The sequence below is a fragment of the Lathyrus oleraceus genome, chromosome 7 (genome assembly GCF_024323335.1).
Source record: "Lathyrus oleraceus cultivar Zhongwan6 chromosome 7, CAAS_Psat_ZW6_1.0, whole genome shotgun sequence".
In the NCBI taxonomy this organism is placed as follows: domain Eukaryota; kingdom Viridiplantae; phylum Streptophyta; class Magnoliopsida; order Fabales; family Fabaceae; genus Lathyrus; species Lathyrus oleraceus.
In genome coordinates, this window is record NC_066585.1 from 507936977 (window position 1) to 508009065 (window position 72089).

Genomic DNA, 72089 nt, shown 5'->3' on the forward strand with positions numbered 1-72089 from the left:
TTGTTGTTTGATGGGGCTGTCAATGCTAGAGGAAGTGGAATTGGCGCTGTCATTACTACTCTGAAAGGTGCCCACATGCCTTTCACCGCTCGTTTGACTTTTGAGTGCACAAATAATGAAGCTGAGTACGAGGCCTGTATCTTGGGTATTGAGCAAGCCATTGATCTGAGAATCAAGACTCTGAACATCTTCGGAGATTCAGCTCTGGTGATCAATCAAGTGAATGGTGATTGGAATACTCTCCAGCCCACTCTGGTCCCCTACAGAGATTACACGAGAAGACTGTTGACTTTCTTCACAACAGTAAAATTGTATCATATACCTCGTGATGAGAACCAGATGGCAGACACACTTGCTACTCTATCCTCCATGATCAAGGTAATTCGTTGGAACCATGCTCCCAGGATCGATGTGATGCGCCTTGACAGGGTCGCGTATGTGTTTGCTGCTGAACTGGTAGTCGATGACAAGCCCTGGTATCATGATATCAAGTGCTTTCTAAAGAATCAAGAGTACCCTGCAGGGGCATCCAACAATGACAGAAAGACTTTGAGAAGATTGGCAGGCAGTTTCTTCTTGAACAAAGACGATGTGCTGTATAAGAGGAACTTCGACATGGTTTTGCTCAGATGCGTGGACAGACACGAGGCGGACATGTTAATGCAGGAAGTTCATGAAGGTTCCTTCCGTACTCATGCCGGCGGACATGTAATGGCTAAGAAATTGTTGAGAGCGGGTTATTATTGGATGACCATGGAATCAGATTGCTTCAAATATGCTCGGAAGTGTCATAAATGCCAGATTTATGCTGATAAGGTGCATGTGCCGCCAAATCCTCTGAATGTGATGACTTCGCCGTGGCCGTTTGCTATGTGGGGGCATTGACATGATTGGAAAGATTGAGCCGACTGCTTCCAATGGGAATCGCTTCATCCTTGTTGCCATCGACTATTTCACCAAGTGGGTCGAAGCAACGTCGTTTGCGAATGTCACCAGACATGTGGTTGCCCGTTTCATCAAGAAAGAAATCATTTGTCGCTATGGGATTCCCGGAAGAATCATTACTGATAATAGTTCTAATCTCAACAACAAAATGATGAAGGAGTTGTGTCAGAACTTCAACATTCAGCATCACAATTCTTCCCCTTACCGCCCTAAGATGAACGGCGCTGTTGAGGCAGCAAATAAGAACATAAAGAAGATTGTGCAAAAGATGGTCGTCACGTACAGAGATTGGCATGAGATGCTACCCTTCGCCTTGCATGGGTACCGTACTTCAGTACGTACGTCGATTGGGGCAACCCCTTACTCCCTGGTGTATAGTATGGAAGCAGTCCTACCTGTTGAAGTGGAGATTCCTTCTCTAAGAGTCCTGTTGGATGTCAAGTTAGACGAAGCCGAATGGATTCGGACAAGGTTCAATGAGTTGAGTCTTATCTAAGAGAAGCGAATGGCAGCCATTTGTCATGGGCAGTTGTATCAGAGTCGGATGAAGAGAGCCTTTGATCAGAAGGTGCGTCCTCGTTGTTTCCGAGTCGGAGATTTAGTGTTGAAAAGGAGCCTTCCTCCTCAGACATATCACAGGGGCAAGTGGACTCCTAACTATGATGGACCGTATATTGTCACCAAGGTTTTTGATGGTGGGGCCTTAATGCATGCAACTATGGATGGTGAAAACTTCACTTCCCCTATGAACTCAGACGCAGTTAAAAAATACTTCGCATAAAATAGACCCGCTGGACAGTAAAAAGAATAGTCCAGGCAAAAATGGGCATCCTGACGAACCAAGAAAATGAAAAGGTTCGGGCAAAAATTAGGGATTAAAAATGAAAAGATCGTACACCCGGTAAGTTGAAAACCTGAAAAGGCAACTTAGGCAAAAATGGGTATCCCGGTGGATTGAAAACCCGAAAAGGGCGATCCAGGCAAAAGTTAGGGATTAAGTGAATGACTGCGTTCTGAGTTAGTTCTGAATCTCATCTCATGTCGATGACTGGAAATTTTCGAAAGGTAGGAAACAGTCCAATCACCTTTTCAGAAGGCTGATCATCTGGAGGATCTTAAAGACGGGCAAGTCATAGCAGAATTGGAACCCAATAGAAATCCATTTCACATTGCCATTAGATTAATTTCTGTTTTTATCTTTTGTGCGATTACCTCTTTCCAGGGATTGCTTCCTGATGTAAATGCCTATTCAGAGGCCATTCAATCAATAAAATCATGTTATTCAGTATATCTCTGTTTTCATTTTCATTTTACTGTTTTGTTTGCAAAAATGACGTCCGAATTTTCGATAAACATTGCATCATGACACATAAGGGCTTTACAGGTACATGCTTAATAAACATTTAAAATTGCTGTAAATTTTAAGTGCTTTGGATCGTCTATTCAGAACAGATACCCTCAGGACATTTCCTTAAAATCCCCTGCAGATGACCGTGAATATCTTCCCCAGTGAAGTCGCCAACAGACGAATCCGGTGTCTTATCCCTGCAGAGCTGATCAGAGTGTTGGATTCTTCAATCCCCAGCAGGTTCTCACCACTGTACTTCCCCAAGCGTTTGTTTCAGGACATACACTCCCCAGTAGAGTTGACAGTGCCAGACTATATATCCCCAGCGGAGTTGACAGTGCCAGACTGTATCTTCCCAGCAGAAGTGGCTGCTCCTTAGAGTTCGAGGCCAGATCGATAATCCCAATGCCAGATCCATGGTTTCTTTCCTTGAAGCAGAACCTCGGTACCGTATCAGTGTTTGCTTCCCTTGCTGAGTCATCTCTCGCAGATCGTGGTTGCCAGAACCACTATCGTTTTCCCCAACAGCAGGTTTTCAGTGTCGTTCTCTCCCCAGTCTGAATTTCGGCATTTCGTCATTGCTAGAACACCGTGTGGTGGGTCATTTCCCCACATAATTCTTTGCGTTGTGCATCTCCAGCAGCCTTGCCAGGGTCCAGAAGATGGTGATCATTTCCCCAGCAGATCCCCTTGCCTCAGCTTGGCATTCTACCCAGCATTTCGCATCCCTGCATGTAGAATCATATTGCATTGCATCCTTCCAAATCGCGTAGCATTTCCATTTTCATGGAGCATTATGCCATTGAAAAATTCAAACATACGCATGTAAGCATAAAACATTCTCGGTATCCCAAGTGATAAGCTAGAAGTTGTTTCCAATACTCAGACTGAAGATTGTTCATGACTTACCTTTGTTATCCCCAGCAAGTGTCATTGGCCCATGTGCCGCCTCTATTATCTTTCCCTATTTCTACCGATGCTGACAGGCATGAAATTTTCCGATATTCAGATCGAAGTGGCATTCAGGCCAATTTCCGATATTCAGATCGAAATGGCATTCAGGCCAGTTTCCGGTATTCAGACCGAAGTGGCGTTCAGGCCAGTTTTCCGATGTTCAGATCGAAGAAGTTTCCGACGTTCAGGTCGATGCAACTTGTGGCATTCAAGTCAATTTTCCGATGTTCAGATCGAAGAAGTTTCCGACGTTCAGGTCAATGCAACTTGTGGCATTCAGGCCAATTTTCCGATGTTCAGATCGAAGAAGTTTCCGACGTTCAGGTCGACGCAACTTGTGGCATTCAGGCCAACCTCTCGGTGTTCAGACCGATATTAATAATCTCATATCTCCCGATGTTCAGATCGAAGTCATTTCCAGTATTCAGACTGATGAGCGGCATTCAGGCCATGGTTATTTCTGTGTTACCATTTATTTTGGCATCCAAGTTAACATTCTTTTTCGGTATTCAGACTGACTCTCACCGTACCAGACGGATTCTTCTTTCAAGACCACCTCTTTGCCGATTCTGACAGACATTGTTACTTCACTTCACTTCACTTCAGTGCAAATTTTTGGGCTTTTATTGTATTCAATCCCTTGATACCTCGAAAGCACGAAAGTCGTTGCTATCTTCTTTCTAGGTCTCTAGTTGATTGAATAGGGGCAGCTGTAATACCCCAAAATTTACCCTTCATTTTTCCTGGAAGCATACGCTTTACACCTCATGCATGCATTCATTTTTAGGTCATTTAACATTAGATACATTGCATTTCATCATGTCAATCAGAATTAGATCCAAGAAACTTTATTTAAAAAAAAACAAAAATAAATAAATAAATAAATAAATAAAAATAAAAATAAATAAATAAATAAAAGAAAAAATCTCAGACTTGGACCTCTCTCAAAAGCCCACTAAGCTACCAATATTAGGCTATAAATACTAGAGTTTCAGTGAAACAAATATTGATTCTATTCCTATTACCCTGAGGAAAAAGATAGTGAGAGAAGAGCTAACAGAGTTCAGAGCAGCCTCCAAACCCTGAAGGGAACTCAACTGCACAGAATCACCTCTGCCTCACATAAACCCTAAAGATTGTTTTGTAAACCTCACGGGTGCAACTCAATTTCAATCAAGCTCTCCAATTAGGTTTGCCCTGTATCAATCATCTTTATGCCTTTAATTTGAATGCTCTAAATGTATGAGGTATTATTGGTGAATTTGATACCCTTTTGATGCATGTTTTTTTTGTGAATTTTAATGGCATGATCCATGTGGTTACATTTTGATTTGGGGGCAACCCTTGATTACCCTATTTTTTTGTCTCTAACCTGTTTGTTGAGTTTTTGTGAGAGCTCACATGACTTTTGCAGGGATAACTTGCGTGGTTTTCCACTTTATTTGTGGGATACCCCCTGGAGGTTTCATTCCGATTACCTGTACTGACTCACTTTCTTTGATGGTGTTTAGCTTGGAAGGATCCCTGGGTTTCCCATTCCTCTAACTGCTGTTACTTCGGATCTTTATCCGTGTGGTACTTTTACATTTTTCCCGCATTTTACTGCTTTCCTAGCTGGAAGACCTCGATAGGAGGCAATGTTTTTGTGTTTTTTTTTACAGGTTCCTTCGTCAAGGACTGCCTTTTTGCATGAGTTCACCAAACCCTAACCCTTCATTGATTTTTCTTCTCCTAAACACACGCTTACTCCTTCTACTACAGGTGAGTAAGTCTCCAAAGGTCGAGCATCCGGTAGATTGCGTAGTAACGTCGTTCGTCCAAAACCCACTCCATAACCCCGTAGTTAGCCGAACTACGACTTGCTCTGATTCTCATTCCAGATGAGATACGTAGGCATAAGACGCGATGTCTTAGCGAGCACACATCCCCCCAACCCATAGGTCAGCCGAGCTACGAAGACTCTGATTCTCATATTCAGGTGAGATACGTATGCAGTGGATGCGACATCCGCGCGAGTCATTTTCATTTAACCCTTTTTTTGGTAAACAGCACAAGATAAACTCACACCCTTTAGACAAGAACTACAAAAGTGGATCCTATAGAGTACTACGGATGCGTAGGGGTGCTAATACCTTCCCTTCGCATAACCGACTCCCGAACCCAAGATTTGGTTGCGAGACCCCGTCTTGTCCTTTCCTTTTTCAGGTTTACTTTGAGCGTTTCCTTTCCCTCCTTTGGGACGAATAACGCACGGTGGCGACTCTTCTGTCATTTTCTTTCGCCGGTTGTTTTTTCGCGCACTGTATTTTTCAGGTTGCTACAGAACTCTTCATTGCTTATCTTGCTCAATACATATGCTTTGGTTTCTATACTTTTTTGTTGCCCGTTTTTCTTGTTTGACTGTTACTTCATCACCGAGAGATTTGAAACCATGAGGAACGGGATCCGTTGAGCTAGGGTTGGCAGTCTGGAGGCTTTGGCCGACCGTTTCGACGGATGGTGAGGGTAGGACCGTCTTGCTTGAACGGTCACGACGGACAGAGGTTCTTCGTCGGATGGAGAGGTTCAAGTTGTTTGGCCGCAACGACGGAAGGTGAGGGTAGGACCATCTTGCTTGAACGGTCATGACAGAAGGATGTTCTTCATCGAACGAAGTTATAAGAACTATTTCGGCCATGTATTTGGTCTTCGTCTCCTTTGACAGAAGAAAGAAAAGTGGTCACGCGGCTAGGGTTCATCCCAAGTGACCTTTTTTTTGTTTTGTTATCTTGGTCGGCCAGGTCAATTGTGTTCCGACCCGGAGCTCCTGACCTACGTCCGAAGTCCAAGAAAGATTCCCATGTGGGCCTTTTATCTGCGACCCATTTCTTTTTTTATTTTAAAAAATTTCATTTAAATCATGTTTTATATCGCTAGGTGAAATGGTTTTCCAACCAACCGCTCCTGGCCTGGTGGTTGAGACTTCTCCTATCTTCCACCAGGCCCGTAGTTTGATTCTTGGCTTTGGGCACTTTTTTTTTTATTTCATTTAATTTTATTTTCTTAGATTTGTCTTTCTTTATTTTTATTTCGTAACTATTTAATTTAGATTAATCATTGTTGTATCTCCATTTAATTCAAAACATCGTTATTTTTATTCTATTTTTGTTTTTTTATGCGTCTAAAAGAAACTTATATTTTTTATTCATATTTATTTATTTATAATCAAATTATTTTGGTTTCCTTTATATCCAACCTTTGTGAAGACATGCATTCGACTTCTTTTGATTTCAAAATCCTATACTTCGGTCATTTCAATCTCGAACCTTTACATTAGCCTTTTATTTCAAATCTTTTTCTCAATAAAATCTAAAGAAAAGGATTACCTTGGATGGAATATCCAGTCGTAATCCCGAATATTAGGCCCAAGTTGTAAGAGCTTATAAGTCCTATGTATTTGTCTTCTCTTCAAAACACTCCAATATTCAAATCTTTTTCTCAATAAAATATGAAGAAAAAGATTACCCTGGATGGAATATCCAGTTGTAATCCCGAATATTAGGCATAAGTTGTAAGAGCTTGTAAACCCTATGTATTCGTCTTCTCCTCTAAAACACTTGTAAATATTCAAACCGTTTTCATAATTGAAATTGGAAGAAAAATATTACTTGGGTGAAAGGTTCAGATGTAGTCCCGAGTATTATACCAAAGTTGTAAGAGCTTACAAGTCATAAATACTCGTCTTTCAAACCCAAAAACACTTTCAACCAATCAAACTCTTTTCTTCGTCGCCGTGCAATCTTTAAAAACTTTCCATAAACGAAAGAAAACTTGTCTTAAGATGATGAAAAGCAATGCTTCGTCCACAATTGTTTAGTTGAGATAAGTGACATTTTTCCGAATGTTGATTTGTAAATCCATTCAATGTGTGGTATACGTCCGCTCCTCACCTATTTTGGGGAAAACAATGTTTCTCGTTGATTAATACAAGATAGCTTTTGCTAAAATCGACTAACAAACAAACATTTTCTATCCAGAACTACGTAAGTCTTGAGTTCTCTATTGAGATACGTAGGAGCAGGATTGCGAAATCTTGTCAGGCCCATTAATAAAAAAAACTTAGGTTTAGTCCCCTTCGTTGCAAAAAAAATCCAAAAACATCTTCTCTTTTCTTTTGATCTTATTATTTTTTCCCTCATAATAACTTGAGAAGCCTAACATTTCAGGCTAACACTAACAGACACAATTAACCTAATGGTTCCCTTTGAGTACAACGGATGTGAGGGGTGTTAATACCTTCCCCTTGCGTAATCGACTCCCGAACCCTGGTTTGGTTACGACGACCATAATCATTGTCGTTCTTTCTCGGGTTTTATCATTTTTTTACTTCATATGCATTATTTGAATACGCTTGCAGAATTTTAAACGACCCTTCCCAATTTGGAGACCATTTGCCTAAAACTCTATCTTTCTGATCCATGGGCAATATGACTTTCCACACTAATTCGCCCAATTTGAGCGTTTTGGACTTAACATTTTTATTATAAGCTTTAGCAACTCTCTCCTTTTGTCTCATCAAGACATCTAGAGTGGATAATTTTTCTTCATCTAACTCAACCACTTCGTCGAACATCGTGCCCAAAGAACATTCAGTGGGGACCTCAACTTGCCTTTTGATCCTAACAGATTGCAGATAAACTTTCAAAGGCAGGACTGCATCGTGTCCATAAACAAGTCAGAATGGTGTAGATTTAGTCGATTCTCTGGGAGAATTGTGACATGCCCATAGGACTTGATTTAAGTTTTTATACCAATTCTTTGGCTTTTGACCCATATTCTTTTTTATCAAACCAATTAAAGTCTTGTTTGCAGCTTCGGCCTGACTATTGGTGTTGGCATAATATGGTGTCGAGGTCAACAACTTGAAACCCGTTTCTGAGGCAAACTCCACCATTTTGCGCCATGTGAAAATCGAGCCTTGGTTGTGGTAATAGTTTCAGGTATTCCAAATCTATATATAATGTATTCTGAATGAAACATATTACCTCCTCATGGTCGAAATTAGGCAGGGGTATGGCTTATATCCACTTAGTGAAATAATTTATTCCCATTAAAATGTACTTATGCCCTTTTGATAAAGATGGCTTGATCTCGCAAACTATGTATAAAGTCCAACCTCTAAAAGGCCATGGCTTAACTATTAAATGTAGCTCTCCAGCATATGTTGAATACCTTAGTGTTTTTGGAATTCTCAGAAACATTTGGCAAAATCTATGCAATCTTCCAACATAGTTGGCCAATATAATCCTAGTTGAAACAACAACCATTTCATCTTGTAACCAGCCTGGTGGGATCCATATGATCCTCTATGCACCTCAGAGGTCTCCAAATACACTTTGTTTCGCCAAGGCAGAAGCTCTTCAGGAGTTTTCTTCAATAACTCATTTCTCACGACTATATAACTTAGGGCTCTGTATTTGATTTTTCGATCAGTTACTCGTGTTGGGTTTCCTAAATATTCGACTATAGGTTTTCTCCAATCATTATCTGACATTAAGTCAATTTCCAAAACTTCATAGTTTAAAAACTATCAAACTCAGAATTTTCTATGTTTGGTGGATCCTCATATTCCTTGCCCCCCTCCAAGTTTTGACATTGACAGTGTCTCTTGAGGGTTCTCTTCCAAGAGAAATTTTTCCTTTATCTCGACTAAATCTTCCAACCTCTCTTTAGAGATTTTATATCCTCGGGATATTTGAGCCAAGTCATTGACCTTCTGATTCTCCAGTCAAGGAATATGGTCAATCGAAATGTGATCAAAACGTTTTAGAAAAAATTTAGCCCTCACAAAGTATAACATCAAGTTCTCTTTGATGTATTTATACTCTTTCTTCAATTGTCTAACCACCAACTCTAAATCTCCCTTTATTTCAATTTAATTTTCCCCCAAGCTCCGAATCTCCCTTTATTTCGATGTAATTTTCCCCCAAGTCCAATAAAATCTGAAGGCATGTTATCAAGGCTTCATACTAGACCTCATTGTTGGAACATGACTTCTTGATCTTATACCTAAACTTGGTCGATATGTTTATCTGGAAAAAAAGATAAAGATTCCTACTCTAGCTCCATCTTTATGTCTGGAATCATCGAAGTATAACCTCCAAGGCCTAGTTTCTACGTATGCCTCCATTGTTTCGACCACTGAATAATCAACAATAAAGTTTACGACAATTTGTCCTTTTATTGCTTTCAAAGGACAATAAGTCAGTGAATATTCGGTAAGTTCCATGGCCCACTTCCCTATTTGACTATGCAATATGGGCTTTGATAACATATGTTTAATAACGTCAAAATGAGAGTAAACATAAACTTCCACCGGTTTTATATAATGCTTCAACTTAGTACATGAGAAGTATAGGCATAAACATAATTTTTCAATCGAGTTATACCTAGTTTCTACATCTATTAAGATTTGACTGAGGTGATATATGGATCTTTCGACACCATTATCATCCTCTTGAGCTAACATACTACCTACATTCGAATCTGACACAATTATGTACAATTTCATGCTACTATTTCTACTTAGAGGTAACAATACTAGAGGCTTCATCAGATATTGCTTGATGTTGTCAAAATCTTCTTGTTGCTCCCTCTCCCAAATGAAATCGTTGTCTTTCTTGAGTCGAAGCAGTGGCGAGAACAACTAAATTTTAACACTTAGGTTTGAGATGAACCTTCTCAGGAAATTTATTTTCCCCAAAAAAGACTGGAATTGCTTCTTTGTCGAAGGAGGCTTGAGATCGACAAAGGCTTTTGTCTTATTCAGATTGATCTCTATGCCTTTCTTGTGCACCACGAGTCCCAAGAAGTCTCCTGCACCAACATAGAAAGCACATTTTAATGGATTCATTTATCATCCTTTGAAAAGAATGTCGAAAATGGTCCAAATCACCATTTCTTGATGGGGATTTTATGACTATGTCATCGATATAGACTTGCATAAAAGTCTCGATGAATTCATGAAACATATAGTTCATAACTCATTGATAAGTCGCCCCAACATTTTTTAGACCAAAGGGTATCACTACCCATCCATAAGTGCCTAACGCATGTGGGCATCAAAACACCATCTTAGGAACGTCCTCCTCAGCTATAAAGATTTTATTATAATCAGAGTACCCTTCTAACATACTTAAATACTCATGACATGTGGCTGAATCGAATAGCGTTTTTTCCATATGTATAGGGTATTAGTTTTTAGGCGTAACATTATTTAGATCCATAAAGTCTATGCAAACTCTAAGAGTACCATTTTTCTTTATAACTGGAATAATATTAGCTAACCATTCGACGTACCTGGTCATTCTTACGTACTTATTTCTGAGCAGCCTTTCAATTTCTTCCTTGATCTTCAACATTATCTCTGGTGCGAACCTTTTTGGCAACTACTTCACCAGTTACTTGCCAGGTCGAATTGGAAGCTTTAATTCCACCATGTCTCGAATTAGTCTTGGCATTTCGTTGTAGTCCCAAAAGAAATAATCTTTATATTCTTTAAGCAGCTCGACTACTTTATTTTTCATGACTGGTTTAATCCTGACACTGGTGTACGTTGGCCGCTTCGCTGCTCCCTCGCCCAATTCTACCACTTCAAGGGGGTTTTGAGCCTACATTTTCTTGTCAGTTTCTAGTGGGTTTTTTTCAAACACCAAAGGCTCATTGTCATTAATGCAATCGAGCCTCCTGCTTTCTGAAGCTGTTGTCTGGCCCATAGGACCACCTCCAAGTTCCTTAAAGCTTTCGACATTGGCTTAGAAAGCCAAATTGTGATCAACATCAACCTCTAAGGTCAAGTTTATTCTATTTTTGGACATATAAGCCGAAATTAGAGCCAATGATCTTGACTCAGCAATCATTCTCATCAACCAATATCCACCTCGTAGGGGGTAGACTCCCTTTTTCGACAGGAACATTCCATATCTGCTCCTTGTCCCAAATAAACCCATAGTTCAGGTGTAGGCTTAGTAAGTAGGTGGAGTCTCTCTAAGAAGTATATAGCTCCTCTACAACATAGCATGGGGGGTATCTTTGCCAAGTTCCTATCAAAGTTTTTTCTTTTGAACTTCCCTACTTCAGCTTTGTAATAACTCTGGACGACTTCTATGTTCTCGAAGATACCATTTTCCCTCCAAATCACAACTCTTTGGTGCAATGTCGAAGGCACCACATCGATTTTGTGTATCCACTCACGTCTAAGCAATAAGTTATAAATAGCTTAGGACTTGATTACCATGAATAATGTTGACCTAGATGTTGAGCCAACTGACAGGTCTATTTAGATTATACTTAGTATATTGACAGTCTTGCCCTTATAATTGGACAACACCATATTATGGGGCCTAAGATCTTAATCGGTCTTCCCCATTTCTTGAATATTAAATGCGACATTCAATTAACTATCACGCCTCCATCTACGAACACTTTATTGACGGGAATACCTTCTACCTTCTCCCTATTAAATAGCGGCTTCAGGTGATACATCATTCCTGGATCAAGCCTTTCAAACAAATCTTGTTGTTCTTCGACCACACCAGTATTCATGATGTAGTAATAAAGAGGCTTCTAGTTATCAACTTGGTCTTATACGAAGTCTGCTTCAGCCTCGAATACCTGACACACCCAATCATATTCAGGTGGAAGCACTGAGACTATGACATAGTTAACCTGTAAGTTATCCTCAGACCCTTCGTTAAGGTTGTCTTCAACCATTTCATCACCTTATTGGGGTGTGTTCTCTGGCTTTTTATCCTCTAGATAAGGAGTATAATGGGGTTCCTCCTTCTCATCCTGGGGAGTGTATTTTGGAGTTTTGTCTGTAGACCGTGGAGAGTATTCATGTGTCTTCACCCTCACCCTTGGTGCCCCTTTACCCATGCAGGCTTCCTTAAAAGATGGCCTTTAAGTGGCTGTAAGCTTTTCTTCCTTATTGAATTTCTTCGAGTAAGGCTTCCTTTGAGCCTTCGATGCAGCTATATTGCGCTTTGCCTCTTGGGTATCACACTTTTTTACGAAGGCTTCCCTTTCAGCCTTTTTTTCGTTGATGACGCCTCTATTGGATGCGGATCATGAGATTGTTGCCCATGTAGTTCAGAAGGACATGAGATTTCCCCTTCGACAGTTTATGCTCGTTATGATTTGGTATCCCCACCTTGAGACCAACCTCCTTCCATTTGGGGTAACTTTCCCCTTTCTGATTTAAGGGTTTCACCCATTTCTCCTAAGGCGCGCTTGTTGATGGTCGGAAAGTCCTCTGTCGAGGCTGTTGAAATTTCCTCTAATATTATTTGTTTCTACGAGGTCTACCCCAATTATTTGGGGAAAATCTAGCAGCTTGACTTCCACCCCGCCCTCTTCTCAGGTCAAATCTCCTTGTGCCCTCTAGCGTCTTTGTCGGCTCTTCGTCAAACACGACACAACAGCATGAGCAAAGCATCATCTTAGAATCATTAATCTTGCAGTTCTCAAAGAAATCGATCAACCGCTCTTCAGACTAGGGGTACACTGCTTGTGTGTCAGAATCAGTGATAGTATAAATTTGTTCACCCTTGTCACTTCCATCTTGGAGCCCTCAACATCTTCAACCATCAAAATTTCCATAGGCTCAACATAGTGAGCATACTCTATCTGCATGGGATCTGAGTCCACATACATTTATGACTTTGGTTTTTCGCCAAATTGTAACCTTCCATGTTTTAGAGCTTTTTGAACCAAATCCCTGAAAATCACACATTAAGAAGTTTTATGACCTAGAAAATTATGGTACTTACAAAAACCTCTCTTCTTCCTTTGTTCTAAAGGAGGAGTTTTTAGGCCAGGAAGCACTATAATATGTCCATCTGTAACCAACAAGTAGAATATTCCGTAGCATTTTGTAATATCAAACGTATAAGTTCTAGTGGCGAACTTCTCATTTTTGTTGATCTCGATATGGTTTTTTCCATTCGATTAGTCGCGGATGGAAAAATCACAGAGTCGCCATCATCCTTTATTTGTTCCTAAGGAACAGAGAAATAATGATAAAACGTAATAGATAAGGGTGAGAGACTAAGGTCTGGGGGAGGTATTAGGCACCCCTCACTTCCATTGTATTCAATGGGATCCTCCTCTAAATCCTAAGATTAATGTGTGTTTCTAAGAGGATGTTTTCCTATATTCCTCATCTATTTATTTATTAATAGAATGCTATTATTTTGAGGAAATAAGTTGATTAATGGAATTAAACACAAAAAAGGTTTTTGATTATCGTACTCGCTAGAGTGTTAATACTCTATGCCTACATACCTCCACATTAGGTGAAAGATCAGAGCACCGTCGTTCTTCTCAAAAATATTTGTTTGTTTTGTGTTTTTTAGATTTTGAAATTTCTCAATGCATCGGGGACGGAGAAATGATTGATTTTGAAAATGGCTCGATGCACAAGGGAAAATGACTTAAATTTTGAATGTGTGGCATTGGTTTTATGTTAATTGATTAGTTGGCAAAAATATTATAATTAACTTAATATAGGAATTAAATTAAATGATGTAACTATATACATGATTGATTTTTATTTGAAATTTTAAGCATAATTAGATAAGAGGGAAAAATCATTACAATCTCGATTAAACCCTAACTCCCTCGGTAATATCCCAAAAGTTAGCCCTAAAATTAATCGTAAAGATATACTAATAAAAACCCTAAATATTAAAGCATATTTTTGTATTTTTTGTAATTTAAAATTAAATTAAATAAACCCTTGATTTTGAAAATTAATTATTTTAATCAAACTAATCATTTATCAATTAGATTCTAAAAATAAATTATAAATTATAAAAAAAATTATTAGAAAAATGAATTAATCTAATTAAATTAAATAAATTAGAAAAAGGGGGTACATTTCCTACTAGGTAGTAATGGGCTTGGTAAGATGGGGGTGTAAGAATCAATGGGTTTTAGGCCCGTTTGCGCTATAGCCCACGCGCTAAAGGAGTGTCCATAGAGAAAGAGAGAGTCAATAGTTGACTCTCTCTGGATCACATGATCCAGATTAAAAGGATCTGATGGTGATGTGATCGTGGTCGTTGATTTGGTTTACTAGTCAAAGTAGACAAAACGGATGGTTGTGGAGCGAAGTCAACACGAGACTTCAGCATGGACGCACGCATCAGAATGGTTAAAGTATGTCAATCATATGACCCTCAGGAGGCCACGTGCAGACAATCAATCGCTGCTGGGAAAGGGTATAAATTGGAGTTTCCTTCAGGAAACTCTCATTTCTCATTTCCCCCTCTCTCTAACCCGTTCCCTCTCTAAATTCCTCTTTCCTCTCTCAACCCCGTCCCTTCTTCAACCACCTTCCAACCCAAGTTTCTGGTTGAGCTTCAACCGGAACCTTCAAACACCAACCCATAAATCACCCTTGAACTACCTTGGTTTCCCAGATCTCCGATTGAAGTTCAACTGAGATCTTCTCATATCCAACCGGTGTTCATCTGGGTGATGAACATCAACCCAAAAACGCTTCGAACCCAAAACCCTTGAAACCCTAACCCAAATAGTTTACCTGAATGAACTCTAACTGGGTTCTTATAAACCTTAACACTAACCCTTATGAACACTAACATAAACCTAACACTAAATCCAGAAACAAGCTTAGGCTACGCAGATTAGAACAAAATCTACATCAATTAATATACCGTAATACACCCAATGCAACATCAAAACAACATCATGAGTTAAAACCCTGTCCTTAGTGAACCTGAAAGAAAAAATACATATGCAAGCACACTTTGATAAAGGGCTTGAGGCCTACCTTTCCTGTAGTGTCCAACCTTAAGTTGCATCCTCCACTCCCTTCTTTCTTTGTTCGTCTTCTTTATTTTTGCTTGTGTTCTTTTTCTGACTCTCTCTAATCTTATTCTCTTTCTTTTTGCCGGTAAAGACACTGAGGCTTAACTCATATACTTAGGGTTTTAGTGCGAAAACCCTGAGTATCAGATTCTTTGGACCTTTAGTGGGGGGTTTAAGGCTAGTGCGCGTTGTTCTTAGGGTTCCAAATGTCCCTCTTTTTTGTCCCCTCTCTGTTTTTAGATTTAGGTATTTATAGACTTAGAATTAGGTTTTGATTTGTTATAGGAAATTCTTATTTGATTTGTAATTTGATTTAGTTAAGAATTAAGATTCTTAGAATATGCAATGTATTTGGTCTGAATTCTCTGTATTTGGTACTATGTAATGTAACAGAATTCTATTAATGGAAGTTTTCGATTAAATATCCAAATTATGCTCTGATCCATTTTGTTTTCTCTTTGCGCGTGATTTAGGGTTTTCTGGGGACAAATTTGGGGATTGGGAATTGGGGGATTAGGTCGGGTCATGGGAGTGACCCTGTGAGATGGTGTGCTTGGGTCAGTTGACAAAATTGAAGTGGACCTGGGTCTCATACTGACCCAGTTGGACTTGGGCTTCGGTCAACCCCCTTGACCAACCCAAAGAAAATGAACTTAAATAAATACTAAAACTTATAACAAAATTTAGTCAAATATTCTAAAAACTAATTAGTTAATAAAATGATTAATAAATATTATCTTAATACCACTAGCCCTAATCTAATTAAACATAACTTGAACCTAATCTAATTACTTAATTAATTTAATCTAACCAACTTTATAAATTAATCAAAGGACAATGCACTTAATCCAATTGATGATGTTTAATCAATATGAAATTAATCTACCATCTCTTAAAAAAATTCATGATTAATAACTAAGGTACAAAAACAAATAATTATGTTAAACTAAGTCATAAGCTATAGTAGTTAATTGATCGCTCGACTGTGTGAGTCGAGAATGGGATACAAACTGCAAGTGCACAGTTCTATCGCGTAGTTTTAAAAGATATCGATCCCACAGGGACTTATGAATCGATATACCGTTATCTAAAGTTACTACGTAAAGCTAAGGTGAAAATGTTTGATTGTTTGGGGAAAAACTAAGAGCTAAACTAATATCTAGGTTGAATATCAATAAAACGGATATCGGTATGTAGTTCGTCAAAACTAGGGAATCAATTCCTTGTCGGTCTCTCGGTTTTAAAATAAATCGTTTCGATTAACTTTATTGGTTAAAGGTTTTATCTCAAACTCTCGCTCTGTTGAAGAAACCATGATCTTAGATTAATGTAGCTGTCACTTATAATTAAGTCAAAATCATATTTTGAAAACAATAAAGTTGCAGAAACTCTTTTTAAGAAAATACTGACCGTTTTAAACACCCTTATCTCAAACTTTCGCTCTGTTGACTTAGGTTATACAATTAAATCTAAATGCTTAACTCTCGTCCTCACATTCAATCTTTAAAAATACTTTTTGGAAAAAAGTCAGAATTTAATTAATTCTAAAACTTGCTCTCGCCCTGAGATAGACTTAATGACTAACTTACACTGTCCAGTTAAAACCTCAAACTCTCGCTCTGTTGGTTTCAACTTCTTTATGTCTTTTACTTTTGTAAAAAAATCTTGTTATTAAACCTGTAAGTTAAGACCATAAAAAGATTGATTCTAATTTTAAGTTTGAATAGACCGACTTAGTCTTGACCCCTTTTTCTGCTTACTTTACATACCGATACCTAGGCAAATTAGCCAGACATGCTAAATAAATAAGAATCTATATCATGCATAAACAGACTCATTCCAGGCATGCAATGTAAATAAACAATAGAATAAAACATTAAAAATTAAATAACGATTAAAGAACCTGAATGCGTAATACAATGGTCTTGAACACTCCTCCACAAGCCGGTAGGATTTGTTCTTGGATTCTTCAATTAAACAGTAAAATAAATCAAGGAAATAAAACTGGAATATAACGTAAGGTTAAATCCGGTATAAAGTTGCACAGTAGTTTCCGGTGTAGAAACTACTATGCGAAAAATATCTAAAAGCTAAGAACGGGGGAAAATAAATTGCAAGGGAAAAAGAAAATAAAGCTTGCAAAATAAAATAAATAAAGTGAACGATGCTGGAAAGGAAGAAAAATAGGCAAAGGCGTGAAAGGAAAATTTGGCAGAGCTTTCGCAAAACTGAGCGTGCAAAAACCTTGTTCCCTTTTGGTTTGTGAGATGGCTATTTATAATAGCCTTGGTAACTGCATTCCGTTTCTCCCATTCTTCAGCGTGGCTATATCCACGGCGTGCATATAGGAGACCAACTCCTTAACGTTATTCTTCAAGTCTTTCTGAGGGCGATACTTGCGCCAAAAAGGTAGTGGAGTTGTGTGACGCTCGTCACGCTATGTGTGACGTCCGTCACAAGGCTACTTCGCGTGACGCTCGTCACGCGTCCTGTGACGTCCGTCACAGGCACAGCATTGGTGACTTGTGCGCTTTGGGCTGGGCTTTGGCATTTGGTTCCTTTTCTCTCCTTTTTGTTCCTTTTTACACCTCCTTTTCTTCCCTTTTTCACTTTTGCTTCAAAATGGGTACCTGATATAAATAGAAGAGGAATACTGCATAATATCTGATAAAATGAGATAAACTAGCGTAAATGATAATATAATTTAATTGAATTAAGTCTTAAAAAGCGATATAATTTCGTGTTATCAAACTCCCCCATACTTAAATCTTTGCTTGTCCTCAAGCAAAATTCAGTATAGAACTTGTTAAAAGTTTTTAGCCAGATGAAATTTTAAAGCGCACATCAATTCGTACTAGGTTGCCAATGGATTTTTGTTTAGAAGGACTTGAGTTTAATCTCGACATCAACAACTACCGTCACAACTTAGATAACCCTACCTTATGCCAATCAGTTCAAGTACCCTATGATAGCTATCCTGGTTCCTTTAGTCTTATTTTACCCGTTTTCATTCTAGCGAAATCACATTAAGCCCTTTATCTTTTCGCGCACATAGTGGAGTAACCGGTTAGTGATTATGATCCGCTTTTAGCTAGAAGTTCTGGTACATAAGTCGGATAACTTCATTATTCAGCCCATTGCAAATTGCGGGGGATCGAACCGTAGTCCGCCCTACCGAGTTCAGTACCAGATACCCACTGAACCAACTCGTAATGGATCTTTCGTATTGTGCTTTTGCATGATCTGCAACCTTTAGATTAAATGATCTGGTAAGGATCACCTAATTTAATTAGTGCATTTCTTGATGTATTCGTATATTTCATGTTACTTTGGGGATCATTCACTTATATTCATCGGCTCTCCACGTAGTTTGCTATTAAGATGGTGCTGACTTCTGTATAAACTACTTGGGGTTACCATAGAACTAAAAGTTCAAGGAGTTCGGTATAATAGGTACTTATCCTGATCTAACACATTGAGGTTCTCAGAGCGTTGTTATGGTAATGATTTTGTTTTGATTTCACTCAAATTTTATAAAGTAAGCAACCTTTATACTTATTGGGTGTGTTAAAATTTTTGTTATGGCTCAAGAAAGTTGAGGGAAATGGATAATAGAAAATTTTTCACATTCAGGACTTAACTTAAAAAAAATATTTTGTTTTTTTTTTTGTTTTTTTGTTTTTTTTTTTTTTTTTTATAGGGAAATAACAATGAAAAGGAGCGTACATACTTGAAACAAAGATGAGAATGGAAAGAATAATTTCCCCCCCATACTTGAACTAAACATTGTCCTCGATGTTTTAAGGGAAAGAAATACAAAATGGAAAGGAAAAAGAAAAATACAACTAAGGCTGCCTTCCGCCTCTGGTTCTTGGACCTGGTGATCTTTGACGAATGTCTAAGTTGTCGAATCTGCTAAACAACTCAGTAAACCGCTGGTCGGTTATGGCATTCCGAGCATCTTGTTGCTGTTGCATTTGACGCATCATCTGCATCATATCTGCATTCTGTGCCTGCATACCATCGATAGCATCCATAATGTCGTCGTTGGTCGCAGGCCTTCTGCGTCGACGACGTTGGGAGGATGGGCCGGCTGCATTACTGGAAGGGTTGAGCGGGACTGATTGTTGTGTTGGCGGATGATCACCTTGTTCCATTTCTTCAAACTCATCTGTTTGCTGGTTTGTTTGTGAAGGCTCGGTGATTTCAGGAGCGCTGAGATCATAGAGGTGGCGGTCCGGGTTTGTGACATCGGTTAGGGTGGTATTGGGTAGCACAACACTTGGGACAGCTTGGTTGTTCACCATAAGATAGTATCCTCCGCCTACTCTGTTTTTAATCAGGCGGCTGGAGCGACAATAGCTGATATCCATAGACAGGGGTGGTAGGGATTCTAAAGTTTGGAGTTTATCCCCTAGGTTCAGGCCAAGTGCTATGGAGGTTATTAATCCACCAATTATGAATGGTTGCCGGCCTCTAGCACATAAGGTGCGGATATGATGAAAGAGAAAAGAGGCGGCGTTTACCTTAGTATCCGATTCGAAAACGCACTGGAGGAAAAAGAGTTCTTTTGAGTTGACCTTACTGTTGTTTGGTCTTCCAAAGAGTGTGTTTTGCAGGATACGGAGAAAATAACGGATGGTGGGGTTATGGATGTGGGAGAGAAGGAGTTCTTCCCAGTTGTAGGTATTTATACCGGAAATTTTCTTAAAAAGGTCGAAAACTAGAACTGTGTTCCAGTTTGAGGTTGGAGGGATTCTGGCATGGAGCAGACCTTCTGTGGGAAAATGTAGCATGGCACTCAATTCGCGTTGGGTTAGAGAGTACTCGGTGTTAAACATACGGAAGGTAGCCGTACCGGTTAGAAATTCACCTTCACCGGCGGGAGTGGTGTAGTCGTAAGAACTTAGGAATTCTAAGGTTAAGGAAGGGTAGGTGGGTTGGTTATGAGTGCAAAGGAAGGTTAAGTCGGCTTTACGGAGCATCCACTCGATACCTTGGAGTAAGCCCAATTGTTGTAAACAAGTTAAATCGGGGTACCTGGTGGAAGCGACGCCTCGCTGTTGGAAGCGCTCGAATTGCTCCTGCTGATAGTTGTCATCTCCGGATCGGAAGATGATATTTCCGAAATTTTGATTTCCCGCCATTGTGATGAATTTTTGAATGAGTGATTTGGAAAAGGAAAAGAATTGTATATTTGATATGAGAGAATTGTTTGTGGTGAATGAAGGAGGTTTTGGTAGGGTATTTATAGGAGAAAAATGTGGGAGGTGAAAAGAAAGAGTGGTTGAAAAGTAATTAAATGTGGTAAATGAAAAATGAATGGGGAATGTAAAAAGGTAGGGGTGTAACGTTCGTCTCCAACGGCTCCCTAACGTTCACATGTCTGAGAGGCGTTACGCTCGTCACAAGGGTGTGACGGTCGTAACAAGAGTGTTGCGTGCCGTTCGTCATGGATTGTGTGACGCTCGTCACACAGTTCTTTTGGCAAGGCTTCTTCAGTAGCGCTACACAGACTTAATTAGGAGATGATTATATTTTGATTATTTCGTTTTTGTTTTATTTGGTTTTTAGATTGTTCTAATTAATTTAGCTAATTAATTTGTATTGCATGCTATTCTACTTCACATAATAATAATTCATTCTAAGTAAGAGTAGAGAACATAGCCATTGCATAAAATAAAATTAACTAAACAGCTTCAATAAAAAGGATCATAATGTAATACAGGAAAGGAAAATAATGAAATGAAATAGAAATAAACATGAATTCAAATAACATTAATGAAAAAAAATCCAGCCTAAAACTAAATAACTTAGAAAGGGAAAATAACTAAATTCCATCTATCTTCGGATCTCTGGCCGGAGGAGTAAAAGAGTTAACATGATGCCGTAACATACGTAACTGACTTGCCGTACTGCTCATGTGTTCTAGGACTGCAAGTCTCAAGCTGTGGAAATCTTCCCTGAGGGCGTTTTGTTCTGACATCAAAGCTTCAATGACGGTTTTAATATCTGTTCCTGGCATATGATGTCGGAGATCAGGCATAGCTGATTCTTCGGTCAGGACAGGCTGAGGAGGAGGATCAATATCATGGTAGCCGGATGGAGTCTGAGGGTCAGATTCAGCAAGAGAGATATGGTCAACATAGTGCTCATAGTCATCACAAATCTCATAATCCTGGATGGATTCAGTGGATCCATCAGGAGTTGGGGTTTCATTCAGGTTATAGAGCCAGTTCCTTTGGTTATGAACACTAGTCCTAGGATCGGGCATGGTGAATAGGCAGAGAACCTGGTTATCAATAACAAGCTCAAACTCATCAGACCCTATGTTTGCTATAAACATAGTGTTGAAGAGGAAAGGTATACTCATAGTGGTAATGCCACAAAAAGGGTTCAGGTCAAGCATAGGCTGACGTAATCCAATAGCATTACCTATCATAGTTATCAGGCCGCCTATTCTAATGGGTGCTCTCTCATCCTGGATAAGGTGGTCCAAATTAGCTAACATAAAAGTAGCACCGTTTACTGGACGGTTCTGGGAAGCACAAAATATGATGAAGAGTTCATCACGTGAAACTGAAGTACTATTTGGCTTCTTCCCAAATAAAGTGTGGGTCAGGATCTTATGGAAATAGCGAAAAGCCGGGTTATGTATGTTTCCAGAGAGAAACTCATGTTCTTCGGGCTCATCATTTCCAGTCAGCTTACCCCAAAAGTGTTCCAGCTCTCTATATTCAAAAAGTTCTTCCTGGCTTATAGTGAATGTATCAAAGGAGGTAGGAAAACCCAAAAGGTTGGTGAAGTCTCTAATATTAAATTGGTATTCCATATTGAACATTCTGAACTGGATAAAACCTCTGGTAATTCCTTTTCCATGGCTAGGTAGATAGATTAATGAACTAAGGAATTCTAGTGTGAGTCTCCGGTAGGTGGTGAAATGTCTCAGGATAGGGGAGGTCTCCCATCCTATCTGATTCAGCAAAAACAGGACACTCTGTCTCAGTCCAAGGGCAGTCATAGCCCAATCATCAGCATATAAACTAGGTAGCATCTCTCTAGCGGCTAGTTCTTCAAACTTTCGTTTCTGAGCCATTCCTCTGAACTTGATACCCATACGATCAAAATGTCCCATCTGGTTAGTGTTAACTAGAGAAAAGAAAACATGAGTTTAAGTCAGGATTTGGCCAAATGCCGAAAGAAGAAAAGAATTATTATTATTATATATAGATATATTTTTTTTCTTTTTGAATAAATCAATAATGAATACTAAATAGAAATTAAAAGAATAATTAAGAGAAAAATAGAGAAATGATAATAATAATAGAATAATAAAATAACAGATTAATTTGTGGGTTGTCTCCCACTAAGCGCTTTGTTTAAATGTCGCAAGCTCGACAAAGAAACTGTTAAATATAGTCTATGAGTCCTGGGGGCGTTTCGTCTAAGTGTAGAATTTGCGAATCCACGTTGGTTTCCGCATAGTGATAATGTTTCAGACGTTGCCCGTTTACGGTGAACGGTTCTGTAGATTGTCCTTTTATTTCTACCGCTCCACTGGGAAAGATTTTAGTGATATGGAAAGGTCCTGACCATCTGGATCGTAGTTTTCCCGGGAATAATTTTAGTCTGGAGTTAAATAAAAGTACTGCGTCGCCTTGCTTGAAGATTTTCCTTGATATACGCTTGTCATGCCATTGTTTTGTTCTTTCTTTATAGATTTTGGCATTTTCATAGGCGTCTCTTCTGAGTTCCTCTAATTCGTTTATGTCAAGGATTCTCTTTTCACCGGCGGCTTTATAATTCAAATTTAAATTTCTAATAGCCCAATAGGCTTTATGTTCCAATTCTACCGGGAGGTGACAGGATTTTCCATAAATGAGCTTAAATGGGGTCGTCCCTATGGGAGTTTTATAAGCAGTTCGGTATGCCCATAAAGCTTCTGGTAATTTCAATGACCAATCTTTCCTTGAAGTGGCGACCGTTTTTTCTAGTATTTGCTTGATTTCTCTGTTAGATACTTCCACTTGTCCACTGGTTTGAGGGTGGTAAGGTGTTGCTATCCTATGTCTCACTCCATATTTAAGTAGTAGTTTTTCGAGTACCTTGGATATGAAGTGCGATCCACCATCACTGACTACTATCCTTGGGATGCCAAATCTCGGAAATATTATATTTTTAAAGAGTCTAGTTACTACTCGGGTGTCATTAGTTGGAGAAGCTATAGCTTCGATCCACTTTGATACGTAGTCAACCGCCACGAGTATGTATTTGTTACCGAAGGAGGATGGAAATGGTCCCATGAAGTCTATTCCCCACACGTCAAAAATCTCTACTTCCAAAATACCTTTTTGTGGCATCTCGTCACGTCTAGATATGTTTCCCGTGCGTTGACATCTGTCACACTCCTTAATAGCCGCATGTACGTCCTTCCATATAGTTGGCCAATAAAAGCCAGCTTGTAGGATTTTAGAGCAGGTCTTGGATGTACTTGTGTGTCCACCATAAGGCGCAGAGTGACAGTGTTGGATTATATTTTCTACCTCTTCTTCGGGTACACATCGACGGAAAATACCATCGGGACCTCTTTTGAAAAGTAAGGGATCATCCCAGTAATAGTGTTTTATGTCGTGGAAGAATCGTTTCTTCTGCCGGTAAGATAAAGTAGGTGGAACTATTCCGGCAGCTAAATAATTGACTAGATCAGCGTACCATGGTATGACAGATATAGCTAAGGTGGTTTCTACTTGCATGTCGGAGTTGTTCTCTTCCAAAGTAGCTATGAGTTTGTCATACGAGAAATCATCATTAATGGATGTTCTTTCTGGTTCAAGGTTCTCAAGTCTAGAGAGGTGGTCTGCTACTACGTTCTCAGTTCCTTTCTTGTCCTTGATTTCTAAGTCGAATTCTTGTAGTAACAAGATCCATCTTAGGAGTCTAGGTTTAGCATCCTTTTTTGTTAGAAGGTACCTGATAGCAGCGTGATCAGTGTAAACTATTATTTTGGCTCCTACCAGGTAAGAACGAAATTTATCTAGCGCAAATACTACTGCTAGGAGTTCTTTCTCGGTTGTGGCATAATTCATCTGTGCTTCATCCAGGGTTCTGCTAGCGTAATATATAACATGAAGCTTTTTATCCTTTCTTTGTCCTAAAACAGCACCTACAGCATAATCGCTGGCATCGCACATTATTTCGAAAGGTTCATTCCAGTCTGGTGTCTGCATAATGGGTGCGGAGATCAATGCTTGTTTAAGAGTTTGAAATGCTTTTAAACAGTTATCGTCGAATATGAATTCAGCATCTTTCATTAATAGTCCGGTTAAGGGTTTAGTTATCTTAGAGAAGTCTTTGATGAATCGTCGGTAGAAACCGGCGTGTCCTAAAAAGCTTCGTACTTCTCTCACGGTTCTTGGGGGTTGAAGATTTTCGATTACCTCTATTTTGGCTTTGTCTACTTCAATTCCTCTGTTCGAGATGATGTGTCCTAGAACAATTCCTTCTTGTACCATAAAGTGGCACTTTTCCCAATTAAGTACTAAGTTTACTTTTACACATCGTTCAAGAACTCTTTCCAGGTTTTCAAGGCATTCTTCGAAACTTTGTCCGTATACAGAAAAGTCATCCATGAATACTTCCATGATGTTTTCGAGAAAGTCGGCGAAAATCGCCATCATGCATCTTTGAAAAGTTGCAGGGGCATTACACAGACCAAACGGCATTCGTCTATACGCGAATGTACCAAAAGGGCATGTGAATGTTGTCTTTTCTTGGTCATCAGGGTGAATTGGTATTTGAAAGAAGCCTGAATAACCGTCTAAATAACAGAAATGTGAATGTTTAGCTAATCGTTCTAACATTTGGTCAATGAATGGTAAAGGGAAATGATCTTTTCGGGTTGCTTTGTTTAGTTTCCTATAATCAATGCACATTCTCCATCCCGATTCGATTCGTTTAGTTATAGTTTCTCCTTTCTCGTTTTCAATAACGGTTATGCCTCCTTTCTTTGGTACAACGTGTACAGGACTGACCCATTTGCTGTCAGATATAGGATATATAATACCTGCTTCCAATAACTTGGTTATTTCTTTTTTTACTACCTCACTTAGGATCGGATTTAGTCTTCTCTGGTGTTCCCTAGAGGTTTTACAGTCTTCTTCTAACATGATGCGGTGCATACAAATAGAAGGGCTTATTCCTTTAAGATCGGTTATGTGGTATCCTAGTGCGGTTGGATATTTTCTTAAGATATGTAGGAGTTTTTCTGTTTCGAGTCTTCCTAGATCTGCATTGACTATCACAGGTCGTTCAAGTTCTAAGTCTAGGAATTCATATCTCAGATTTTTGGGAAGTGTTTTCAAATCAGGGGTTGGTTTGTTAAGACTCTGCGTAGGATCTGGTGTTATTGCTAAGCATTGTTTAGATTTGTCTTCTAAAAGATAGTCTGATGATTTGTCTTCTCCTGACTTTGCTTCTTTTATGCATTCATCGATGATATCCATGAAGTAACATGTGTCTTCTATTGCAGGTGCTTTCAAGAATTGGGAAAGAATGAATTCAATTTTCTCTTCACCTACTTCGAAGGAGAGTCTTCCTCGTTTTACGTCTATGATTGCACCGGCAGTTGCTAAGAATGGTCTTCCTAGTATAATAGGTGTAGTATCATCTTCTCTAATGTCCATAATTGTGAAGTCAGTGGGAATGTAAAACTGACCTATGCGTACGGGAACGTTTTCAAGGATTCCTACAGGATATTTGATGGAACGATCCGCTAGTTGTACAGACATCTTGGTTGGTCTTAATTCTCCCATTTCCAGTCTCTTACATATGGATAAAGGCATAACGCTAATTCCGGCTCCTAAATCGCATAAGGCTTTGTCGATGACAAATTTTCCTATGTGACAGGGTATAGAGAAGCTACCCGGATCCTTGAGTTTAGGAGGCATGTTTTAGATTATAGCGCTACATTCGGCAGGGAGTGTAACGGTTTCGCTATCCTCAAGTTTCCTCTTATTAGAAAGGATTTCTTTTAAGAATTTAGCATATGAGGGCATCTGCGTAATAGCTTCGGTAAACGGAATTGTAACGTTTAATTGTTTAAGGAGATCGACAAATTTTCTAAATTGGCCTACATCTTTGGTTTTAACAAGCCTTTGAGGGTAAGGTATAGGTGGTTTGTAAGGTGGTGGAGGTACATAAGGTTCCTTCTTTTCTAGGGTTTCCTTATTACTCTCTTCCTTTTCCTTAGGTTCACTTTCCTCAGTAGATTTCTTAGGGTTTTGGTTTTCTATCCTTGGATCAGACGGTCCTTCCACTTCCGTTCCACTTCTTAATATAATTGCATGAGCTTGGCTTCTCGGATTAGGTTGGGGCTGTCCAGGGAATGTACCAGTTGGTGCAGCAGTAGGTGCTTGTTGTTGAGCTACTTGAGATATTTGTGTTTCCAGCATTTTGTTATGGGTAGCCAAGGCATCTACTTTGCTTGCTAGTTGTTTAAGTTGTTCGCCAGTGTGTATGTTCTGGTTTAAGAAATCTTTATTGGTTTGTTGTTGGGAAGCTATAAAGTTTTCCATCATGATTTCCAAGTTGGATTTTCTAGGGGTATTATTGTTAGGATTTGGTTTCTGATATCCTGGAGATATAGATGGGGTTTGATTCGGAGACTGTCCAGGTGCGTATAAAGCATTATTACTCTTATATGAAAAGTTTGGATGGTTCTTCCAATTTGGGTTATAGGTATTCGAATAGGGGCTTCCTTGAGCATAGTTTACTTGCTCCGTTTGGATTCCAGTCAAGAGTTGACATTCCGCAGGAGTGTGGCCTTGGATTCCACAGACCTCGCAATTCTGAGTTATAGCAACCACGGCGGTTGGTGGTGATACGTTTAAACTTTCAATTTTCTGGACCAAAGCATCCACTTTTGCATTAACGTGATCAAGGTTACTTATCTCGTACATGCCAGTTTTCGGTTGAGGTTTTTCCACTGTTGTTCGTTCGGTTCCCCACTGATAGTGGTTTTGGGCCATGCTCTCGATAAGCTGGTAAGCATCAGCATAAGGTTTGTTCATTAGTGCACCACCTGCAGCGGCGTCTATTGTTAACCTTGTATTGTATAAGAGACCATTATAAAATGTGTGAATTACTAACCAGTCTTCCAAACCATGGTGTGGGCAAAGTCTCATCATGTCTTTGTATCTTTCCCATGCTTCGAAAAGAGACTCGTTGTCTTTCTGTTTAAATCCGTTTATCTGGGCTCTTAACATAGCTGTTTTGCTTGGCGGAAAATATCGGGCAAGAAAAACTTTCTTCAACTCGTTCCATGTGGTGACTGAGTTGGAAGGGAGAGATTGAAGCCATCTTCTAGCGCTATCTCTTAATGAGAAAGGAAAAAGACGAAGTCGAATTGCCTCTGAAGTGACACCATTAGCTTTAACAGTATCAGCATATTGAACAAATACGGATAAATGAAGGTTTGGATCTTCGGTAAGATTTCCAGAGAATTGGTTCTGTTGCACAGCCTGCAACAACGAAGGTTTAAGTTCAAAGTTGTTTGCTTCGATTGCGGGCGGAGCAATACTTGAATGCGGTTCATCTTGCGATGGAGCAGCGTAATCTCTAAGAGCACGAGCTGGTTCTGCCATCTCGGTTAAAGAAGAAAAAATGTTTTTGATATCAGGAAGGTTTATAGGAGGGAGATTGTTTTCGGCACGATATTCCCGAATTCGTCGTAAGACTCGGAGATATAGTTCGATATCGTTGATTCGTAAATAGAGCGGTTCGCCTTGAGAGCGAGTGCGTGGCATACAAATCAACGAAAGAAAGAATAGAAGGAAAAAAGAAACCTTAGTCTCTACAGCGTAACGGAAGAGTTACGATATCGATTGAATAAAAGTCCCCGGCAACGGCGCCAAAAACTTGATCGCTCGACTGTGTGAGTCGAGAATGGGATACAAACTGCAAGTGCACAGTTCTATCGCGTAGTTTTAAAAGATATCGATCCCACAGGGACTTATGAATCGATATACCGTTATCTAAAGTTACTACGTAAAGCTAAGGTGAAAATGTTTGATTGTTTGGGGAAAAACTAAGAGCTAAACTAATATCTAGGTTGAATATCAATAAAACGGATATCGGTATGTAGTTCGTCAAAACTAGGGAATCAATTCCTTGTCGGTCTCTCGGTTTTAAAATAAATCGTTTCGATTAACTTTATCGGTTAAAGGTTTTATCTCAAACTCTCGCTCTGTTGAAGAAACCATGATCTTAGATTAATGTAGCTGTCACTTATAATTAAGTCAAAAATCATATTTTGAAAACAATAAAGTTGCAGAAACTCTTTTTAAGAAAATACTGACCGTTTTAAACACCCTTATCTCAAACTTTCGCTCTGTTGACTTAGGTTATACAATTAAATATAAATGCTTAACTCTCGTCCTCACATTCAATCTTTAAAAATACTTTTTGGAAAAAAGTCAGAATTTAATTAATTCTAAAACTTGCTCTCGCCCTGAGATAGACTTAATGACTAACTTACACTGTCCAGTTAAAACCTCAAACTCTCGCTCTGTTGGTTTCAACTTCTTTATGTCTTTTACTTTTGTAAAAAAATCTTGTTATTAAACCTGTAAGTTAAGACCATAAAAAGATTGATTCTAATTTTAAGTTTGAATAGACCGACTTAGTCTTGACCCCTTTTTCTGCTTACTTTACATACCGATACCTAGGCAAATTAGCCAGACATGCTAAATAAATAAGAATCTATATCATGCATAAACAGACTCATTCCAGGCATGCAATGTAAATAAACAATAGAATAAAACATTAAAAATTAAATAACGATTAAAGAACCTGAATGCGTAATACAATGGTCTTGAACACTCCTCCACAAGCCGGTAGGATTTGTTCTTGGATTCTTCAATTAAACAGTAAAATAAATCAAGGAAATAAAACTGGAATATAACGTAAGGTTAAATCCGGTATAAAGTTGCACAGTAGTTTCCGGTGTAGAAACTACTATGCGAAAAATATCTAAAAGCTAAGAACGGGGGAAAATAAATTGCAAGGGAAAAAGAAAATAAAGCTTGCAAAATAAAATAAATAAAGTGAACGATGCTGGAAAGGAAGAAAAATAGGCAAAGGCGTGAAAGGAAAATTTGGCAGAGCTTTCGCAAAACTGAGCGTGCAAAAACCTTGTTCCCTTTTGGTTTGTGAGATGGCTATTTATAATAGCCTTGGTAACTGCATTCCGTTTCTCCCATTCTTCAGCGTGGCTATATCCACGGCGTGCATATAGGAGACCAACTCCTTAACGTTATTCTTCAAGTCTTTCTGAGGGCGATACTTGCGCCAAAAAGGTAGTGGAGTTGTGTGACGCTCGTCACGCTATGTGTGACGTCCGTCACAAGGCTACTTCGCGTGACGCTCGTCACGCGTCCTGTGACGTCCGTCACAGGCACAGCATTGGTGACTTGTGCGCTTTGGGCTGGGCTTTGGCATTTGGTTCCTTTTCTCTCCTTTTTGTTCCTTTTTACACCTCCTTTTCTTCCCTTTTTCACTTTTGCTTCAAAATGGGTACCTGATATAAATAGAAGAGGAATACTGCATAATATCTGATAAAATGAGATAAACTAGCGTAAATGATAATATAATTTAATTGAATTAAGTCTTAAAAAGCGATATAATTTCGTGTTATCAAACTCCCCCATACTTAAATCTTTGCTTGTCCTCAAGCAAAATTTAACAACTGTGTTAGGAAGTGCGAAAGAGCATCAAGCGCAACATCTCTCAATGAGGAAGGAACAAGAAATTAACTTGGTTCATTCTTTATGTTGATTAATACAGAGAACATAAAAGTTAAAACAACATTTAAATCATAATGCTTTTATTTATAATATGGAGAACAAAAGCAGAATTTTCTTTCTCAGTTTTACACTCACAATCTTGTTTTCGCAATAACATTGTAAACAAAGCATTGAAATGAAGATTACAAGAATATATATTTCTTATTTAGCATACTTCCTTAATAGCATTTTCTAGACACAAGTACCATCATAGGGTACTTGGTTGGTTTGGTGGCTTCTAGAATGGAGGCGTGTAAACTGGTGGCTGATATCCAACCGGTGGCTTATAAACCGGAGGTTTCTCAACTGGTGGCTTGTATGCTGGAGGTTTCTCTACCGGTGGTTTGTAGGTCGGAGGTTTCTCAACTGGTGGCTTGTAGACTGGAGGCTTCTCTACGGGTGGTTTGTAGGTTGGAGGCTTTTCAACGGGAGGCTTGTAGACTGGAGGCTTCTCTACGGGTGGTTTGTAGGTTGGAGGCTTTTCAACGGGAGGCTTGTAGACTGGAGGCTTCTCTACCGGTGGCTTGTAAACGGGGGGTTTCTCTACTGGTGGTTTGTAAACTGGAGGCTTCTCAACCGGAGGCTTGTAGACAGGAGGCTTCTCTACCGGTGGCTTATAAACGGGTGGTTTTTCAACTGGTGGTTTGTAAACTGGAGGCTTCTCAACTGGTGGCTTGTAGATGGGAGGTGTTTCCACCGGTGGTCGATAAACTGGAGGTTTCTCATAGTTGGCAAACCCTTGAGGAATGATAAGAGCAAGAAGGAGTAACAGTAGGAAGGTTAAGGAAGCCATGTTAGTGTGTTTGGTGCATGAAACACAAGAGTCACTACTTGCTTTTATACTAATCATAGGTGCATGTTTCAAATTTTAATCAGTATGATGTGGCACTTTATTTACCAAAAGTCAATATTTCTTATGAATTTTCAACATTGTCACCAAAGATTTTGTTATCATATGGGGGAAGTTTGAAATTGTGTGAATTGGAATGGACAAGTTGCATAGTTTTTCAATACACCAAGTTACCGACACAGTCAGTGATTACATATTCCAAAAATGTGTCCTTTCAAAGAGACTATTTTCAGCTAACAAAGATCTAGTACAAGATTGTCTAAAAATAGATGAAAAATTCTAATAGAGACTTGAAATATGGTCACATACATTACTAAAATTTTTTTTTTTTTTTTATAGTTGGATTGAATTCTCCATTTAAAATATTCAACCAAATAATTGATGTATCCACAGTAATTCTTTTCTACTGGCAACGTTGGATTTTAGTTTCACCAAGTTGAGTTTACAAATTTCACTATGGATGAGCTATAGATTCAATATATTTTTCCTGCAAAAGTAATGCTTTATTGTTTTTCACTTTACTTTATCCTAATAATATACCCTTTCACTACTATTGACATTTTTTTTTGGTTTCAAAGGGCAATTCTTAACATATTGACTTCCTGCCGGCTCTTCTAAGTTTACTCTACTCTTGGTGCTGTCTCATTCTTCCCTGTTATACTCTGCTCACTTGCCCTTTCCATAACACAAACCTACTTTTCTACATTTCATTTGTATATTCAAAAATCAGACAATTGTGTGTTATAATTACAACTAAGACCAACAATTCTAACAACTTGAGTTCTAGAGTAGTCATCAGTTACTCAACGTTAATATCACTGATATTATAGATCAGCCACCTTCAATAGTGCTTTTAAGCGCCATTAATACCACTGCTATTATAGGTCAGTCACCTTCAATAGCGTTTTAAAGCGCTATTAAAAGTAATGTTTATAATAACGTTTTTTTGAATGCATTATTATAGACAATGATAATCCACACTGACAATGGATAGAGTTGCCGATGTTTTGGGCACCAGGCAGTGGTGTTAAAATTAATGTAACGATGAACAATGATATCCCACATGAGATTCCTAATTCCTAAGCCATTCGAAGGCCACACATTGATTCTAGAAATGTAGTGGTGGAAAAAAAATCAGAATGTTCATAAACTAATCTATCAAATAAGGTATAACACTGGGGACGATACCAAGAAAGTGTTTTGAACATAAATGGATTTAACCTAGAGTATGTGAATATACCATATTTCAAATCTTCATTCTCAAATGTGTCTTGCAAACTGAATTACTCTAAGGGACTATCCCCTCGGCCACGAAGAAAACCGAAATGAATAAGCTGTTTTTGTTTAAATTACATTGCTTACATAAAATATTAAAGATATATTGTAAAATCTATTTTCTAATGAGAATTTTTATTTTCCAGATCCAGGTCATATGCAAGATGCTAAAGATCTGTTTTCCAATGAGAATTTTTATTTTCTACACTTGCAATCCATCCCAGAGGTCTATAGTAGCACCTCGTGATCAAATGGACAGTGGTGAATATCTTTTCCAACATATATTCATCAAAACTCTTCCAACAGATCTCTAGGATAAAATAACGTTTAATGAATATCTCTTTGGGGTGGCCACATATAAGTTAGTCTTAGGGTAAAATCTGTTTAAGAAGTATTTTTATAATAAAATATGATTATTAAACACCTCGATTTTATTATAAAACTAAGGTGAATAAATTTTTTCTTAAATTAAATTGTTTACTTAGAATATTAAAATACATTGTTTACAACAAATCTTCGATGATATCCAAATTTTGTTGCATACTCTTTAAAATAAATTTTTTGAAACAAGAATGATTTTTTGTACTTGTAATTTATCAACTGAGTACTCTTCAAAGGTTGGGCTCCCTTCTTTAACCGAGGGTTATTCCAAAAGTACAAAAACGAAAATATCAAAACCATTATGTGAGATAGATTGGAAGGGCATAAAAATGTTTTGTTCAAGATAGAAGAAAATTGAAGATTTTTTCTGTCTTGCAATCCATCTCAAAGAATGATGCTTACGAGTTTGAGGCAACTTCATATTAGTAAGGACTAGGATAAAATATGTTTAATGAGTGTTTTTATAGTAAAATATTATTATTTAATGTCTCGGTTAAATATAAACCGAATGGTTAAAACATTTTGTTTACACTTATAAACAAATAAAATCATAAACTGCGATAACTGGGAATCGAGGCTTGTACTGAGTTATTTTTTCACCTCGGAGTTTTGAAAATATGAGGGAATATATGGTTTTTTATTTTTCTAAATAAAAAAATAGTGCGTCTTGGCTTTATACCTCGGTTTTCTATTGTTCAAGGTGAAAGCTTCATCATAAAAAACGTTATTTGTTGTAGTGAAAAGAGAAACATAGTTGCTTATGATAGTTATTGCATTCACTTTCTCATTAAGCGTTAAATGATTACAACTAAAAAATAACAACCAACCTATGAGAGAACAACCTATGTATGTTACATAACATAATATATAAACTATCTTGTACTACTGCATGCTTAAACAAACTTCGACTACAACATGCACACTCGACCGTGTCGAATCCTGAAGCTACCCTTGTTGAGACTGGAGCTCGACCCAATACTACAAATCTCCATATTGGAACAAAATCCATAATCCACAACATTATCATCTCACAATTTTATCAAATGTATATAACAGAAGAACTTGATGCTTGACAATGTCTTGGTGATCATAACAACAACATCATGATCAGTTGAAACCTTGACCACTTTGACTTCTCCCCTTTCAATTTTCTCCATGACAAAAAGCAACCTAACATCAATGTACTTGGTTTTCTAATGACAGGCTGAATTATTCAACAAATATATGACACTTTGACTATCATATTTAACAGTGATGGATTGACCTTGAAGTTTCAGTTCTTTAGAAAAGTCTTAAAGCCACAATGTTTATTTTAGAGCTTCATTGAGGGTAATATAGTCAGCTTCAATGGTTGATAAGGCTAGAACCTTCTAAAGTGTTGCTTTCATAGTGATTGTTGTACCAAACTAATGAAAACATATCTAGAAAGAGATTTCCTGGTATCCATACATCCTTCATAGTCAGACTCAACAAATCTTTCGACTTTAACTTTGCTATCATCGCCTTTGGCTCCACCATAAACTATGTCAAGCCTGACACAAACCATAACATACATCAAAGAACCCACTATACTAGCATATCGAATGCTATTCATATATGCCTTTTTGACTTCAGTTCTAGGAATTTAAGTTATACTCAGCTTGAACTGCTGAGTTGTTGACGTTATAACAGTTTTCGAGTTTGACATACCAAACCTGTCGAGAATATTTCTTAGATGTGACTTTTGAGATAAGCAGAATATTGACTACTTTCTATGTCTCTTAATTTCAATACCTAAAATCCTAGTTACAGTCCAAGGTCCTTCATTTTGAACGCCTGGTTAAGTTCATCATTCACCCTCATTATTTCTTCGACAAGGTTGCTTGCTATGACGATGTCATCCACATAAAGCAATAGACTGACAAGTGAATTTTTCAGGTGAGAACCTAAAATAAACACAATGATTGAAGTTGCTCCTTGTAAAACCTATGTGTGCCATGAACTTGTTGAATCTCCTGTTCCATTGCCTAGGAGAATGTTTCAGTCCATATGATGACCTATTTAGCTGGCACACATAATCCTCCTTACCTTTTTCTTCATACCTTTCAGGTTGCTTCATCATAATCGTTTCATCTAGATCACCATATAGAATCTCAGTCTTGACATCCATCTGTTCCAGTTCTAGGTCGAACCTAGCCACCATAGCAAGAAGCGTTCTAATGGATCTATGTTTTGCAACATGAGAGAATACATCAATGAAATCCAATCCTTCCTTCTTAGTGAAGCTCCTTGCTACCAGTCTTGCCTTGAATCTCTTCTACATAACGCCTTCAATTCATTCCTTTACTTTAAAGTTCCATTTATATTAACTAACCTATTGACTGCAGGGTTTTCGATCAACTTCCAGGTGTGGTTATCATGATGAAATCATGTATCTTCTCATTGTCCTTCATGTTGAGATTCTCATACTGCTTACTGTTTACACAGAAAATTGGTAAACATGTGTTATTTTCTTAATTAAATTTTACTTGCATGACCAACTGGTGAATCGTAGGACATAGTGTCAAAAAACCTCCCTGTATAGTTTTCCTTTGGTAAACAGACTACTTTCGACTTGGTCGAAATAATGGTTTAAAGAGTGTAAAAGATGCAGACTTTGACAATGTTGAAAATATAAAGAAAGTAATGAAAGTAAAGAGAATTAAAAGTATAAAAGTAATGCAGTTAAATGAAACTAAAAGAAAATTGGTAACGCAAAGTAAAGTGAATTTTAAAGACTTCGCATTGAAGATAAAAAATGGCGTTTCATTGTGCATACATTCTCCCAGTCATGACTCTTTTCTATGGATGCTAGTACTTCGAATTTTGAGTGAGATTTTTGTAGTAAAATGAATATCCCGAATTCTACAAATGAACTCCTATATATACTAGTACGAAAATAATTGCTCCTAACGTTCCTGTCTTCAGTGTTCGCCACGTGAAGACATGCCTGCAGCCCGCCTCTGGGATCTCTCCACATGTCCTTCAAAAAGAAACCCTCAGGTAGTCATTCCTATTTGAATGTAACATCTACGCGCCCAAATAACCGCTTCTTCAATACTCCTGATGTTATCGAAACTCCACACGGTCGAAATGTTCCTACAACATTTCAAAAATACTAAGTCCCAAATCTCTTCGACCCAAGACTCCTCTTAGGTACACATCATCAATGTACTTGTAGCTTTGCCCTTGGCTGAGATTTTTTCCCTAATCAAAAATCCTAGCTAACAAATTGCCCCGCATAAAGGCCTATTTCGACGAGCCTAGGAGATAGAGACATTTTTTTATCTTTCCAGACACTATTCACCTAGTGGGTTGAAGTCACTACCATCATGACGTTTGTTTCAACCATACCTCGAAAATGTGTGCTTCCCACTATCCCATAACTCTACTCATTATGACTCTGGTTTCGTAGGGTGGCATGGTTACGTGTGTAGGTCTTTTTTATCCTTTCCTATGGGGGGACGACACGTGCCACCTGCTTTGCGCCACTTGTCAAAAGTGAAGACTGGAGATTTTTTTCCTTCCTCGCTATAAATAGATCTTTCTTCATTTTCCAAGTCTTTTTCCTCCATCTTCTTCAGATTTCTTACCCATATAACTTTCTTCTTCCAACGTCTTTCAGAGCTTTTCAAACTTTCATCAATGGTTCATTCAACAAAGAACACTAAGGAAGCCAAAGATCCACTCCCCATGGCCAAAGTACTTCCTTGTGCTACAGTAGATGGAGATCGAGAATACCTTCTTGAACCTCCAAACACTAAGGAAAAGCTGCATATTTATAAACCTCAAGTACTCACTCCTTATACCCTTTCTGAAATAACTCACGCCCTTATATGTCCTACGCGGGAACCTTCTGAAGACCTTACTAAGCTTAGATATTTTCCCCCTCTTATCATAGGAAAAAACGCCTAGTTAGCATTAAGGGACCCATGAATCTAGAGTACATGACTACCACTCTGCGAGTCTTTCGCTTAGCTCTCCCAACCAAAAAAGCATGATGATTACATCTCTTGGTTAGATAATATAGAAGCCAAAATGAGTGAAATATGGAAATAAAGAGGTATTTTCGACATGATCCAATTGTCGAAAACCGGTCCGGCATACTGCCAAAACATGTTTGTCGCGTCCCTTTACTATTGGGAAAGCACCACTAATACCTTTTAACTTCCCTGTGGAATGTTGACACCCACGTTCTTCGACGTGGAGGGCATTATCGGCCTTTTCCCTACTAGTGGAAACTTCGACCCCAACGAGAATGACGAAGATATCATTGATTTTGACAGCAATCACACAGGCTTCAGTAGGTACATCGAAGACTACCATGTTACTGGCACCACTGAAGTCACTGTTGAAGAACACGTTATATTCCTTGCACTATGGTTATCCAGATGCATATTTTACGGTAGATCGTTGAAGGTGGTGAAGAGGTATTTGACTCTTGCCAACCAGCTGCATGAGGAAAAAGATATTTGCCTTAGCCAGCTAATCTTATGGTCACTATATGAATCCATATGAGAAGCCCCTGAAGCCTTAAGGAACATCAAACCTAAGGACGGTTTATTGCTAGCTGGACCATTTTGGCTACTTTAGTTATGGCTCAACGCCATGTTCAAAACTTCTCAGAAAGTCAACCATCCATATGATACTGACGCCATCATTAGCGGCAGAAGCATTGAAGACGTTCGAATGAACCTTTTGACCCCAATTGATAAAAATAGGTTGGGTCGAGAATCCTTTTTTACTTACTTCTTGATGTTCGCCAAGTGCTATAGTTTCATTGCGACCATGACCCCTTCTCTAAAATAACACATGGACCTGAATGGTTCACACGTTAGTTTCCAGCCAAAAGAAAATAAATAAAAAAGGATATGAGAAGCCTTCTTGACTCCCAAACTTCTCTCTACTAGACTTAGATGTGAAGATCCTTAGTTATCAACCCAACCTAGTATCACGCCAATTTGGGATCAGCCAAATTATACCTCGACTATTCATCAAAAAGAAAAATGAGTTATGCCTCAGCACGTTCGACTACTGCGAAGATGATTACCTTCAAAGGATAGCTCGGCATGCTGATGATCTTCCCATACTTGCTCTGTTTGCTTTTGAGCTCTCCTACTACTGCATCCAAGATTTTGATATTAGGTGGAGAGCCTACTATACAAAAGAGTTTATGGATGCTACAACAATAAGCTAACACATCACAGATGCTTTCTCTTCTTTGCAGCAAAAATTCCACAAAGGTAGATCTAAAGACATCAAAGAGATTCAAGCTTTCCAGAAATACTATGAAATGGTGTACGACCCAAATGACCTTAGTCGAATGATCTGTGAGGCAGCGGTTACTCTGAAAGAGAAAATGGAAGGAAAGCTCCCCAAACTTAAGATTCCTGATTATGTGGAGGACAAATATAAGTTTGGCCTGAATTATTAACCTCATAAATTTCCCCATTTTCCACCAGCGAAATGGCTCCGGCTTTCTCCCCTCCATTTCCATGGTGGTTTGTTTGTGGGGAATTTTTTAAGGTACATAAAAACGAGTGCCTAAAAACTGCACATCGAGTGACTCCGACTAAGCTGGACTTATACAGTTTCAAAGGCCACATTCATGTCAACATAGATCATGTCAGGGTTAAAACTCCCATGCATGAGGGTGAGGAAAGCAATAAAATCTCTTCACTACTTTCCAATTCTATAATCTCCATTCTCTATATTTACAACTACTCTTATTTTATCACAGTTGTCGAACATGGGAATAAGACTAGGGACGTTTCTAGTGCTAAACTAGCACTCAAACAATCCAAGGTCGAGGAAACTTGCTCCAAACCTGCCCAAGTAGGTCTTTCATTGTAACACTAAGCTTTGTATTTCTCAACATCTTTAACTTAAGAATTTTTCTTTATTTGAACTCTTTCTGTATAATTGTTGTGCAGGTTGATGATGCCAACGCAGAAGGAGAATCTGTTGCAACCATTCCTGAACCGATCCCTATCGAAGATTCATACCTTGAGCCTCATCCACATAAAAAGAAAACACGAGGTGCTGGTGCCAAGAAGATTCCATCCATCACTAAAGTACTCTCATTTCTAAGGCGGAGAAGGGGAAGAAAGTTCCCGTAGAGAAAGGTGTGAAGATGGCCGACGCGGCGAGGAAATATGCTAAGTCTAGCCCCGACGCGAATACCTTAAAGGTAAATCCACTATTTTTATCCTTCTCAAAATTTTTAATATTGAGTATTCACGCTTGATTTTTCTATAGGACAAACCCTCGACACAGCCTGTGACTGCACTCACTGAAAAACTAGCTCCAACCAACAACTTACCAGTACATCAACCTGCTGCTACCACAACCATTACCAACGAAGTCAACAAACCCATAACGGCTGGTGACAACACCTCTCACCAATCGACTGGGAAAGCCTCCCTTTCTGAATCAAACTCTTCAGCATCCGAAGAAGAAGAGAAGAACCAAATGGACATGGATGACACTTCACCAAGGAATAGCCTTGAACAAGAAGAGCCAAAGAAAACAACTTTCCCCGGAAGTACTCAACCCAATCAAGATGCCCAACCATAAAACAAAGTTGATGACACTTTAAATGATGTTGAACAACCCATTAAGGTGACTACCCCCCAATGTGGAGAAAGAAAATTTGGAAGTGTCGACCGCGAAACTCGCCACTTCACCCATCAATCTTCTATCTAAAGAGGAAATGGATGCACTGAATAAAACCAACCCCAGGGTCTACATGAAAATGGTTCTTAACAACAAGGGTAGCTCCATTGATAAGTTTTCAAGCCCTTCGACCGTTTCTGGAGGAACGAATGAACTTGAGACTGTTGATGAAATTCTGAAATAGCCGAAGACCCTTGTTGGAGGAATTAATCTTTTTGAGGTCTTGGAGAAGGATTTAATCTATGACTACAATATCAAGACTCTACTGAAAAAAGCTTGATGTCTCTGATTCCCCCGTCGAAGTAGTCAATTTTATAGTCACTTTTAGGCCCCTCTTTGACCAATTTCTTGTTGATTTCCAGAGGAAGCATGATGACATGTGTACTGAACAACTGGAATAAAGTCTTCATCAGGAGGACAACCTTGTTGCTCCCTTGCATACCAACATTGTCGGTTGGAAGAAAGAGATCAAAGATTTGCAGAATGTCACACCCTAAATTTTCCCCCACCTAATTGATTTGAATTCGTCCATTTAGCATTATTTCATTTGCATTCATTCATATGCATTAAGTTCATCTGCATTCAGTTATTTTTCATTCATTTGCAATCATATTATTCATCTACACCCTATTGTTCAATTTAATCTCTTAGGACCATTTCATCTGATCATAAATTTCTTTTTCCGTGTATAAGTCAAGTATACTAATCAAGAACTAGATGATTTTGGTTTGTTACTTTGTTTAGGTTCACACACTCTTATCATACATCATTAAGGTCATTAGATTGATAATTTGTATAGTTTATGATCTTTTTGTTTGAATAAAGTTCAATCATTAAATTTTGTGATTTCATTCATGCATCTGGCACTTTGTTGCATTCCATTGAATAGTTGTGTGAGTAGAGTTTATTTTTGCCTTAGTTCTAACTATTTCTTATATTCCATAAATAAATAAATAAAACAAGTTTGGATCTTATTTATTTTTATGTGTGGTTTATAAATTTGAATTGAAGTTGCAAACCAATTTTCAAAATAATAAACCATAAGTTTTTATTTTCAAAAGAATCTTCTCATTACACAATAAGTTACATTTCACTCTATTTATACATCATAAAACCAATAAAAAGATTTTAAACATTAGTTTATTTTCTATTACATGCAAGATATATGTTACAGTAACAAAATCACAAAAAATGGCATGTTTTGGTTCAAGGCAAGTTTTTCTTTTTACAGCATTTTGTCACAAAAAGGAAGTTTGTTTTGCAACTGGCCCTCAAGCACTTGAATTTGGTTCGCCCACTTCAAATTTTGTCCTATTTGTAGAGCATCTTTTTTCCTTTAACCTGTCCAAACAGAAAAGTACAGCAGTAGACATTAACAATTTTTGGAAATAAAGTATCAATCCAAGAGGCAAGACAATAAGGTGTAGAACTGAGTATGACACTTTGAGATGTAGCAGGAAAATTACACAAGTTTGCACGAGAAATTTTGATACTCTTAGAAAGATGAATAACCTTATTCCGATTTGAAACAAAAGCACAACATCATGTTTAAGATTAAACCCTAATGTTTTGATATATAACAATAACAATATTAGAAGAGTAGGGGGAATTAAAAAAAAGAGACCAGTAACTAAATAGCTTCAAAATATTTCTCAGGCAAAAAACCACATATCTAACCGAAAATCGTTTATCATCACAAAAGCAAAAAAAACAGAGGCACGTACCTGAAATCGGTACCCTTCCTAGCCAGTCTTGTTTCATAATTTTTTTTCTTCTTACTCATATTTTGAACTCTGCATTGCTTATCTTGCTCAATACATATGCTTTGGTTTCTATACGTTTTTGTTGCCCGTTTTTCTTGTTTGACTGTTACTTCATCACCGAGAGATTTGAAACCATGAGGAACGAGATCCGTTGAGCTAGGGTTGGCCGTCTGGAGGCTTTGGCTGGTCGTTTCGACGGATGGTGAGGGTAGGACCGTCTTGCTTGAACGGTCACGGCGGACATAGGTTCTTCGTCGGATGGAGAGGTTCAAGTTGTTCGGCCGCGACGACGGATGGTGAGGGTAGGACCATCTTGCTTGAACGGTCACGACAGAAGGATGTTCTTCATCGAACGAAGTTATAAGAACTGTTTCGGCCATGTATTTGGTCTTCGTCTCCTTTGACAGAAGAAAGAAGAGTGGTCACGTGGCTAGGGTTCATCCAAAGTGACTTTTTTTTTGTTATCTTGGTCGGCCGGGTCAGTTGAGTTCCGACCCGGAGCTCCTGACCCGCGTCCGAAGTCCAAGAAAGATTCCCATGTGGGTCTTTTATCCGCGACCCATTTCTTTTTTATTTTAAAAAATTTCATTTAAATCATGTTTTATATCGCTGGGTGAAATGGTTTTCCAACCAACCGCTCCTGGCCTGGTGGTTGAGACTTCTCATATCTTCCACTAGGCCCATAGTTCGATTCTTGGCTTTGGGCACTTTTTTTTCATATAATTTTATTTTCTTAGATTTGTCTTTCTTTATTTTTCTTTTGTAACTATTTAATTTAGATTAATCATTGTTGTATCTCCATTTAATTCAAAACATCGTTGTTTTTATTCTATTTTTGTTTTTTTATGCGTCAAAAAGAAACTTATATTTTTTATTCATATTTATTTATTTATAATAAAGTTATTTTGGTTTCCTTTATATCAAGCCTTTGTGGAGACATGCATTCAACTTCTTTTGATTTCAAAATCCTATACTTCGGTCATTTCAATCTCGAACCTTTACATTAGCCTTTTATTTCAAATATTTTTCTGAATAAAATCTAAAGAAAAGGATCACCCCGGATGGAATATCCAGTCGTAATCCCGAATACTAGGCCCAAGTTGTAAGAGCTTGTAAGCCCTGTGTATTTGTCTTCTCTTCAAAACACTCCAATATTCAAATCTTTTTCTCAATAAAATCTGAAGAAAAAGATTACCCTGGATGGAATATCCAGTCGTAATCCCGAATATTTGGCCTAAGTTGTAAGAGTTTGTAAATCCTATGTATTCGTCTTCTCCTCTAAAACACTTGTAAATATTCAAACCGTTTTCATAATTGAAATTGGAAGAAAAATATTACTTGGGTGAAAGGTTCAGATGTAGTCCCGAGTATTATACCAAAGTTGTAAGAGCTTACAAGTCATAAATACTCGTCTTTCAAACCCAAAAACACTTTCAACCAATCAAACTCTTTTCTTCGCCGCCGTGCAATCTTTAAAAACTTTCCATAAACGAAAGAAAACTTGTCTTAAGATGGTGAAAATCAATGCTTCGTCCATAATTGTTTAGTTGAGATAAGTGACATTTTTCCGAATGTTGATTTGTAAATCCATTTGATGTGTGGTATACGTCCGCTCCTCATCTGTTTTGGGTAAAACAATGTTTCTCGTTGATTAACACAAGATAGATTTTGCTAAAATTTTGACTTACAAACAAACATTTTCTATCCAGAACTACGTAAGTCTTGAGTTCTCTATTGAGATACGTAGGAGCAGGATTGCGAAATCTTGTCAGGCCCATTAATAAAAAACTTAGGTTTAGTCCCCTTCATTGCAAAAAAAATCCAAAAATATCTTCTCTTTTCTTTTGATCTTATTATTCTTTCCCTCATAATAACTTGAGAAGCCTAACATTTCAAGCTAACACTAACACGCACAATTAACCTAATGGTTCCCGTTGAGTACAACGGACGTGAGGGGTGTTAATACCTTCCCCTTGCGTAACCGACTCCCGAACCCTGATTTGGCTGCGACGACCATAATCATTGTCGTTCTTTCTCGGGTTTTATCAATTTTTTGACTTCATATGCACTATTTGAATACGCTTGCAGAATTTTAAACGACCCTTCCCAATTTGGGGACCATTTGCCTAAAACTCTATCTTTCTAATCCATGGGCAATATGACTTTCCACATTAATTCTCCCAATTTGAATGTTTTGGACTTAATATTTTTATTATAAGCTTTAGCAACTCTCTCTTTTTGTCTCATCAAGACATCTAGAGTGGATAATTTTTCTTCGTCTAACTCAACCACTTTGTCGAACATCGTGCCCAAAGAACATTCAGTGGGGACCTCAGCTTGCCTTTTGATCCTAACAGATTGTAGAAAAACTTTCAAAGGCAGGACTGCATCGTGTCCATAAACAAGTCAGAATGGTGTAGATTTATTCGATTCTTTGGGAGAATTGTGACATGCCCATAGGACTTGGTTTAAGTTTTTATACCAATTCTTTGGCTTTTGACCCACATTCTTTTTTATCAAACCAATTAAAATCTTGTTTGCAGCTTCGGCCTGACTATTGGTGTTGGCATAATACGGTGTTGAGTTCAACAACTTGAAACCCGTTTCTGAGGCAAACTCACCATTTTGCGCCATGTGAAAACCGAGCCTTGGTCTGTGGTAATAGTTTCAAGTATTCTAAATCTATATATAATGTATTCTGAATGAAACTTATTACCTCCTCATGGTCGAAATTAGGCAGGGGTATGGCTTATATCCACTTAGTGAAATAATTTATTCCCATTAAAATATACTTATGCCCTTTTGACAAAGATGGCTTGATCTCGCGAATTATGTCTAAAGTCCAACCTCTGAAAGGCCATGGATTAACTATTAAATGTAGCTCGCCAACACATGTTGAATACCTTAGTGTTTTTGGAACTCTCGGAAACATTTGGCAAAATCTATGCAATCTTCCAACATAGTTGGCCAATAGAACCCTAGTTGAAACAACAACCATTTCATCTTGTGACCATCCTGGTGGGATCCATATGATCCTCTATGCACCTCAGAGGTCTCCAAATACACCTTGTTTCACCAAGGCAGAAGCCCTTCAGGAGTTTTCTTCAACAACTCATTTCCCACGACTATATAACTTAGGGCTCTGTATTTGATTTTTCGATCAGTTACTCGTGTCGGGTTTCCTAAATTTCGACTATAGGTTTTCTCCAATCATTATCTGACATTAAGTCAATGTCCAAAACTTGATACTTTGAAAACTTATCAAACTCAGAATTTTCTAAGTTTGGTGGATCCTCATATTCTCCCCCCCCCCCCCTCCAAGTTTTGACATTGACGGTGTCTCTTGAGGGTTCTCTTCCAAGACAAATTTTTCCTTTATCTCGACTAAATCTTCCAACCTCTCTTTAGAGATTTTATATCCTCGGGCTATTTGAGCCAAGTCATTGACCTTCTGATTCTCCAGTCAAGGAATATGGTCAATCAAAATGTGATCAAAACGTTTTAGAAAAAAGTTAGCTCTGACAAAGTATAACATCAAGTTCTCTTTGATGTATTTATACTCTTTCTTCAATTGTCTAACCACCAACTCCGAATCTCCCTTTATTTCAATGTAATTTTCCCCCAAGCTCCGAATCTCCCTTTATTTCGATGTGATTTTCCCCCAAGTCCAATAAAATCTGAAGGCATGTTATCAAGGCTTCATACTCGACCTCATTGTTGGAACATGACTTCTTGATCTTATACCTAAACTTGGTCGATATGTTTATCTGGAAAAAAGATAAAGATTCCTACTCTAGCTCCATCTTTATGCCTGGAATCATCGAAGTATAACCTCCAAGGCCTAGTTTCTACGTATGCCTCCATTGTCTCAACCACTGAATAATCAACAATAAAGTTTGCGACAATTTGTCCTTTTATTGCTTTCAAAGGACAATAAGTCAGTGAATATTCGGTAAGTGCCAAGGCCAACTTCCCTATTTGACTATGCAATATGGGCTTTGATAACATATGTTTAATAACGTCAAAATGAGAGTAAACATAAACTTCCACCGGTTTTATATAATGCTTCAACTTAGTACATGAGAAGTATAGGCATAAACATAATTTTTCAATCGAGTTATACCTAGTTTCTACATCTATTAAGATTCGACTAAGGTGATATATGGCTCTTTCGACACCATTATCATCCTCATGAGCTAACATACTACCTATGTTCGAATCTGACACAGTTATGTACAATTTATGCTACTAGTTCTACTTGGAGGTAATAATACTGGAGGCTTCATCAGATATTGCTTGATGTTGTCAAAATCTTCTTGTTGCTCCCTCCCGCAAATGAAATTGTTGTCTTTCTTGAGTCGAAGCAGTGGCGAGAGCAACTAAATTTTAACACTTAGGTTTGAGATGAACATTCTCAGGAAATTTATTTTCCCCAAAAAAAACTGGAGTTGCTTCTTTGTCGAAGAAGGCTTGAGATCGACAAAGGCTTTTGTCTTATTCGGATTGATCTCTATGCCTTTCTTGTGCACCACGAGTCCCAAGAAGTCTCTTGCACCAACATAGAAAGCATATTTTAATGGATTCATTTATCATCCTTTGAAAAGAATGTCGAAAATGGTCCAAATCGCCATTTCTTGATGGGGATTTTATGACTATGTCATCGATATAGACTTGCATAAAAGTCTCGATGAATTCATGAAACATATAGTTCATAACTCATTGATAAGTCACCCCAACATTTTTTAGACCAAAGGGTATCACTACCCATTCATAAGTGCCTAACTCATGTGGGCATCAAAACGCCGTCTTAGGAACGTCCTCCTCAGCTATAAAGATTTTATTATAATCAGAGTACCCTTCTAACATAATTAAATACTCATGACATGCGGCTGGATCAACTAGCATTTTTTCCATATGTATAGGGTATTAGTTTTTAGGCGTAACATTATTTAGATCCCTAAAGTCTATGCAAACTCTAAGAGTACCATTTTTGTTTATAATTGGAATAATATTAGCTAACCATTCGACGTACCTGGTCATTCTTACGTACTTATTTTTGAGCATCCTTTCGATTTCTTCCTTGATCTTTAACATTATCTCTGGTGCAAACCTTTTTGGCAACTGCTTCACCAGTTACTTGCCAGGTCAAATTGGCAGCTTTAATTCCACCATGTCTCGAATTAGTCTTGGCATTTCGTTGTAGTCCCATACGAAACAATATTTATATTCTTTAAGCAGCTCGACTACTTTATTTTTCATTACTAGTTTAATCCTAGCACTGGTGTACGTTGGCCGCTTCGCTGCTCCCTCGCTCAATTCTACCACTTTAAGAGGGTTTTGAGCCTACATTTTCTTGTCAGTTTCTAGTGGGTTTTTTTCAAACACCAAAGGCTCATTGTCATTAATGCAATCGAGCCTCCTGCTTTCTGAAGCTGTTGTCTGGCCCATAAGGCCACCTCCAAGTTCCTCAAAGCTTTCGACATTGGCTTAGAAATCCAAATTTTGATCAGCATCATCCTCTAAGGTCAAGTTTATTCTATTTTTGGACATATAAGCCGAAATTCAAGCCAATGATCTTGACTCATCAGTCATTCTCATCAACCAATATCCACCTCGTAAGGGGTAGACTCCCTTTTTCGATAGGAACATTCCATATCTGCTTCTTGTCCCAAATAAACCCATAGTTCAGGTGTAGGCTTAGTGAGTAGGTGGAGTCTCTCTCGGAAGTATATAACTCCTCTACAACATAGCATGGGGGGTATCTTCGCCAAGTTCCTATCAAAGTCTTTTCTTCCGACCTTGCCTACTTCAGCTTTGTAATAACTCTGGACGGCTTCTATGTTCTCGAAGATACCATCTTCCCTCCAAATCACAACTCTTTGGTGCAATGTCGAAGGCACCATATTGATTTTGTGTATCCACTCGCGTCTAAGCAATAAGTTATAAATAACATTGGACTTGATTACCATGAATAATGTTGACCTAGATGTTGAGCCAACTGACAGGTCTATCTAGATTATACTTAGTATATTGACGGTCTTGCCCTTATAATTGGACAACACCATATTATGGGGCCTAAGATCTTAATCGGTCTTCCCCATTTATTGAATATTAAATGCGGCATTAAATTAACTATCAGGCCTCCATCTACGAACACTTCATTGACAAGAATACCTTCTACCTTCTCCCTAATAAATAGCGGCTTCAGGTGATACATCATTCCTGGATCAAGCCTTTCAAACAAATCTTGTTGTTCTTCGACCACACCAATATTCATGATGTAGTAATAAAGAGGCTTCTAGTTATCAACTTGGTCCTGTACGAAGTTCGCTTCAGCCTCGAATACCTGACACACCCAATCGTATTCAGCTGGAAGCACTGAGACTATGCCATAGTTAACTTGTAAGTTATCCTCAGACCCTTCATAAAGGTTGTCTTCAACCATTTCATCACCTTATTGGGGTGTGTTCTCTGGCTTTTTATCCTCTAGATGAGGAGTATAATGGGGTTCCTCCTCCTCATCCTGGGGAGTGTATTCTGGAGTTTTGTCTGTAGGCCGTGGAGAGTATTCATGCGTCTTCACCCTCACCCTTGATGCCCCTTTACCCATGCAGGCTTCCTTCAAAGGTGGCCTTTGAGTGGCTGTCAGCTTGTCTTCCTTATTGAATTTCTTCGAGTAAGGCTTCCTTTGAGCCTTCGATGCAGCTATATTACACTTTGCCTCTAGGGTATCCCACTTTTTTACGAAGGCTTCCCTTTCAGCCTTTTTTTCGTTGATGACGCCTCCATTGGATGCGGATCATGAGATTGTTGCCAATGTCATTTAGAGGGACATGAAATTTCCCCTTCGACAGTTTCTGCTTGTTATGATTTGGTATCCCCACCTTGAGACCAACCTCCTTCCATTTGAGGTAATTTTCCCCTTTCTTATTTAAGGGTTTCACCCATTTCTCCTTAGGTGCGCTTGCTGATGGTCAGAAAGTCCTCTGTCAAGGCTGTTGAAATTTCCTCTTATATTATTTGTTTCTACGAGGTCTATCCCAATTGTTTGGGGAAAATCTAGCAGCTTGACTTCCACCTCATCCTCTTCTCAGGTCAAATCTCCTTGTGCCCTCTAGCGTCTTTGTCGCCTCTTCGTCAAACACGACACAACAACATGAGCAAAGCATCGTCTTAGAATCATTAATCTTGCAGTGCTCAAGGAAATCGATCAACCCCTCTTCAAACTGGGGGTACACTGCTTGTGTGTCAGAATCAGTGATAGTAGAAATTTGTTCACCCTTGTCACTTCCATCTTGGAGCCCTCAACATCTTCAACCATCAGAATTTCCATAGGCTTAACATAGTAACATCTTCAACCATCAGAATTTCCATAGGCTTAACATAGTGAGCATCTTCTATCTGCATGGGATCCGAGTCCACATACATTTATGACTTTGGTTTTTCGCCAAATTGTAACCTTCCATCTTTTAGAGCTTTTTGAACCAAATCCCTGAAAAGCACACATTGAGAAGTTTTATGACCTAGAAAATTATGGTACTTACAAAAACCTCTCTTCTTCCTTTGTTCTAAAGGAGGAGTTTTTAGGCCAGGAAGCACTATAATATGTCCATTTGTAACCAACAAGTAGAATATTTCGTCGCATTTTGTAATTTCAAACGTATAAGTTCTAGTGGCGAACTTCTCATTTTTGTTGATCTTGATATGGTTTTTTCCATTCGATTAGTCGCGGATGGAAAAATCACAGAGTCGCCATCATCCTTTATTTGTTCCTAAGGACCAGAGAAATAATGATAAAACGTAATAGATAAGGGTGAGAGACTAAGGTCTGGGAGCCGGTTAAGCAAGGGGGAGGTATTAAAAACCCCTCACTTCCATTGTATTCAATGGGATCCTCCTCTAAATCCTAAGATTAGTGTGTGTTTCTAAGAGGATGTTTTCCTATATTCCTCATCTATTTATATATTAATAGAATGCTATTATTTTGAGGAAATAAGTTGATTAATGGAATTAAACACAGAAAAGGTTTTTGATTATCGTACTCGCTAGAGTGTTAATACTCTATGCCTACATACCTCCACATTAGGTGAAAGATCAGAACATCGTCGTTCTTCTCAAAAATATTTGTTTGTTTTGTGTTTTTTAGATTGTGAAATTTCTCAATGAATCGGGGACGGAGAAATGATTGATTTTGAAAATGGCTCGATGCACAAGGGAAAATGACTTAAATTTTGAATGTGTGGCATTGGTTTTATGTTAATTGATTAGTTGGCAAAAATATTATAATTAACTTAATATAGGAATTAAATTAAATGATGTAACTATATACATAATTGATTTTTATTTGAAATTTTAAGCATAATTAGATAAGAGGGAAAAATCATTACGATCTCGATTAAACCCTAACTCCCTCGGTAATATCCCAAAAGTTAGCCCTAAAATTAATCGTAAAGATATACTAATAAAAACCCTAAATATTAAAGCATATTTTTGTAATTTAAAATTAAATTAAATTAACTCTTGATTATGAAAATTAATTATTTTAATCAAACTAATTATTTATCAATTAGATTCTAAAAATAAATTATAAATTATAAAAAAAATTATTAGAAAAATGAATTAATCTAATTAAATTAAATAAATTAGCTAAAGGGGGTACATTTCCTACTAGGTAGTAATGAGCTTGGTAAGATGGGGGGTGTAAGAATCAATGGGTTTTAGACCCGTTTGCGCTATAGCCCACACACTAAAGGAGTGTCCATAGAGAAAGAGAGAGTCAATAGTTAACTCTCTCTGGATCACATGATCCAGATCAAAAGGATCTGATGGTGATGTCATTGTGGTCGTTGATGTGGTTTACTAGTCAAAGTAGACAAAACGGATGGTTGTGGAGCGAAGTCAACACGAGACTTTAGCGTGGATGCCCGCATCAGAATGGTCAAAGTATGTCAATCCTATGACCCTCAGGAGGCCACTTGTAGACAATCAATCGCTGTTGGGAAAGGGTATAAATTAGAGTTTCCTTCAGGAAACTCTCATTTCCGATTTCCCCCTCTCTCTAACTCGTTCCCTCTCTAAATTCCTCTCTCCTCTCTCAACCCCGTCCCTTCTTCGACCACCCTCAAGTACCCCGACCACCACCTAAACCACCTTCCAACCCAGGTTTTCGATTGAGCTTCAACCGGAACCTTCAAACACCAACCCATAAATCACCCTTGAACTACCTTGGTTTCCCAGATCTCCGATTGAAGTTCAACTGGGATCTTTTCATATCCAACCGGTGTTCATCTGGGTGATGAACACCAACCCAAAAAGGCTTCGAACCCAAAACCCTTAGAACCCTAACCCAAATAGTTTACCTGAATGAACTCTAACTGGGTTCTTATAAACCATAACACTAACCCTTATGAACCCTAACATAAACCTAACCCTAAATCCAGAAATACCCTTAGGCTACGCAGATTAGAACAAAATCTACATCAATTAATATACCACAATACACCCAATGCAACATCAAAACAACATCATGAATTAAAACCCTGTCCTTAGTGAACCTAAAAGAAAAAAATATAGACGCAAGCACTCTTTGATAAAGGGTTTGGGGCCTACCTTTCCTGTAGTGTCCAACCTTAAGTTGCATCCTCCACTCCCTTCTTTCTTTGTTCGTCTTCTTTATTTTTGCTTGTGTTCTTTTTCTGACTCTCTCTAATCTTCTTCTCTTTCTTTTTGCAGGTAAAGACACTGAGGCTTAACTCATATACTTAGGGTTTCAGTGTGAAAACCCTGAGTATCAGATTCTTTGGACCTTTAGTGGGGGGTTTAAGGCTAGTGCGCGTTGTTCTTAGGGTTCCAAATGTCCCTCTTTTTTTGTCCCCTCTCTGTTTTTAGATTTAGGTATTTATAGACTTAGAGTTATGTTTTAATTTTAATTTGATTGATTTGTTATAGGAAATTCTTATTTGATTTGTAATTTGATTTAGTTAAGAATTAGGATTCTTAGAATATGCAATATATTTGGTCTGAATTCTCTGTATTTGGTACTATGTAATGTAACAGAATTCTATTAATGGAAGTTTTCGATTAAATATCCAAATTATGCTCTGATCCATTTTGTTTTCTCTTTGCGCATGATTAAGGGTATTCTGGGGGCAAAATTGGGGATTGGGAATTGGGGGATTAGGCCAGGTCATGGGTGTGACCCTGTGAGATGGTGTGCTTGGGTCACTTGACCCAATTGAAGTGGACCTGGGTCTCGTACTGACCCAGTTGGACCTGGGCTTCGGTCAACCCCCTTGACCAACCCAAAGAAAACGAACTTAAATAAATACTAAAACTTATAACAAAATTTAGTCAAATATTCTAAAAACTAATTAGTTAATAAAATGATTAATAAACATTATCTTAATACCACTAGCCCTAATCTAATTAAACATAACTTGAACCTAATCTAATTGCTTAATTAATTTAATCTAACCAACTTTATAAATTAATCAAAGGACAATGCACTTAATCCAATTGATGATGTTTAATCAATATGAAATTAATCACCATCTCTTAAAAAAAATTCATGATTAATAACTAAGGTAAAAAACAAATAATTATGTTAAACTAAGTCATAAGCTATAGTAGTTAATCAATGATGAGATCATAGGCTTAAAAAGTCAAAATGACCCCCTTTTGACTTTTTAGGTCATTGGGATTGATCAAATGACTTACATGGACTTTAGACATGTCAGTGACGTAAATCTAGGTTAGGAGAAAGAAGGTCAAAATTTGGGGTACAATACGATGGTTTCAGCAAATTTATACACATAAGGGGGTCCTGGCTTATGTTCAGCCACATAGGCGTTGCCCTTTTCAGAACAATCATTGCCTACATCAAATATGTACTCATCTACTTCTATATAACCGACTTTTTCCTTTTTATGGTATTTATGTGTTCTATCTATTTCATCCTTCAAGCGTTCGGCTTGGAAAACCTTATCTCCTAATTGTGACATGTCCCTAAGATATTGAGTATCTAATTTTTTCCTAATTGAATAGTCCATGTCACTAGTGGCCATTTTGACCAACTCATGTTCAAGCACCTGGGTGAAACACATTTCCTTGAGAAGTATAAATCTATTCAAATTGTCATTTATCGACTCAGGGACTTTTTGCCTAACACTGGCCAACTTCTTCAAACTGACTTTCGTCTGTCCCATGTAAAATTGTTCATGGAACAGTCTCTCCAACTGACTCCATGATTGGACAGAGTGTGGAGGAAAAGTTGTGAACCAAATTAAAGCATTCTTAGTTAGAGAGTTAGGGAAATATTTTATCTTTAAATTCTCATTGTTAGCAATGTCGTCCGCCTTAGTTTGGCACCGGACGACATGTTCAACTGTTGACCCAATGGTATCTACGGTGAATTTGGTAAACTTTATGCTTTCCATCTCTTGGGTAACTTCATTTGTCAAACATATTTTGAGAAAGGGGATACAAAATTAGGTATGTGGAGTCCCACTTTGAGGCCGTTTTGGGGGAGTTACTCCCTGTGACAATATTAGCATGGTTGCCTTCGCTGACACCACCATAGTCGTTATCCTAACAGGCGTTGAGGCAACAGACTCTTCAACCGTTCATACGGCTGGTTATTGTACTACATTTTGAGGATTATTCTAGGGGTTGACATTATCTACAGGAGGGCGCGACATTTTGGAAAAAGATTTTCCACTTCATGATCGAATATTGGGCGTGCCAATTTGTTTACATGGAAAATTGGTAAGCAAGCGTTAGTCTCTTAGTTAAAGTTTACTTGTAGGATCAACTATTGAATCCTAGGACATAGTGCCAAAAAACCTTTCTGTATAGTTTTCCTTTGATAAACAACCTACTTTTGACTTAGTCGAAATAGTAATTTAGAGAGTGTAAAAGACGCAAACTTCGACAATGTTGAAAATGTAAAGAACGTAACGAAAGTAACAAGAATTGAAAGTATAAAAACAATGCAGTTAAATGAAACCACACGCAAATTGGTAAGGCAAAGTAAAATGAATTTTAAAGACTTTGCATTGAAGATAAAAGATGGTGTTTCATTGTGCATACATTCCCTCAACCATGACTCTTTTCTCTGGACGCTAATACTTCAAGTTTTAAGTGAGATTTTTGTAGTAAAATGTACACCCTGAGCTCTACAAATGAGCTCTTATATATACTAGTACGAAAGTAAATGCTCCCAACCTTCATATCTTCAGTGTTCACCACGTGAAGACTTGCATGTAGGGGTGTGCATATTAACCAATTTTATAACTAAGTTCATTTCCATATCCAAAACCATATTTAAAAAACCGGATTTGTGTTCAAATGGTTTAAACCGACCCATTTAAATGGATTTGGATATCATAGTTTTTACAACCGGTTATAAAGTGTTATCCAATTCATTGCAGACACTAACCACATTTTGTCATTGAAAATGAGAATTTCATATTAAACCCACTAAATTGAACAGAAAAGAAAAGAAATGAGCAAAGAAGAAAGAGAATTTCATATCAAACCAAATTAGTACTTTGTGTTTCTTTTCTCTCTCCTTTAATCATTCTCAGGACTAAAACATTAGTTACAAACCATGTTCAGCCATATCTCGAAGGAAAGGATGACTAACTCCGATGGATGTTGCTCCGAAGGAGAAATTAGAAACAACCCCAATGGGAAGTAGCAAAACAAGTTTGGCATAGTGGTTCGAATATGGAAACACCGACAATTTTAGACCGCAATTTTAGATTTAGGCTTACGATGGCACGTTGAAAGAACCTATATTCATGGCGGTGGCAGAAATTTCTACGCTTAGTGGAGGTAGATTGTAGTTCTAGATCAAATTTACACACACTACAACAAACAAAGACCACGTTGATTGAACATTTACATATAACGATGATGATTGAACTTCTTTCCACGATGACGATGACATGTTCTTCAAGTGGCATTGTGTTTACTTTGATAATTTTTGTTTTTTTTCCTCTTCTATTATTCTTTGTAAATAGGTTCAGAAGTTCTTAGTAATGATAACTGGATTTTGATATTTTAACCGATTTTAAAACTACTTTATTTTTTTCACTACGCCAAAAACTGGAATAGACAGCGCACCTTAGAGGACGCTTTATTACAAAAGCGCACTCTAAAGTGAAGCGAAAAAATAAGGAGCGAACAACTGGAATAGACAGCGCACTTTAGAGGACGCTTTTGTAATAAAGCGCCCTCTAAGGTGAAGCGAAAAAATAAGGAGGAGATAGAGGGATAACAATACAGGGCGCTTTTTAGAAAGCGCCCTCTAAGGTTACCCTTAGAGGGCGCTTTTAAAAAAGCGCTCTATAAGTCCATGTGCATTTCCAATTCATAAAGCGCTTTTGGAAAGTCTTAGAGAGCGCTTTCATAAGCGCCCTCTTAGGCCCCCTTTAGAGGGTGCTTTTTTTCCACAAGCGCCCTCTAAGGTCCCCTTTAGTAAACATTAAAATTATAACATACTGCGCGTTTTGTTATTTCACTCTCTGTTATTTTCGTTCTTTTTCACGTTAGGGTTCTCACTGCTACGATTTTCGCTACTTCTAAGGCGTTCTCCTTCCACCTCTGTTAGATCTACGACGTTTCCTCCTTCTATTAATTCGTTGTTAGCTGTTCGATTTTGACACCATAGGTATTTTTCTAATCTTCATATTACTTGGTTTCTCTTCTGACGTTCGCTATTGTTCATTTTTGGTTTCATTTTTCTTGGTTCATACATTTATTGAGTATTCTCAACAATAATTATTGTGTTGCAATGCTAGCAATGGAGACTAGGCATTATGGGTTAAATTTCACCAACTGTTCCATTTGTTTCTCGATGTAGAAAAAGGAGGCAGCAATATCTAAAACACCTTCTACCAATCAAAGGTACACTATGCAGCTTATGAGTGTATTTATTCTAGCATACATAGCGTAGCTAGTAACTTAAGAAGTTTAGGTATGGATGTTATTTGATAGAGTAAATTAGAGTCGACTCTCTTCTGTTAGCTTTCAGTTAGACCATTATACAATTCTACATATATATTTTCTAGTCAATGTTTATCTTTTGTAAAAACTATATGATGATATATAACTATGCTACAAATTAGTGCATACCACTAATGCTTAATGCATGGTTCATACATTCTCATGCTATTGAAGTCAGAGATATCTGAAAATGTTGAGAAACTAACTCAATAAACCAAAATTGTTTTGGTTTTGGGTTGTTGTTGGAGACATGAATGCCCTGCACAAAGACTAACTCAATAAAGCGAAATTGTTTTGTCTCATCCCATTTTTGGTTTCTCTTCTGAAATTGTTTTTTGTTTATTCTAATTAGTAATGGATAATACATGGATGTCTTCCAATCGATTGTCGAGAGAGTACGAGAATGGGGTATCAGAATTCGGTAAGTTTGCCGTTGCGCACGCCGAAGACCCCAGTAGAATGATATGTCCTTGCTTGGGTTGTTGTTATGGGAAACGGGTTGACGCAGTTCAGTTGACATCGCATCTAATGAGGCATGGAATTGATCGAAGTTATACATGTTGGAATTTGCATGGTGAGAAAAGTAACGAGAATGTTGAACCGGGGGATAGTACGACCTATGCCTCAAACTATAGTGGCGCAGATACATACGATTGTGATCGAGTTGAAGAGATTGCAGAAGCACTTGAAGGAGATCTTAAGGATTGTCCCGAAATGTTTGAGAGGTTGGTAAGTGATGCAGAGAAACCTTTGTATGATGGTTGCACTAAATTCACAAGATTGTCTGCGGTATTAAAGTTGTACAACTTAAAGGCGGGCAATGGATGGTCGGATAAAAGTTTCACAGAGTTATTAGCCCTTTTGAAAGATATGCTTCCTGAGGATAATGTTCTTCCCAATCGAACATATGAGACCAAAAAGATGTTGTGCTCTATTGGCATGAGCTATGATAAGATACATGCATGTCCAAACGATTGCGTTTTGTTTCGAAATGAGTATGCATCGTTAAATGAGTGTCCTAAATGCGGTGTCTCGCGATATAAGAACAAGTTGTCTCCAGCAAAAGTCTTGTGGTATTTTTCTGTTATTCCGAGATTTAGACGCATGTTTCGTAGTGAAACCGATTCAAGACACTTGACCTGGCATGCAGATGAAAGAATTATAGATGGAAAGTATCGACATCCGGTAGATTCACCACAGTGGTTGAAAATTGATAATGATTATCCTGAATTTGGAGAAGAATCAAGAAACCTTCGCTTGGCATTATCTACTGATGGAATGAACCCACACGGTATCCAGAGTATCTCACACAGTACATGGCCTGTGATTATTATGATTTATAACCTACCTCCATGGCTATGTATGAAGCGTAAGTACATGATGTTGTCTATGTTGATTTCTGGACCTAAACAACCAGGGAATGACATAGACGTGTACTTGAAGCCCTTAATCGAAGATTTAAAGATTTTGTGGGAGACCGGTGTGGAGGTTTATGATAGATATAGGAAAGAAAGTTTCAACTTGAGGGCGATGTTGTTTGGCACAATTAATGATTTTCCAGCATACGGAAATCTATTAGGGTATAGCATAAAAGGTCAATGTGCGTGTCCTATTTGTGAAGATAAAACAGATTGGAAGCGCTTGGAGTTTGGTCAGAAGAATGTCTTTCTCGGTCATCGGAGATTCTTAAATTCAAATCATCACTACCGTGGATGGAGAAAGGCGTTCAATGGAGAGACAGAACAAGGCAGAGCTCCACCTATATTGACGGGTGATCAAATTTTTGAAAAGGTGAAAGATTTGGATACTCAGTTTGGCAAGTCTTTTGCCCACACACTTGTCAAAAGTGGGTGGAAGAAGAGGTCGGTTTTTTTTGAATTGCCGTATTGGAAGTCCTTGTATGTGAGACATTTTCTTGATGTTATGCATATTGAAAAAAATGTATTTGATGTTGATGTTATACATATTCCAACCAAGAAAAGAAAGAGAACTTAGTGAAAAAGGTACAGGTCAAATGATTTTAATTGTTTTCTTTATTACAGGTAAAATGGCTTTTATTACAGCAAATCGAGTCAGTTGCATAAAAAAAAAGGTATAAACACAATTATATGATATTTATGCATAGAAAATGTTAATTCTTGATCTTATACTTCACCTAACTAATTTTATGATATTTTAGGTTCATGCTATTGATATTGAACAAAAAGAGGTTGTTACTAAGAAGACTGCGGCTAGCAAAAAAAACATACATCTCAGAGATGCTTTTGCTACTTAGTTTTATTTCTTTTTAAGTTATGAATTGGTTGTATATTTAGAATCTTTAGAAGTTAAACGATTATATATCAGTGGATTGTTGTATATGTATGGATTGTTGTATATAAGGCTTGTTGAATGCAATGTGTGAAAAAGGGCTTCAAATTATACAGTTTTAGGTGTACTGCTTCAATATACAGGTTGTCTAAAATAAATAAATAAATATAGCGCTTTTTAAAAAAAAATTTAAATAACCACCCACTTTAGAGGGCGCTTTCCAAAATAAGCGCCCTCTAAACCCTTTAAATTTCCACTTTAGAGGGCGCTTTCCAGTAAAAGCATCCTCTAAACCCTTAAAAGTTTCCACTTTAGAGGACGCTTTCCAATAAAAGCGCCCTCTAAACCCTTAAAAGTTTCCACTTTAGAGGGCGCTTTCTTTAAAAAACGCCCTCTAAAGTGGCCCTTAAAGGGCTTAAAGAGCCACTTTAGAGAGCGCTTTCACCAGGAAAAAAAGCGCTGTCTTTACCTATGCCAGCGCCAGATTAGAGGGCGCTTTAAAGCGCTGTTATAGGCCAAAAAAAGCGCCCTCTTTTCCCTTATTTGGCGTAGTGTTTATAACAGGTTTTAACAATTTGGTTTTACATCCAAACCCTTTTACTGGTTCTTATGTGGATATGGATTGAATATTAATAAATCCAAACCATGAACACCCCTACTTGCCTATGTTCTCTATCCATGTGTCCTTCAGAAAGAAACCACCGGGTAGTTATTCATATTTGAATGTAACATATGCGCGCCAAAATAACCGCTTCTTCGACGCTCCCGATGTTGTCGAAACTCTTCAACCCAAGACTCCTCTTAGATACACATCATCACTGTACCTTTATCTTTACCCTTTGTTGAGATTCTTGCCCTAGTCAAAAATCTCAACTAACACTTACGTAGAGACCGAAGCTCCACCTTCTTAATTGATGCATAACTGCAATAACACCGTACTAGTGTGGCCCACGCAGCCTTCTCCTCGTCGAATCAACAATTTTCTCAAACATGTTTACATTCAAACATTGATGGATGTAGAACAACGTTTTTTGATCCTTCTTCTTTGTTTTTCTTTGTGTGTTTCTCTGTGTTTCTGTCGCATCCGCCGTATCCGGAACATAATCGTCGTTGACGAGATCAAGAACGTCTTGAACGCCAAACAACACACGCATCTGAATCGACCACCAGTTCTAATTCTTTCCATCAAACACTGGAAGCTTTGTAATCTAGCTACCGTTTCTGCCCTTCATCTTCGATTGTGTGCACTGAAACTTACACAGATTTCACCAAACAATTGTGTTTCCTAATCCCGCAAAATCAAGAAATGTGATTTTGTTACGATTTCGATTATGAATTAAACGCGAATTCAATAAACGAAATCAATAACAACGCCTCACGGTACACTCGTGTTTCCATGTGAATCATATTGAAACTCTAGATACCAATTGTTGGTGCACAAGGTTGAAGATGAAAATGATAAAGATGAAGATGATAAAGATTGAGAGAGAGAGAGAGAGAATATATCTAACTAACTTTTAAGAGAAACTCTATTGATTGTGTTCACACTGAAATCTTGTTACACTTGTGGTTTATATAAACAAACAGAAATGCAACGTTGACAAAAATGTTAATCTACACTAGCTAAGCAGTGGATCTTCTGAAAACCTAAAATCAACTACAACTTAGAAGTTAAATATCGCTTATGGAATAGCAACCTCAGAAATTTCTACTTTTGCGTTAGAACATTGCTTTTGAATATGAATTACTTCTAACAAATTAGTCCTCGAGATTCTTAAGCTATACCCTTTTTTTTTTCTTTCAAATTTGTCTTCTCACATATATTTGTCTCTGAAGACAGTTTTCATGCACCTTACTAGTATGACAAGAAATTATTTAGATTATTTCTTTATGTTGATTAGTACTGACAACTTAAAACAACATTTAAATCATAATGCTTTTATTTATAATATGGAGAACAAAAGCACAATTTTCTTTCTCAGTTTTACACTCACAATCTTGTTTTCGCAATAACATTGTAAACAAAGGATTGAAATGAAGATTACAAGAATATATATTCCATGCTTTGTAAACGTTATATATTTCTTATTTAGCATACTTCCTTAATAGCATTTTCTAGACACAAGTACCATCATAGGGTACTTGGTTGGTTTGGTGGCTTCTAGAATGGAGGCGTGTAAACTGGTGGCTGATATCCAACCGGTGGCTTATAAACCGGAGGTTTCTCAACTGGTGGCTTGTATACTGGAGGTTTCTCTACCGGTGGCTTATAAACCGGAGGTTTCTCAATTGGTGGCTTGTATACTGGAGGTTTCTCTACCGGTGGTTTGTAGGTCGGAGGTTTCTCAACTGGTGGCTTGTAGACTGGAGGCTTCTCTACGGGTGGTTTGTAGGTTGGAGGCTTTTCAACGGGAGGCTTGTAGACTGGAGGCTTCTCTACCGGTGGCTTGTAAACGGGAGGTTTCTCTACTGGTGGTTTGTAAACTGGAGGCTTCTCAACCGGAGGCTTGTAGACAGGAGGCTTCTCTACCGGTGGCTTATAAACGGGTGGTTTTTCAACTGGTGGTTTGTAAACCGGAGGTTTCTCATAGTTGGCAAACCCTTGAGGAATGATAAGAGCAAGAAGGAGTAACAGTAGGAAGGTTATGGAAGCCATGTTAGTGTGTTTGGTGCATGAAACACAAGAGTCACTACTTGCTTTTATACTAATCATTGGTGCATGTTTCAAATTTTAATCAGTATGATGTGGCACTTTATTTACCAAAAGTCAATATTGGAGTATGAATTTTCAACATTGTTACCTATGATTTTGTTATCATATGGGGGAAGTTTGAAATTGTGTGAATTGGAATGGACAAGTTGCATAATTTTTGAATACACCAAGTCACCGACACAGCCCGTGATTACATATTCCAAAAATGTGTCCTTTCAAAGAGACTATTTTCATCTAACAAAGATCTAGTACAAGATTGTCTAAAAATAGAGACGTGAAATACGGTCACATACATTACTAAATTTATTTATTTTTATTATAGTTAGATTGGTTTCTCCAAGTTGAGTTTACAAATTCCATTATAGTTAGATTGATTTCTCCATTTTAAATATTCAAACAAATAATTGATGTATCCATAGTAATTCTTTTCTACTGGCAACGTTGGACTTTAGTTTCACCAAGTCGAGTTTACACATTTCATTATTGATGAGCTATAGATGCAGTATATTTTGCCTTGTTTTTCACTTTACTTTATCCTAATTATTATATACCCTTTCACCCACTCCTTTGATTGCAAACAACAATTCTCAACATATTGACTTCCTGCATGCACTTCTAAGTTTACTCTCCTCTTTGTGCGGTCTCAGTCTTCGCTTTATACTCTAGTGACTTGCCCTTTCCATAACACAAACCCACTTTTAGATTAAATTCGAATAGATTAGGCAATTGTTTTGTTTATATTTCACCAAGCATTTCTAACTCTAGCAGAACATCGTAAATCAATTTTTGATTCTAGAAAATTTCTAAAATCTCTTTTGATTCAAAATCATGAATCACACAACAATTACATTCAAACGGAGTAAATGACTTCTCATCTAGCCGACAAAAACTCCATAGCTCCTCTAGTAAATCGTCTCCTACCTTCGTTGTTGACTCAATTGGCATCAAATATTCTAGAAAGAGAGGTACTCCAACACAAAGTTCACTAAGACCAATAGTAAAAAAAAAGATAGACATATTCTAAGGTTTTGACACCACGAGGAGGTGAATGGAACTCCTAATGCAACATTTCCATTGGTTGTAACCGCCATCATAGACAACCTCTCAAAATCGAGGATCCTATTTGACGAAAAAATGCTCATGCAACATGATGTACCTCAGAGTCTTCATGAGATTAATACTGCACGTGAAAGACTTGAAGCCTTGCGAAGGTCGGACCCTTCTAGCATTCAATGACTCCTCAACTCGTCCATGTGGAACTACAGACCTACCAGTCTCGTTTGGAGAAGGTAAAAACAAGAGAATTCTAAAAGTATGTTTCCTCGTCATCCCTTACAAAAACATCTACAACGGCCTCCTAGGAAGGTCATTTCTAGCGGCATTAAACGAAGTGGCCTCTACGGTTCATTTGAAGATGGAATATCACAATAGTTCAGGTGAGTTGGTCGTTATTGCAACCAACTTACGTGGAGCTTACTTAATACACGAAACAGAGTTAAAGAACTCATTATGTCCGCCATCACTTTTAAGAGGGAAAAAAAAGGATTGAGAAGCAATTGGCATGGTCTACATTTACATACAAGACAACAAAATCCTACGGGATGATCAATGCAGTTCGTCAACAGGGTCAATACGAAGACCTTAAGGCCATTTCTGGATGGCAAGTTTGAGATCGTCCAACTTTATGATAACCTAACACAGTCAGTTTATGTAGGTGTTGATCTGCCGAGCTTGGTGAAAAGGAGACCTGTTGAATGCCTTAGATCCAACATCAACCTTTACCAATCTCTCATAGTTAGATGTCAAGCATAGACATGTGCATATCATACCATTAGTTGAATGTCGATCCTTCCGCCTGATATGTGATCCATAGAAGAAGACGAAAATGTTGATGCAACCATGAAGACAGTCCAGGGCTTGCTAAATGCTAACTTTATCTTTGAAGTAAGATACACACAAAGGCTCTCTAATTTTATACTGGTCAAAAAGGTCTCATGGAGTGGAGAATGTATGTTGATTACATCAATCTCAACCGGGAATTCCCTAAAGATTCATATCTGCTTCAAAACATAAACAAGTTGGTGGATAGTTTAGTTGGGTAAAAAATAATTATTTCATGGATACTTACTTTAGTAATAACCAGATATCCCAAAGATTTGTATCCGCTTCCAAATATTATGTCACCGAAGCTATATTTTCTAGTAGTGTTTTCAGTTGGTATTTACAACAAGCTGCAACCACATAAGTATGTCCCTTTCACAATGACCCGAAAGATCAATGATAATGCTTATATGGTAGCTCTCCCAGATTTCGTGAATATATGAAATACTTTCAATGTTGTTGGCATTCATGAATATCAAGCAAATGAGACTATTTATCAAGAAGAGCACTCGGGATCGAGTTATTCAGAGGTGGAGGAGACTAATGTAGGAAGACTTTTTAACCCATCTAAGTTTGATTCAGGCTCGAAAACAACATTTTAATAGTTTCTACAATTTTCTATTTTATTTTTGTTTTGGATTAAAAGTCCATTGTTTTTTTTTTCTATTTTCTTTATGTTTTGGATTAAAAATCCATTATGGTTTTTTTTGCTTATGTATTTAAAAACTTTTTGCGTGAGTCAAATATAATCTTTTGCTATAATAAAATTTAATGTTTTCTTTATCTGGCGCATTTCAAAGTTTATCATAAAGGTTTTGCACTTCCAATTCCGTGTTCTCATTCTAGGTTTATCGCTTGTTAATCCTTTGTGATTTCGAATGCGTCAACAAGTTTCTGGGGGATAAGCACATGAGTGGGCCTCTGAAACCAAACATTTATTTAGATAATAATATAGGTAAGTTATTGCCTAAACCCTTTTTATATAGAAGATTGATTCACAGAGTGATGCAGTTGGCAATATCAAGATCCGTCGTCTCTCTTTATACAGAAGATTCACTATAAGACTGGTGTATTTGAAGATATCAAGATCTCGTGTCACTTTTTTAATGAACAAACTCAGTCAATTCATGACTTCCCCTCGTATTCCTCATCTGCAATATGTTCACCATTTATTGTAGAATCCGAAGGACACTCCATAAATCTGGGATCCTATTTCCCAACACACATAAAAAGGTTGTCACAAAATATATTGATGCAAATTGGGGAAGTTTTCAGGTGTCTTGAAATTCCACCTCTATTTTTTCTATTTTTTTGGGCAATGATCTTCTTGCATGGAGATATAGGAAGCAAAATACAATGTGCAGAAGAAAATACATGAATTTTCTTTTGGGGCATCCTAACACTACAACAAACAAGACCTTAGACAACGCTTTTTTTAGCCTTAGACAGCGCTTTAAAGCGCTGTCTAAACCTCCGCTGCTAAAGGTTTAGACAACGCTTTTTTAAATCTTAAAAGCGCTGTCTAAGCCCCCCCCCCTTAGACAGCGCTTTGGCCAACAACGCTTTATAAGACCCTCTTATTTTAAATTTTTTAGGTATACCTTAGACAGCGCTTTTGAAAAGCGCTGTCTAAGCCCCACCCCCTTAGACAGCGCTTTGGCCAAAAGCGCTTTCTAAGACCCTCCTATTTTAATTTTTTTAGGTATACCTTAGACAGCGCTTTTCAAAAAGCGCTGTCTAAGCCCCCCCCCCCCCCCCCCTTAGACAGCGCTTTTGCCTAAAGCGCTTTCTAATCCCCCCCCTTAGACAGCGCTTTTTACAAAAGCGCTGTCTAAGGTATACGAAAATTTTTGAAGCTTTTGTTTTAAACCACATTTTTTCCAGGTTTATAAACCAGAATTTCTACCTGTTTTCAACCAGATTTTGACAAACAATTATCACATTTTATATATGCCATTTTGGCCTTTTTTCTACCAATTTTTGGCTAACAATATATATATATACCAATTCAAACCAATTTTGCCTTAAATGTATCAAAATATATACAATTTATGTACACATTTACAAGTCATAACATATACTACAAATGTACACATTAATTACACAAATTTATGAACAAACATTGAGCTCTATCATGAATTGACACCACTCCTCTTTGATTTCGTCCACTTGATCCTTTGTATAAAATGCACACTTGAATTCATCAAAGTACTACATAATAATATAACATATTTTGAATTAATTCCAACTATTTAATTATATGAGATATGTGTAAATATAAAAATAACTCATAAGTTAGAAATACATACATCGGTGGGAATCTTTAATCGGCCCAAAGCAAGAGTATCTCGCATAAACCTCAACATGAAATACCCGTAATCTATTTGATTACGTTGTTGAGGACACTACATATGAAAAAAAAAATATGGATTATAAATCCTAAGTTTTATCAAGTGTCATCACTAATATAATAAAAAATATGGTAATTAAAAATATACCGCCACTTTAATCCATGTAATGGAGTTGACGCCCCTCCTTGAGGTTTGGATATCTCGTTGGGCCCGAAAAGCTTGTAGGACGCTAATAAAATAAAAATGAAGCAATTAGAACAATTCACATAAACTAAGAAAATTTTTGAACATTCTCACTTACGTGTCAATTAGGACCTTCATATCCGGGTATGTTGTCCAATCATTTCCTAACGAGTCAAGATAATACACAATTTCTCGGATAGGATTGATTGCGAGCAACAACCAATGTCCACTGTAATGATTAGGCAAATGTTAGATGGTAACTTGGAAAATAATTATAATAGATGAATTTAGAATGAAATGCTAACCCGGTATTAAACGGTATAAAAAACAACTTCTCCGCATCTTTATTGTCCATGAGGATCCGAAGAACGTACTCCATCACGGTATCCGGTCTACTTAAGATTAAACCTAAGTTGACGGTCGCGGGTGCTAAGAATCCGAATGACACGTCCAAACCATTGGGGCGCATCAATTTGTCATACAAAAACCTAATATAAAAACATCATTAACACCTCTTTTGAAACATAAAGTAAACCGGATTAACATAAAGTAAACATCATTAACATAAGTTGTTTAATTAATAAAACAAAGTAGACCGGATTTACCTAATATATGTATTGACAACGGTGACGCCGATTTCTTCATGACTAAAAACTTGCATGAAGTCTTCATTACCAATCATTTGGTCGTAATCAAAGCCGAAAATCCCTACCTCCATATGTACAGTCCGAACACCTCCGGTCGGTATATCGGTCATCTCTAGAAATGTCCTGAGGCACGACCTATACTTGGTGGTAGGTTTTTTCCTAGCTACGGTCTTCTTAGCACCAGAACTTTTTACCCGTGCGGAGGCGTTGCTAACCTCCTTTTTTTGTTGTGCGGAGGCATTGCTAACCTCATTTTCTTGAAGCTACATGTCATATAAATAGTTAGATCAAATTAAGAATGTAACAACTTCCATGAATATATGTCATATAATTGTATATTACCTCTTTTCTTGAAACCGTGGACTCAGTATGCCGTGGAATCGCATTATCTTTTGATTTGGATTTTGTGGGAGTCTATTTAACATAACCAAGGAAAATATGTAAGTAAAATTTTAAGCATAAATTTTAAACTTTGAATATACACATTAAAGTTAACATAAGTTTTAAGCATACCTCATATCCTACGCATATGAGGTTTGTCGGCCATGCAACAAACGAACCTACTGCTTCGTGCACCGTTGTTGCATCCGAATCATCGCTAGGATATGGTAATGCTGCATTCGGCTCAACTGCAATATCAACTGATACCTTCAAACATCCAGCAGGGAGCTCTCTAGTGTGGAGTAATACTCCACTAACGTTATGCACTTTTCCCTTGCCAACCATCCGATAGTATGGTGACGACAAATACAGCTGACAATGGGAAATGCCCTAAAACCAATAATAACAAGAAATCGTTAATGTGTATATATGTCAAATACATAATTTAAGCAAATAGTTCAATTTAAGACAATTATATGTAATTACCTCTGGAATGTTCGGCTGAAAGGTACAGTTGATACTGTCTTTGTCCGAAGCATCTCTGTATACTGTTGAGGCGCTAGCCTCTCTTTCTCTCCTCAATGCATCAAGCTCAGCTTGCATGACTTCCAATCTTGCATGAAGCTCCCGATTACTAGGAGCCTTTCCTTTTTTAATACTCAGGGAGGTCGGAGTGACTCCAAATCCCTTACCCCTCACCCGACCAGAATACTCAGGGACATCTAATGCCCGACTAAGTATGCCCTTAGTATCATCGGGAGATAAAGACTGAGATAGCTCCTCCTGAAAAATCAGATGAATACCGTATACTTGTCAAATATTTGTGTATAAAAATGTTATTCAATTAATGAAAAAATGTTATACTTACACATTTCTGGTATACGTGTAAAACTTCTTCTTGAGGAACTCCAGATTTGCCCACACGGGCTTCCTTCCACAAAACATGTGCAGGAAGAGATGTTTCTGAACTTTCCTCCTTCTGCACCTACACATTAAGTCATACAATTTGATCAGATAAAACTAATATATGATGAACAAATTTGTTATCGCAATTTATAAATACTTACCATGGATTGTTCTAAGCGTCCATATCCGACACGTCCTTTTCGGTACGGATATGCGGGACTTGATGCTCTTTCCCGATTTGTAGCACTTATTCTTTGAAAAACCGGGTCTTGTCTTTTGGATTTGAAAGCTTCCCATTCTTCAGCCGATATCAAACTTTCATATTTTTTAGGAAGCTCCGCATCCACAAAATTACCATCCGCATCCTTAAGGAACTTGGATGATAAAAATGTCCGAAACCCTCTTAGAAGCTTTCCGGCCAATTTCATACAAAAACCTCTTCTTTCTTCTTCGATGTTAAAACATCGCTAAGAAAAACATACAGATTGATAGTTAGTATCGGTAATTGAAAAAACATAATTGATACCGTATAATTAAGGGCCAAATGATTGTACCTTTATCTCACTCCAAATTTTTTCTTTGGACTCATTCAGCTCTTTGTTTCTCCAATCATCACATGTAATGGGAATTTCATTCCTTACTAGTGCACCGATAAAACTAGTTAAGGTATGCCCATTAGGTTCTATAAGCTGTCCCTGGTTGCTCCAATAGACATCTAGTATGATGCCTCGAGATCTTCCTTGGACCACCCTTCTCATTACTGTGATGCCTCTTCGAATTTCTTCTTCCGCGGATACTTTTTTACTAACTTCCTCATGTTCGTCATCAGCCATGTCTAACCTGTAATAAACCAAGGAAACCATCAAATATCAAATATAACTTATAATCAAAGCAATTGAAAACAAAAAAATAAAGAAATCATGCATTATCAGATATAACTTATAATCAAAGCAATTGAAAACAAAATATAACGAAATCATGCATTATCAGATATAACTTATAATCAAAGCAATTGAAAACAAAAAAATAAAGAAATCATGCATTATCAGATATAACTTATAATCAAAGCGATTTCAATCCATGTGCGTCAACCTTACCAATATAACAACAACGCAAGCAAGGACAATGCATTCGTCTGGGGTTTTCAGCGTGTTGAACAACATACTTAACGAATTCCAAAACCCCACTCTCGTACTCTTTGGTCATTCGATCGGCACAGATCCATGTTTTATCCATGGTTTTCCTACTTATTAAAGTAAACAATTAATCCAGACGAAAATACATAACTAAGGTAGTATCTTTGAATATCCTAACAATTATAAAGTTCAATTCATTTTAAACTTCAAAAACCTATACATAACCAATGTTAATATAAACTTCAATAACGTATCCGATACGCCAATATACCAACTTTAATTACCTCATCACTTTCATTTTTTATATTACAAGAATCAAACTTTTTCTATTACAATATACCTATAACTATACCTATAACTATATTAGAGTTCGTTCAATCATTTTATGGGAGAAATCTTGTTCCTTTAGAATGAAAGTGAGATGAACAACACTTTCACAGTTAAAAAGAAAAAAAACTACCTATTCAATCTTCAAGTATAATCACTAAGGAAACATGAAGTTTGAACAATATTGAACATCTAAATCCAAAATGATATTTAGAGTTTAAAGTCAAGTAGACACAGACACTGTAACAAAACAATGTATGAAATTTAATACTACCTACCTACCTTTTTATGTGGGAAAACCATGTTTCATGTCCAAAATCTTATGTGTTCAATCTAAAAGTCTATAAATGGACCCCATTACTCGCCTAAACTTTATATTCAAATATTTGGACAAAATACTTGATGTACATGTAGAATAATGCAACAAAAATAGTACTCATAATTAATGTGATATTGTTAGGTATTCATATTTGCATATTAGATGATAAAGAAAGATGCTTGCACTTACATAAAGACAAGAACAAGAATTTTTATTTCTCATTCAGTTAGGGTTGGCAATTGAGCATCAACAGTGTATTTTACAAACAAAAAGAGCAAGCATTGAACCAAACAAAACAACAGAGCATGAAAAATACTGATGAAGTTATTTACAAATACTGATATTTCCCTAAATGAAGAACATACCGAAATGAAGGATTCTTCAAACACTTTCAGAAATGAAATATTCTTCAAACACTTGCAATGCCTGAAACCAAATGAATGAAAATGTTAAGAAATGACGAACAAAACGCAGTAGAAATGACGAACTGAATCAGAAATGAAAAAATGCAGAAATGAAGAACATACCGCAGTAGAAATGACGTTCTGAAACCGATTCTTCAAACACTTTCTGGTATTGAAACCGAATGATTACAATGTATTCTCGTACGCTGTTAGGGTTCGCTGGAGGGGTTTAATCGCAGGAGGGAAAACAAAAAGAACTGAGAACGAAAATAGAAGTTTGAAATTTAATTTTAATTAGACCTTAGACAGCGCTTTTGTGGAAAGCGCTTTCTAAGATATGCCTTAGACAGCGCTTTCCAAAAGCTCTTTCTAAACCCCCACCTTAGACAGCGCTTTTGGTTTTAATTTTTTTTTTAATTGAAAGACTTTAAACAGCGCTTTCTCAAAAGCGCTGACTAAGGTCTATATTTAAAAGCGCTTTCTAAAAGCGCTGTCTAAGGGGGGGTCTTAGACAGCGCTTTCTAAAAGCGCTGTCTAAGACCCCCCCTTAGACAGCGCTTTCATTATTTTTTTAGAACATTTTCCGTGTTTTATTTTTATTTTAACCTTAGACAGCGCTTTCTTTTAAAAGCGCTGTCTAAGATGCGCTGTTAAAAAACCTTTTTGGCGTAGTGTAAAAATGGGGAGCATGGTGAATGATATATGTAAAAGTACCTATATGGTTTAAGATAAGCATATAGGTAATGATTTCAAAAACTTTCATCTACATTATTAGCTGACAATTACTTGTTCACTAGATGATATGGAGATAGTCTAATTTTTTTTATTGGTTCATGTCAATGACCTAGTAATTTATAGTCAAAATAATGTCCTCATTAGGTCAATTCAAATCATGTTGGCACTCCATTTCAAGTTAAAAGCTATTGGATAATTGAAGTATTACTTAGGAATTGAAATAACTAAGTACATTAAAGATACCTATTTATGCCAAAGGAAGTATGACTTTCAACTTTTTGAGGACACAAGTGATATAGGAAGACTTTTTAAGCCATCCGAATTTGTTTCAGGCCCCAAAACAATATTTTAATATTTTACATATTTTATTTTATTTTATTTTATTTATGTTTTAGATTAAGAGTCCATTAGGGCTTTTTTTAACCATTTTAATTATGTTTGTTTTGGATTAAAAGCCGTTAGGGTTTCTTTACTTATATATTTAAATACTTTTTGTGAGTCAATGAACACTTTGGATATAATAAAATTCAATATTTTCTTTATCTAGTGGCTTCTAGAGTTTATGTGACAGGTTTTGCGCTTGCAATCCTGTGTACTCATTTTAGGATTAGCGCTTGCTAATCCTTTGTGATTCCGACTGCGAAGGCGGCAACGGGGCATGTTTTTCCCTTGTTTCTTTTTGTAACTTAATCAACCATGAGAGACCAACCGGTAACCAGAGAAAATCTTGAGGGAATTACCACAACTTTTACCGTGGCTCTAAGTGCTTTGAATAAATAGATGATGAATCTAGAAAATAAGATGAACAATACTAACAACAACGGGAATCAACAAATAGACAGAGGTGGAGAACATTTTAGGGTTTCACGGGATGTCAACAATCATCGTGTTGTTATTGCTGAAAATTTGAGTTCTGAAGAAGAAGAACCCTATGATGAAGAGGTAGTAAATCATGAGAATCGACATAACCATGATTATCGAGTGAATGCTAATATTCCATTATTCTATGGAACGATGGGAATGGAGGAGTTTATGGATTGGAAAATCAAAGTTGACAGGTTCTTCGATGTTATGAGTGTACATAAGAACAAGCAAGTTAAGATGGTGGCGATTAGGCTGAAGAGTATTGTTGTTTGGTGGGATAAACTTGTTGTTCAAATGCAAAGGCAAAGGAAGACACCAATCAGATCTTGGTGAAGAATGAAATAATTTATGTTGAAGCGGTTTTTACCGGAGGATTATGAACAAATTCTTTATAAGATGTATATTGACTGTGTTCAGGGCAAGATAATTGCAACTGAATACACATCTGAGTTCCAGCATTTTTCTGAGCGTAATGAATTAGGGGAATAAGAGAGCCAAAAAGTGGCTCGATACATCAGTGCTCTAAAGAGATCCTTGCATAAGAAGATGGATTTACAAACTGTATAAACCGTAACTGAGGTATCCAATCTAGATTTAAAGGCAGAACTAATGGATAAATCCCCTCGAAATTTCTCATCTTTTATGTATTCTCCCCAAAATAACTTTGAATCAGTATCTGACAAGGAAAAGAGTGCAACAACCAGGGATTCCAACCTTGAAATAAGGGGGCTAGCAACCCTATCGATATGTAGCAGGGTAAAGCACCAGTCCAGAGGAAAAATAATCCATATGCTAAACTCACTAGGGACATGTGTTATCGTTGTAATGGAAGAGGTCACATATCAAATGTTTGTCCAACAAGGAGAGTCATTGTTGCTGCAGAAGAAAGGGAAGAGGTAGAGGAAGAGGAAATAGAAGTACATGCAGTTGTGAAGGATGAATATGCATCTGTTAAGTTTGCAGAGGAAGAATATGATGAGAGGGTAAATTTTATTTTACATAGAATTCTACTAGCATAAAAATGAGGAGCAATGCAAGAATTCGTTTAAAACACACTATTTTATAAATAACAAGGTGTGTAATCTGATTGTGGCTCATTCATACTTACCCGAAAGATCAATGACAATGGCTTATGTAGTAGTTCTTCCGGATTTCATGAATATATCAAATACTTTCAATGTTGTTGACATTCATGAATATCAAGCAGATGAGACTATTTATCAAGAAGAAAACTCGGGGTTGAGTTATTCAGAGATGGATGAGACTGATGTAGGAAGGCTTTTTAAGTCATCTAAATTTGTTTCAGGTCCAAAAACAACATTTTAATATTTTCTGCAATTTTTTATTTTATTTTTGTTTTGGATTAAAAGTCCATTAGAATTTCTTTTTTCTATTTTGTTTCTGTTTTGTATTTAAAGTCTATTATGGTTTCTTTGCTTATGTATTTAAACACTTTTGGCGTGAGTCAAATATCATCTTTTGATATAATAAAATTCGGTATTTTCTTTATCCGGTGGATTCCAAAGTTTATCATAAACGTTTTGTGTTTACAATCCTATGTTTTTATTCTAGATTTGTCGCTTGCTAATCCTTTATGATTCCGATTGCGTCAATAAATTAATGAGGCTAAGCAAATGAGTGGGCCTATAAAACCAAACATTCATTTAAAAATAACAATATAGGTAAGCTACTTCCTAAACCCTCTTTATATAGAAGATTGATTGATTGAGTGATGTAGTTGACAATAGCAAGATCTGTCGTTTCTCTTTAAACAGAAAATTCACTAGAAGACTGAAGTATTTGACGATATCAAGATCTCGCATCACTTTTTCACTGAACAAACTCAGTTAATTCATGACTTCCCCTCGCATTCCTCATCTGCAATATGTTCACCACTTATTGTAGAATCTGAAGGACACTCCATGAATCTGGAATCCTATTCCCAACACACATAAAAAGGTTGTCACTACATATGTTGATGCAAATTGGGGAAGTTTTCAGGTGT

The 72089-nt window shown here is 37.5% G+C and overlaps 1 protein-coding gene and 1 pseudogene across 1 annotated transcript; one reads left to right on the top strand and one right to left on the bottom strand.

Moving 5' to 3' along the window:
• Nucleotides 1–27274: 27274 nt before the first annotated feature.
• Nucleotides 27275–27374, top strand: LOC127109193 (uncharacterized; annotated as a pseudogene).
• A 2608-nt stretch (nucleotides 27375–29982) lies between these two features.
• Nucleotides 29983–59918, bottom strand: LOC127108107 (repetitive proline-rich cell wall protein 2). Its single transcript, XM_051045520.1, has 2 exons — nucleotides 59698–59918; nucleotides 29983–30585 (listed from the first exon to the last, which is right to left on the bottom strand). The coding sequence occupies exons 1-2, from the start codon at nucleotides 59891–59893 to the stop codon at nucleotides 30197–30199; spliced, it is 585 nt and encodes a 194-aa protein (XP_050901477.1). The 5' UTR covers nucleotides 59894–59918; the 3' UTR covers nucleotides 29983–30196.
• Nucleotides 59919–72089: the final 12171 nt, after the last annotated feature.

Coding starts and splice junctions, on each gene's coding strand:
- LOC127108107 (XM_051045520.1), bottom strand. CDS start 59,893: ATGGCTTCCATAACCTTCCTACTGTTACTCCTTCTTGCTCTTATCATT. Junction 30,586..59,697: donor CAAACCACCAGTAGAGAAAC/CTCCCGTTTACA, acceptor CAGTTGAAAAAC/CACCCGTTTATAAGCCACCG.